The 72089-nt window shown below is 39.3% G+C and overlaps 5 protein-coding genes across 5 annotated transcripts; 3 read left to right on the top strand and 2 right to left on the bottom strand.

Moving 5' to 3' along the window:
* Positions 1-12706: 12706 nt before the first annotated feature.
* Positions 12707-14155, bottom strand: LOC129729261 (uncharacterized). Its single transcript, XM_055687772.1, has 5 exons — positions 13526-14155; positions 13166-13486; positions 13030-13098; positions 12875-12964; positions 12707-12811 (listed from the first exon to the last, which is right to left on the bottom strand). Exons 1-5 carry the CDS (start codon positions 14153-14155, stop codon positions 12707-12709), a joined length of 1215 nt encoding a protein of 404 aa, XP_055543747.1.
* Positions 14156-21200: 7045 nt separating this feature from the next.
* On the top strand, positions 21201-22732 carry LOC129729260 (putative gustatory receptor 28b). The gene is made up of 5 exons (XM_055687771.1): positions 21201-21408; positions 21799-22022; positions 22078-22296; positions 22356-22445; positions 22670-22732. Exons 1-5 carry the CDS (start codon positions 21201-21203, stop codon positions 22730-22732), a joined length of 804 nt encoding a protein of 267 aa, XP_055543746.1.
* A 589-nt stretch (positions 22733-23321) lies between these two features.
* LOC129729259 (uncharacterized) lies at positions 23322-24311 on the top strand. Its single transcript, XM_055687770.1, has 3 exons — positions 23322-23852; positions 23914-24132; positions 24210-24311. The coding sequence occupies exons 1-3, from the start codon at positions 23322-23324 to the stop codon at positions 24309-24311; spliced, it is 852 nt and encodes a 283-aa protein (XP_055543745.1).
* Positions 24312-47740: 23429 nt separating this feature from the next.
* Positions 47741-48238, bottom strand: LOC129729258 (uncharacterized protein K02A2.6-like). Its single transcript, XM_055687769.1, has one exon. The coding sequence runs from the start codon at positions 48236-48238 to the stop codon at positions 47741-47743; it is 498 nt and encodes a 165-aa protein (XP_055543744.1).
* A 5057-nt stretch (positions 48239-53295) lies between these two features.
* Positions 53296-71398, top strand: LOC129729257 (uncharacterized). The gene is made up of 6 exons (XM_055687768.1): positions 53296-53851; positions 69320-69358; positions 70551-70705; positions 70769-70837; positions 70894-70983; positions 71045-71398. Exons 1-6 carry the CDS (start codon positions 53296-53298, stop codon positions 71102-71104), a joined length of 969 nt encoding a protein of 322 aa, XP_055543743.1. The 3' UTR covers positions 71105-71398.
* The last annotated feature ends 691 nt before the right edge of the window (positions 71399-72089 follow it).

Here is a 72089-nt window from a genome sequence, read left to right as displayed (position 1 = left end):
CCGCGGACTACACTTTGTCCTATCACTGTTTTTTTTACTTTTTCGGACTATCCCGGACTACCCTTTTTCTGTCCCGGACAGTCCGCGCAGGAAACAGAGTGCAGTTTTGGAGACACCAACACATTCACACGTATGTGTCAAAATCAAAAAAAAAAATGTGTCAAAATCGGTTTGTTTTGATTATCGTTCTTCGCGTGTCAAACATCAGGTTGAATTTTATTTATTTTATTTTGTTATTCCGTCATTTTTTAGTAAATTGACAAATTTTTCGTACAGTAGCACAAATGCGATAAAAGACAATGGCGATAATGACCAAAACAAAAGTGACAGTTACCTCTGGTATTACGCACACCATTGCAACTGCTCGGAAAGTGTTTTTTTTTCAGCTGCAAAGCGTAGTCCGGGACGGGATAGTCCTGCCGTAAAAACGAATTCGACATAAGTTGCTCTATTCTAGTTTGATAGTTACAATTGGAATGAAGAATATTTCTCTCAACCACAGTTAGTGATTGCTGCGAATGATTGAAATGAAACAAGTATTGCCAAGTATAGATGACAGTTCTAAAAGGTATGCTATTCACATCGATGCATTAGTATTAGTGATCGTTATGAACTTTTTCCAATTTTGTATGAAATTTGAAATGATTTTGCATTTTAAACTAAACTTATAAAACATACTTTCCTGAAAAGTTATAGAAATGATGTTGAAACATGTTTTATTTGTGGAAAATACATAAACATGCTGCGGTTTAGGTAAAATATGCTGTTTTTCATCAATTTGTCAGTAACCTTTTTGCACTTTTCGTTTTTTTATTGTAGTCTAATAACGCTTCTAAATAGAGTCGCTTATATTTCATACAGTAACAAAAGTCATGAGCTATGACAATGACTAAGATTATGCTCCAAATATTAGAAATTTAGCATTTTTATATATTTTATTTCGACATATTGTCGCAATTTTTCACACTAAATCTAAATTAATATCAATTTCTAGTGTGTTTCAACTGAAGATTCATTCTCCAACCAAAAACATCAGATATAAAACAACATAAAACGAGAAATTTCCAAAAATGTTCTGAATTCCATACAAAACGCGAAATTTTTCATAACGGGATTTGTTTGTGTGCGTGAATAGACAAAAATGTAGCATACCTTGTAGAACTGTCATCATACTTGGCAAGTATTGTACGCACAAAATAACACCACATAATGTCTTTTGTTTTTGTCCATTATTTTCGATTTTTGACAGTTTCACGTTGCATAGATTGATCCGATTAGCTTTTAATGCTTCTAAAGCGGGCATTACACGAAGGAAACATTCGCTGTAATTGACGGTGAATATTTGTTTACCCGTGTAATCTATACATATAAAAATGCGGCTCTGTCTGTCTGTCTATCTGTCTGTCTGTTCAATATAGGCTTGGAAACTACAGAACCGATTGCCGTGAAATTTTGTATATAGGGGTTTTAGGGGCCGAGAAAGGTTACTAAGGTAATTCGAGACCCCTCCCTCTTCTGGAAGGGAGGGATCCCATACAAATGGAACACAAATTCAGGCACATCTCGAAAACAAACCAAACAAATGGAACCAAATTTGGCAGGTGGATGTTTTTTGGGGTAACAAATATATCCATAACTAGCTGACCCGGCAAACTTCGTCTCGCCTATTTAGGTGTTCAATTCAATAATTTTAAACATTTCAAATTCATTGATTCATTGCGATTTGTTTATATCATTTGAAATGATTGGTTTTATCGGAATGACAACATCCTCGACTTTTGGCTTTTGTGCATCACCTCTATTCCGGAAATATATTGAATGCATTTCAGTTATTTTCGTTTTTAAGAAACTGAAGGTGGTCATCTTCGAATTCGAAATGGTGTCCAGGGTCAATGCATGGCTTCTATACAACATTCCGATTACGGAAATATCCATATGTAGTAGTATTCGGTTATTTTCGGCTGTTTCCCAGAAGATGCCATTTAACAATTTAAACTGGTGTCTGAGGTCAATTTTTAGCTACTTGCATCATTCTGGATCCGGTGATACACATATTGCGTGGTATTTGGTCACTTCAGGCTATTTTTCAGAAACTGTAAGTCGCCATCTTGGATTTAAAATGGCATTAGGAGACAATTTCTGACCTCTGAGCGTCAATCTGGTTGAAGAAACACCCATATTGGGTGGTATTTGGCCGATTTCGGTTGTTTTCCAGACACCGGAAGTCGCCATCTTATAATTCAAAATGTTGTCTGAGGTCGATTTGTGGCTACAGTCCATCATAACAATCCTGGAAATATCCATATTGGTTGGTCTTTGGTCATTTACCGCTGTTTTTCAGAAACCGGAAGTCGCCATCTTGGATTTTAAAATGGCATTAGGAGACAATTTTTGGTCTCTGAGCGTCAATCTGGTTGAAGAAACACTCATATTGGGTGGTATTTTGTCATTTTCGGCTGTTTTCTAGACACCGGAAGTCGCCATCTTACAATTCAAAATGTTGTCTGAGGTCGATTTGTGGCTTCAGTGCATCATAAAAATCCCGGAAATACCCATATTGGGTGGCCCTTGGTCATTTGCCGCTGTTTTTCAGAAACCGGAAGTCGCCATATTGGATTTCAAAATGACATTAGGGGACAGTTTTTGGCCTCTGAGCGTCATTTTGGGTGAAGAAACACTCATTTAGGTGAAATTTGGTAATTTTCGGCTGATTTTCAGAAACCGGAAGTCGCCATCTTGGATTTAAAAATGGCATTTAGAGACATGCCAGAAGAAGGAAGGGTGTCGAAACATTATGGACATGTTTGTTTCATCTACAAACATTCACTTGCCAAATTTGGTTATATTGACTTGATTGGTTCTCGAGCTGTGCGAAATTTGAGTATCATTTGTATGGAACCCCTCCCTTCCAGAAGAGGGAGGGGTGTCGAACTAATATGGACATATTTGTCACTCCTAAAAACATCCACATGCCAAATTTGGTTTCATTTGCTTGGTTAGTTTTTGAGATGTGCAGAAATTTGTGTTTCATTTGTATGGGGGCCCTCCCTTCCAGAAGAGGGAGGGGTCTCAAACTATCATTAAAACCTTTCTCGGCCCCTAAAACCCCTACATACAAATTTTCACGTCGATCGGTTCGGTAGTTTCCGAGCCTATATGGATCAGACAGACAGACAGACAGACAGACCGGACTGCATTTTTATAGGTATAGATAGATGGTTTGACACCCCTCCCTCTCCTGGAAGAGAGGGGTCCCATACAAATGAAACACAAATTTCTGCACATCTCGAGAACTAACCAAGCAAATGAAACCAAATTTGGCATGTGGATGTTTTTAGGAGTGACAAATATGTCCGTATTAGTTCGACACCTCTCACTCTTCTGGAAGGGAGGGGTTCCATACAAAGGTGGATGTTGTTAGGTGTAAAAAAAAATATCCATAATAGTTTGACACCCCTCCCTCTGCTAAAAGAGAGGGGTTCCATACAAATAAAACAAGAATTCATGCACATCTCGAAAACTAACCAAGTAAATGAAACCAAATTGGGCAGGTGGATGTTTTTAGGGGTATCAAATATATCCATAACAAATTGACGCCCCTCCCCCTTTTAAAAGGGTGTGGTCCCATACAAAAGAAACACAAATTTCGCACAGCTCGAGAACCAATCCACCAAATAGAACCAAATTTGGCATGTAAATGTTTTTACATTTAAAGGAGGGGTTCCACACAAATTTCTGCACATCTCGAGAAATAATCAAGCAAATGGAACCAAATTGGATATGTTGAGGTTTCTGAGAGCAGGAAAATTTTTTGACTCCAGACGCCATTGTTAAATTTAAGATGGAAACTTCCGGTTTCTATCCGTAAAATGTCTTCAAATATCAGTTTCAAATCCAAGATGGTGACTTCCGGTTTCTGAAAAACAGCGGGATATTACCAAATACCACCCAGTAGGGGTATTTCCGAAATCGTGATGATACACTGAAACCACAAATCGACCTCCGACAACATTTTGAGTTGTAAAATGGTGACTTCCGGTGACTGGAAAATGACCAAATACCACCTAATGTGGGTGTTTTTCAACCAGAATGACGTTCAGAAGCCAGAAAATGTCTCCAAATGCCATTTTGAAATCCAAGATGGCGACTTACGGTTTCTGAAAAACAGCGAGATATGACCAAATACTACCCAATATGGGTATTTGCGAAATCGTGATGATGCATTGAAACCACAAATCGACCTCAGACAACATTTTGAGTTATGGAATGGCAACTTTTGGTGACTGGAAAACTGCCGAAAATGACCCAAAAACTACCAAATATGGGTGTTTCTTTAACCAGAATGATGCTCAGGGGCCAGAAATTGTCACAAAATGTCATTTTGAAATACAAGATGGCGACTTACGGTTTCTGGAAAATAGCCGAAAATGACCAAATACCACCTAATATGAATATTTCTTTAAACAGAATGACGCTCAGAGACCAGAAATTGTCTCCAAATACAATTTTGAAATCCAAGATGGCGACTTCCGCTCTCTGAAAAACAGCCAAAAATGGCCGATTTCCATCCAATATGAGATGCTTCGATACCAGAATGATACACAGGAGCTAGAATCGACCACAGACACCATTTTGAATTCTAAGATGGTGACTTCCGGTTTCTGGAAAACAGCCGAATAACACTAAATAATACCTATTATGGGTGTTTCTTGAACCAGAATGACGCTCAGGGGCCAGAAATTGTCTCCAAATGCCATTTTAAAATCCAGGATGGTGACTTCCGGTTTCTGAAAAAGCCTAAGTGACCAATTATCACCCAATATGAGCGTTTCTTTAACCAGAATGATGCATGAAGCTAAAAATTGACCTCAGGCACCATTTTGAATTGTAAGATGGCAACTTCTGGAAAACAGCCGAATACTACTACATATGAATGTTTCCGTAATCGAAATGATGTATAGACGCCACGCATTGACCCTGAACACCATCTTGAATTCGAAGATGACCACTTTTAGTTTTTGAAAAACAACGAAAATAACTGAATACCACCCAATATGAGTATTTGCGGAGAGGTGATGTACTAAAGGCAGAAAACGAGGATGTTGTCATTCCGATAAAATCAATAATTTCAAACGATATAAACAAATCGCAAGAAATCAATGAATTTGGAATGTTGAAAATTATTAAATTAAACACAAAAATAGGCGGGACGAAGTTTGCCGGGTCAGCTAGTATCAAAATATTTACTTCAATTATTTGCAAAAAAATATGTTTGCTGTTGTATTTGCAAAACAAAATGTTAAGTAAATACTTGCTTTGTCTAATATCGTGCTTTGCTAGTAAATCCGCTACCGAGCGAATATTTGTTTAAACTTTTCCTTTGTTTATTAAGAAATTTGGTATGAGCAAACTACAGCAAATGGGTACCAGTGTGACATTCCACATGAAATGTTTAGATTCATCACGAAGCAGACTGCAAATGCTCGTGAAGTTTTCAAGTAACGATAAATTGCTATAATTTATTTTTAGTGAAGGTTGTATCGTAAAAAAATACCAAAATTTAACTTGCAAGTCATTCTGTGCACCCTGTAGGAAGAAGCTATTGCTTCGTTTCTATTCCACGAACGGAATATAATTTTATAATTGCAAGCTTGAACACTTAAAACGTTAAAATTTATTTATAATTGCTGTTGATAAAAATTGTATACGGAATCCTGTTTTTTATCAATTAATATTTCAAATCCAAAAGGGTGTGAAAATTGACTTTGTTCATGCGTAGGAAGTTTTGATATAGAAGCGGCATTTCATCTTCTTCCGATTCTCGTCATTCCCGATGGGGGCGAACAGCTCCCGTAATTGAACACTGTTTTTTTAACGCATCAAAAGTGACGCAACCGAAGCATCACGATCTGGCAACTTCACAAGAAAGTCATTGTGAGCTATGAGCTATCCATATGAGTCGGTTCACAGTGTTGAGTGAACGACTCAGCGCCGTTCAACAAAGCAGTTCCAAAAGACAAATCAACAACGAAATCCCAAGATAATATAAAATATGGAACAGTCAGGGCAGTACCGTGAATCGATCAAAACACATAAAAAGATTCTCAAATATATGCAAATGAAAACTCTATTCACTATTTATGCTAGGAAGATTATTTTCTAAAAATAATTTGAATCGTGTAATAGCACAACAAATATATTTACCAGAAAATTAGAAAAAAGGCCTTGTTACCATTCGAGCATACGTCTAAAGCAGGTATTAGACGAACCAAACGTTTGCTCTTCTTGTGTACGGATTTTATTTTTGTGCAAATATAATTCGTACCAAAAAAAAAAATGTAGAAGGGTGGTAACCAAGACACGACCGCATAGTTGACGTAGGACCACAATAATTTTATAATTTTATTTAGAAGTTATGTTTGATTTGAGCTCGTTTTACTTTTGTAGTTTGCTTGATTTGTTTTAACCAATTCAAGCTCAACATCTTCCAAAAGGAAGGTGTTTTGGTTCCGGTGGTAATATCAAGTATCTAGGTCGTCAGCCCAAATTCATCAAGCGACACCTCAAACGACTTGGAACTAAACTAGTTCATTGGTGGCCATTTCTACGGTTAAGGTCGTCTTTGACCATTTAAAAAGTCAAAAAAGTCATGAGAAAATCCGTTCATTATTGGCATGGTTCGATTTTGGCAACAGAAAAAATTCTGAGGTGTTGCCAAAATCGAACGGGGTCTGTATTTTGATTATTTCTTTGCAGCACTCTATCTTAGAAGAAAAAATATTCTCTTTAACATTCACAATGGTCCAGAAACCAAATTTAGGAGAAAATTTGGGTCTAGAGCTCTATAGCAATGTTTTAGAAAAAAACTTTATTTTACAAAGTTACTTAAAATTATTGGAGCTATAAAATTGTAAAACAAGGTTTTCTATCTACAAAAGTAAAAAAGTTAGATACTTGATTTTCCCCTAAATTTGGTTTCTGGACCATTGATGAATACCATTCATTCTAATACAGCGAATTTTCTTTAATGCGCGAAGAGGCAACCTTCTACAAAATATTTAATTGAGTGCGATTTAGTAGAAATTAAACTTCCTTCTATATCTATTTGTTTTGTTAAAGTTGGCTCACTCACCGATCACAAAGCGGCAAAGATGTCACATAAATTTTTTTCCTGTAATTACAAGCTCGTGGAAAAAATATCGATAACGAATTACAGTTTTAGTAGAAAATGTATATTCACAGAAAATTTGAAATTGACATAGAATTTTATGAACATGTTAACATTCAATTCAGGTCAATTTAAACATTTTATCAGTATACAGGATCAATCAGAAAAAAATTTGATCAGTTTCAAGATACCAAAGAACAACGAAGATACCATATTTGAAAGTTATATGTCCGTTATCTTCGAAAATAAACTGGGCTAGAGTGATGCACAACATCAGCCTCAGCAATTAATGTTTGCATAGCGTTGTTCAATCACAAGTACGGTTATGGAAAGTTATATTTTCTTGCAAATGCTAATTCAAAAAAATTTCATTTGAAAAATACAAACACTAACGTCGGAACTCTAATATAAAGATGAAATGAATTTGGATGCAGCTAGTATTGTCATATTGGACTAAATTCATTTAGCTAGTTAAATATAATCATCAGTACAGCTCGTTTAACTACATATTCAAAGATCTGTACGGAGCATTTTGGTTTTCTATTGTCTTTTAAATACCTTATATTTAGTTATTTAAATAAGTCTAAAAAAAGGCAGAGTGTAGAGTTAAAAAATAAACAACGCATTTTGTTGCCCCGGCGGCGCAGCCTATTTTGCGACATCCGAAAAATCATAGTGAATTCTAATATTTGCTGCTATACGAAACAAGAAGAAGAAGACGATTCAAACGGCAATTCGATTGTGTTCCACGCCTCACTGCGAGTCAACAGCGGCAATGTAGTTTTCACTTGGCTTGACTGCACACAAATGAATATCAAGTTTCTCTGCACTGATAGACGACGAGTAACCAGCGCTCTGTTCATACATTGCTCGGTGCAGTACTGTTGCCTGTGCCATCATATCATCCTTCAAGACATCAGTTTCATTAACATTAACATATTTGTTAACAGCAGAACGTAAAACTGTCTGGTAGTGGAGGTGGTTACGAACTTTCCGAAAAAGCTTTACCTTCAAGACATCAATTTAGTCTAGGCTGATGGAAGCTAACATTAGTTGACCTATTGGGACGGGGAGATTCTGTCAAATTTTTTTTGCTACTGCTATACAGGATATCACTGCAGGCAGTTGGTGTCTATTCATGAAGTCTGTGCTAGGCGTGCTCGCATATGATTGGTACATTGTTGGTGAACATTCGACCTTGAAACTTTTATTCAATTTTCACTGTTTAACAATGAAGTGATAATGAAAATTGAAGAATCACAAAATTGTCCATCATTTTATCAATCCAACGACATATCGATTATTGTGGTCCATCATGTGGTTACATCAGTATAACCGTTTAAATTCTTTCATTCCGTCGTTACATCTTGGTTTTAGTTATCGCGGAATGTATCTCGGTATAGTGCGGTTAGACGTAGTCCTACGTCAAAAAGCAAATATTTGCTTCGTCTAATACCTGCTTAATATGCGCTTAAGATAAGGTGACTATAAAGTCTTCGCTTGCTGCCATAAACCGCTGAGCTATTGGACATCATACGAGATAGTGCTGTAATAGCCGATGAGGCCCTCCTACAGGCATAGTCGGCATGACTCCAGAACGTGCGCTTGTCGTCCACCATAACCCCCAAGAGCTTCAGAGATCGCTTCGAGGGGATGGTGCAGTCTCCGATTCTGATCACCTCCTGTTGCTCCGATTTACGGTTGTTCACAACCGTGACCTCCGTCTTAAGATGCGCGAGCTCCAGTTTCCTGGAGCGCATCCAGTCCTCGGCCTTGCGTATACAGTGCGCGGCCTACAACTTGACCTCCTATGTCGTTTGCAAAACCGACGATCACAAGCCCTACAGGGACCTTGAGTTTCAACACTCCGTCATACGTGACATTCCACAACACCGGACCCATGATTGAACCTTGCGGAACTCCTGCGGTGATTGGGACGCACGCCTGACCCTCCTCCGTGTTGTAAACAAGTAGGGTAGAGCGGGGCTAGTTGGTTACGGGGTAAGTTGGTCAAAGAGAATATTTTCGAATCTACGTATCAAAAAAATCGTGTAATATGGGTGATATTTAGCGGATAACAATACAGTTTCAATTAGGGCGTATACTAAAAACAGGTTGGTGCCAAATTGGCCATTAATTCTACTCGGTTTTCAAGTTGAAACTTTTTGTCTAAACAAAGCTAGCCAAATTGAAATTAACCTAGTTCAATGCATGATGAAAGTACTTTATGTTAGTTTTAAGTTTTTTTTTTATTCTCGCTTATTTTCCGTCGGTCTGGTTCCGCTACTGTTGTGGCCAATCACCGACGCCCAGGGAGGCGACTCCACACCCAGGACCCTAACTCACGACCCGTTTATTAACGGACCGGCGCCAACGGCTTTACTTCCCCATGCGATGGAAGCCGTGATCCCAGAGATTTTTCGCCTCAGAAAATCTCCCGGTGTCGGCTAGGATTGAATCTAGACCAGTTGGGTTGGTTGTGAGTGGATCACGCCACCTCACAACCATCGACACCTATGACGGCGGTGGGATTCGAACCCAGGCGTCGAGCGTGGTTGGCGGAGACGTTACCAACCACACTAGGCCCCCGCTCAGTTTTAAGTTGTGTTACACAAATTTCCGCCAAAATTTTATTTTCGTGTATTTTCAGTAATTTTCATATTTAATACAGTTGGTCCTATGCACATCATCAATGAGTTCAAGTAACCAAGTAAATGCAATTCCAGGAACGGCGCTTTTCGTGATGCTTACTAAAACCAAACGAAAACAACATGTGCTCTGCTTAGCAAAACCGTTTTTTTTAAACGTCAAACAATTTGGTGAAAGTTATCTTCATTTCGTCGTCGTTTTAATGAATGTTTCTGTGGACACTATAAACACATGAGTCATTGATCTGAAATAATTATTACTCACTTACTTTACTTTTAAGGCGACAGACCGATTATCAATCCAGTGCCGAATCCAGAATACGTCGCCATGTCCCTCGATCTTGGGCTGCTATCCTCCAATCGCCCCTAACACCTATTTCGCGTGCATCCTCGTCGACAGCAAACATCCAACGAGTGCGGGGTCTACCCCAAAGTCGATGACCTCTATCGGGATTCCTGCTAAATATAGCCTTCGCTTGACGTTCATCTGGCATTCTCGCTACATGCCTAGCCCCATTAAGGCCTGCCGTGTTTTATCCGCTTGACTATATCCGCCGATTTGTATGCCTGGTACACTTCATGGTTCATGCGTCTGCGCTAAACACCATTTTCAAGTTTGTCGCCAAGGATTGAACGCAAAATCCTACGCTCAAAAACACCAAGAGCTCGCCGATCAGCCTCTTTCAGCGTCCTCTACGCACCCGTAGATAGAGTGCAAGTTTAGTTTTATAGAGTGCAAGTTTAGTACCGATTTGCAGACTGCTGGACCTAAGCTGGTTACGTAATTCGTAAAAGGCCCTGTTTGCGGCTGCTATCCGCCTCTTTATCTTACGGCTAACCTCTTTGTCACATGTCACTAATGTTTCCAGGTAAATAAATTCGTCGACTACTTCAAATGTTTCCCCATCTAGCACCACCGCAGCACCAACCTCCGACGGACTACCACGCACTCTGCCAGCCACCATGTATTTCGTTTTGGCAGAGTTTATGACAAGCCCTAATCTCGCAGCTTCCCTTCTGAGAGGTCCGAAGGCCTCTTCCACTGCTCTACGGTTGATACCAATGATGTCGATATCGTCCGCAAAACCGAGAAGCATGTGCGAATTCTCAATGATGGTACCGCTTCTCTGCACACCAGCCCTCCGTAAAGCACCTTCCAATGCGATGTTGAACAATAAGTTCGACAGCCCGTCACCCTGCTTCAAACCAGCTAACGTCACGAACGAGTCCGATATCTCACTGGCTATCCTGACGCTTGATGTAGAACCTTAAAGGGCGGCACGTATCAGCCTAATCAGCTTTGTTGGGAATCCATGTTCAAGCATAATCTGCCATAACTCATTTCTCTTAACTGAATCGTACGCTGCCCTGAAGTCTATGGACAGATGGTGCGTCTGCAAATTGAATTCTCGAAATTTATCGAGGATTTGTCGCAAGGTAAACATTTGGTCCGTCGTGGAGCGTCTCCCTCGAAAACCGCATTGGTACTCGCCAACAAAGGTCTCCTGCAACGGCCTCAGTCTGTGGAACAGGATGCGGGAGAGAACGGTATTGAGACGGTATTGCCTCGATAATTGCCACAGTCCAGGCGATGACCTTTTTTGTAGATCGGGCATATGAGACCCTACAACCAGTCCGAGGGCAATTCTTCATTCTTGACCTTCTTGTACCAACTTGTCCTGACCAACTTACCCCATCTGAGACGCTAGTTGGACAATTTGACGTCAACTCAAAAAACATAAAATATTCGCGAAATCATAAACTATTTTGAGTCGTTCATATTTTTTCTAGAAGCTACAGACTTAACGCAACATTTTGCGTTTTTTGCCATAATTGTCTACAAAAAGTTAGAAAGATTTTGACCAAAAATGACCCTACTCGATTCTGGAAATAATTTTCCAGAATCTTGTACAGCGACACCGGTACATGGATGCTCCTGAGCGCGAGCGCTATGGAGTCCCAACTGGCGCTATTGAACGCATTCTTCACGTTGAGCGTGACGATTGCACAATACAATACACAATAGGGGAAAACGCCACTTGTCTTGCGCTGAAGTGCCCGCCGTCTTGGTGACGGAAGAGATGGCATCCAGCGTGGACCTGCCCTTCCGGAAGCCGAACAGGTTACTTGCCAGACCGTGTACACCCTCCGTGTACCTCACCAGTCTGTTGAGGATGATCCTCTCAAGCACCTTGCCCGCGGTGTCCAGCAGGCAGATAGGCCTATATGCCGATGGGTCCCCTGGCGGTTTCCCAGCCTTCGGCAGTAAGACCAGTCTCTGCCGCTTCCACCTGTCCGGAAAGAGACAGTCATCCAGGCACCTCTGCATGGCTGCCCTAAACAGCCCGGGGGCCGTTTGTATCGCTAGCCTGATTGCCAGGGTAGGGATACCATCTGGCGCCGCCAGCAGGCGCCAGCGCGCCTTTAGTCTTAGCCATTACGATCCTGTAGGCGTCACCCCACAGATTCGTGTTGGCATTCGCGCATAGCCTATCGAAGCAGGCCCACTGTACGGTACAGCGATGGCTACGTACCACACGGGCAGTGGCATCCCAGCGGTAAACAGCAAGGCAAAAACCACCGACGCTAGGGTGAGCCATCGCGATCGCTGGAACTGCTTCCAGTAAGGATCCCATGGCAGAGGTACCAAACCAAATGATTGCAACGGTTGAATCACACATTTTCCGGGAAGTTTCACCATTTGATGATTCGTAAGCATGATTTATGATGGAAAGCGATAGGGTAGCGATTATTTAGACCTATGAGTCTGACTCGTTGAATATCATGGATGTGAATATTTACTGCCGCGGTTGATGGGCACATACTGTATCCATGACAAGTAAATTAAATACAGTTTAAATATTTGTTTAATGGTTATAATGAGCAACAATTAGGATTTTTTTTTGTACCGAGTCGTGTTATTAGAGTCATGCATTGAGTATCCGAGCTGTAATTGCACGAGTACAATAAGTTTGTTGGTGATAGCAGCAAATATCTGTGAAGAAAGAGTGAAGTTGAAACATCGTGCAAACACAATTTCTAGTTTTGCTGCACCCACCGAAAAGAACAGCGCGAAATCTAGTCGATATAATCCACATGGTGAAACTGATTGATCCCGTAACAGTAATCCAATGGTGAACGTTTGAATCTGGAACCGTCAACCGATAATTTTTAGAAGCAATCTATACTTTGCTACTACAAAGTCATAATTACGTTTTCATCGATGCGAGGTGCAACTTCGGTTTCGAAAAATTCGTTCAGGTAAAGCAGAGTTTTCTCGGCCTGTTGAATGGAGCACTAAATTTTACGATTTCTCCATAATTGCTGAAAACTAAACAAAATTACTTACACGTCTTGCTGAAAGCGCTGAAGCTGATACTAAGCACACAAGATGGATTAGTTCAAAAGCTAGGTAGAGAAATGAATTAAAGTAGCGGTTTAAAGTGATGGTGAATTCATGTCGCAGCTGCTGACTTGTGGAAACATAAACGAAGTACATCTGTAAGCAATAACGACTAATGAAAAAACATACTATGAAAACCACGAGCTGATTCAAATTGATCAACCCAAGCGGAATACTGAAAATACGACAAATTCCTTGTACGGAATAACTCGTGCTGTAATGAATTCTACTCAAGGCGGTCAGATTTTCGCAAACCTCGGTGGAAAACTTTTCATCCATTGCACAGCCTGTATCCTGATCCGCCACGCATATGTCACGTATGATTTTTTTCACCTGCGAATTAACCGAACGATACAAGTGGGCTCCGATGTAAAGGCTAAATAGGCACACATTGGACACCTGGGCCACGACAAAAACGGCGTAAATATTCATGATGCGCTCAAACAGCGGCACTGGGTCATTTTCCATGTTGAACCTAAAGTTGATCGCAAACAGCACGCTCATCATGATGTTCACTATGCAAACCTTTCCCAGTCCGTACAAGACTAGTTTTTTGTCGATCTCGGGAAGCACCTCGAAGCACTCGAGCCGCTGCAAATTCCGCAGGATTGCGTTACTGTGGGCCAGGAACTGTCGGTTGTAGATCAACGCCAGTGCGTAACAGGATGCTATGATCCCGAGTCGAATGATGAACTTGCAATAAATCAGCTGGCGGACAATATCCAACGTTGGGTACGGTAGCAGTGTCACTATGCGGTAGAAGCTAAATCCAACGGTGACGATGGTGCTGGTCGCTGCACAGAGAGACCATAGCAGATGAAATTCGCAGCTGTGGAAACGGTTGCCATCAAAGCAGAAAGGCAAAATTCCGCAGGCACGAGCGCCATAGTACAGATAGATCGTAGCAAGCCGGAACAACACCCGTCGGGTGAACATCGTTGATAGAAGCATTCTATTGCCATTTGTACGTACTAAGGATACAATGTTTCAAAGCTGCTTAATTATTTAAACTGCGTTTTTTGCGTCCCGATGCATGTGATGGAAATTCACTAGTGATGTGCATTCCATTTGCGGGTAAACATAGTCGTGTGCAGGATTTTAAGTTTGAGAGGCAGGGAGCCCGTTTGAGCTGAGTTTGAGTTAATTAGATCTCGACTACCTTGTGATAAGGGCGTATGTCTTAACGTAAACACAACGAATGAGAGATGATTTGTGCTTGTGAAGTACAAGGGATATAACTCTCACTCGTTTTGTTTACGTTTAGACATACGACCTTAACACAAAGTAGTCGAGAGATGTATGATTTTCCAAGGCTACGTTTTCGTTCTACGGTTTTTGATAGTTTAGAATTTAATTACTCGGTGATGAGGCGAATCGTTTCTGCGATACAGACAAAATCTGTGTGACTCGCGTATGGAAAACTTTCTCGTTGATCATCATTCGGGCAATTCCAACTAAGGATTCTTTGTGTGCGAATCAGCTGAAGCGAATCTGTTCGTTTCCAACTCTGCAAATTATTAAAGAGAAAGGTTTCCAGTCCGATGGGTTCTCATTACACACTTCTTTTCCATGACTCCTAGTCCCAGTATTTTTTTTTGGGATCCCTCATCGACTTTCGACAATCTAAGGGAAACATGGGTCCGAGAATGGAATCTAAACGTGGAATCAGGAATATTTTTTTAAAATTTTGAGCTCAAGTTGGAACAGTTTAATTTCATTGGCCTTTTGACACGTTTTTTAACATTTGAATCTCAACTCTAGGAATTCTAGGATCACGAGTGTTTTTTTTTCACTTTCAGAATTACTTTCTCACCATTCTGGTTTTTTGGACTTTTCTAAACTTTAGAAATGTTTTTTTTTAGCTGTTGACGTAGAATACGTCTTACGGCAACAATTACAGGGACCCAATTCCAATACAGGGATCCAATTTCAAAACCGAAAACATTGAGAGCGTTACAAAAATTGTCCAATTTCAAACGCTTTAAACCCAGTCAGTTTCCAACCGATTTCTGTCATTTTTGCAGCAATCGAATGGAAAATCATTTAAGCACCCGTCCAAATGCAGAAAATTGTAATCTGATTGTTCAAACTATTGTAATATTGAAAATTATTGAGCATTGTCGAAACGCAAATGTCGACTTTTGATTGGTCGCTTGCTGCCTTTCCCTAAAAAGGACGACAGAATGGAGTACCTAGTTAGCCGGGAATGCACTCTTCGGGCTATATAAGAGACTGTTTCTACTCAAGCGAAACAGTTCACTAGCAGCAGGCAACAGCAGGAACGTCAACACCGATGGCAGTAGGCAAAGTGGATCAGCAGCGAGTAACAGCGGCGGTGCTAGTGGTTAGCTGAAGTTCTTTCAATTCGGCTTCCCTTCGATCTGAGTTGGACCCCACCAGCGGTAATCCGATGCAGATCTGGTTTGGTGAATACAACCCGAAACTGAAAGAGACTCGCACCGCCAGGTGGTTTGAGAAGCCACCATTATCCAGCGTATGTAGGGTGTTGTATCATGATCGGACCAGTCAGAAAATGTACCATGATCGGACCATTTTTTTATATGCGAGATTTCTTAACTTTTGAACAAAAATATGTGTCAGAATCATCAAATAACCTCTTCTGATGATGTTCAGAAGGTTTCATCCAGATTGCTTAAGTATTACTACTATTAGCAATGTTTAAAAAAAAAACTATTTTCGAGCACAAATTGCCCTTACAATTGTTATCAAGGCTTGTTTTCAAGCAGTGATTTGAGAATCAAATATCCAAATATTGCAGTATATTTTCCAGTAATATGTTTCTGTATCATCTGAATTCAATGTAGGAACACTTTTTATATGAAACATTTGCTTTAAAGTTGGAATTATTGGTAAAACGCGAAGGCCTGTTTTGTATCATGATCGGACCAGCATTGAACCATGATCGGACCAGCCTACTTCTGAGACATCACCGTTACGCTTTTAGGATTTCACGTTTAATTCATTGGAACAGAATGTAAAAGATGAAGCTTATTTTCTATAGAATGAAACCTCACAAAACCGACGTAAGGTTCACTACACTACACTAAACTACACTACACTACACTACACAACACTACACTACACTACACTACACTACACTACACTACACTACACTACACTACACTACACTACACTACACTACACTACACTACACTACACTACACTTCACTACAAACAGCCCATCATACTTCAAACAGGGAAAATATAACTCAGTGTAAACCTAATTTAAGAAGCACCTTTTTCCGCAAGTTTTCGACCAGTTTACGAGAGAATCATATATTAAAACATATGAAAGTTTATATTTGTGAATGATTGGTTGTCATAGCTTTCATCGATGACTAAGGTTTCGAGGACTAAGGTTAATGAATATGACTAAGGTTTCTACGAAAAGATTTATGACATAGCACCGATAACTTCCTTCAATTAACCTTAAACTGTGATTCAACTTTTTAGCAGTATGAAATAATAGCTTTTATTCTTTTAAACAACTTTATCAAATCGATACGATAGCGACTAACAAATCAGTTTGAAAAGTAACAGATAGTGCTTTCGTGAAGAGATAGCCAACCTCACTTAATTGAAATCACATAGTTAGTAGCGCTTTCGCGATAGATACTTTAACAAGCAGTTGAAATGAAGAAAATATAACGTTTTACCTTTGTTCAAGTGAACGGTTGGTTTAAAATTAGAGGAAAAATGAAACAAAGTAAAGCTTCTGAGTGCTTTAACAGAATGGACACCAATTATTTTTCAGTAAATACATACATGTCAGCAACATACACTATTCTAACAATTTAGTGAGAAAGTTTGGCTCGAGCTAGTAAAATGTTAATAAACGTTTTAAATTTTGGGTGGAATTTATGTAATATACATTATGCTATTCACCGCGATCATTGGTGCTTATTACGGGAGAGTTTACGGTGAAGTCGGAGGGAAGTGAACACAATCCTATTACGGGACTCACGTAGGTTAACAAAACGTCGCAAAGTGACAACTGCTGTGAAATCTGGGCTATTATGAGTTTCATATCAGTGAAATGAAAATGGGAATAGTGACGTTTTGCGTTGATTTTTTTCACGACCATTTTGAACGATGAAGTGATTTCAAGAAGATGAGGAAGGTTTAAAAACCGATTGATTTGTGATATAATGATAATATATAGCAAATTTATTTATTTCAGTAACGAAACTCTCTTTGAGACTTACAAATTTTTGCAGCTAAAGAAACCTAAGAGAAAAAATTGATCTTTGAATTAAGTTTAGCGGTAGGGCTTAAAAGCTTCGTCTTCTCGAAAAATGTCCTCATACAAAATTTCAGCTCAATCGAACTTCGGGAAGTAGTGCCTCAAAGCGGCCAAAGTGTCATTTTTCGACTGATGAAGTTCATGAAGAAATGTATAAAACATCGAGATCTGGTGTTATCTCGAATAAAAAAAAAATGGGAAAAACTGCACTTTCTGAGACTTAGAAATTTTTGTGCTGGGAAACTCATTTCACTTGTCTTATTCTCATTTTCACTTCACTGCCAATCTCACTTCACGGAGTTAGTTTTTGTCACCTCACTTTAGATGGAATCGGTGATAGGTCTTAAAAAGTGAAGTGAGCGTGGGAGTGAAATATATATTTCACCGAGAAGTAATTCCCGTAATAAGTATCGTTGGCTGAATATCGCACTGAATATGAGCTGTCACACTTTAGGCATAAAACTTAGAGCATTGCTATATTCGGCAAATTTGTAGTACTATTTGGGGACTACAAATTTGCCATACATCGTTTCTCAAAATTGTAGTGGTGGAGTAAGTTATCGGTAAAACGAAATGGCAACCGGAAAAAAAAAACAGAAATAGAATAGGCAAATTTGTCGTGTTTGAAACTCAAATATAATTCATAACGTTTTCGAAATAATATAAAAATGTTCGAAAATATTTTAAGAATCACGGACGAAATTGATAAAAACTAATTTATCAAGCCCAAACCAAACACCATGCAAGTAGAGCCCAGCACGCGACGCGGAAAATCACTTGGTACAAAATCTATGATAAGGAAACACGATATAATTGAATGAATTCACGTCGGATTTGCTAAATTGTTATTTTTGTAAACTAGACAGATAGACTTTTCCGATAAGTGTATTTTATTTATGATTCCATGTAATATTGATGGTGAAAATGTAACATGAAAAGCGATGTACCTTGAAAATAGTCTAAATTGGTCGGATCATGATACATTACCCTATATAAAGGGTGTGTGCACATAACGTGTGTGAATATTCGTAGCGTATGTCCCTAATATATGAGGCGTATGGCTAGCGTGTGTGTATGTTTATGGCGTGTATGCATGTCTGTAGCGCGTGTGTGCATGTTTATAGCGCGTGTGGCTCACTATATATGCTATATAGTTGGTAGCATGAGTGGCTTGCTATAAAGCGTGTGTGGCTAGCAGTATAGCAATTGAAATTTTCATATATACATAATTGCTTATAAATCACCTCATGTAGAATTTAATTATCACTGTAAATCATTCAAAACTAAACAAAAAATTTGCCATGTTGAAAAAATATTCACTTGTCAATAAATGGCATTGACAAACACAATTAACCTCAAAGTTTATCTGGAGAATTTCTGAACTAGTGAGCCTGAATCACATAATTTTTCGCGCAAGTCTTACTAATTGCAGCAATCAGTTGTAAAATTATCTACGCTATCGTGAAATGCAGAAAATTGTTATTTGAACTGTTATATCATAGATGGAGAATGCACTATTTGCCCTCGTCTATAGCCTCTTCGTAGCCACTGCCTTAATTAAGATATCTTAGTGCAACTTGATACAAAAGACAGCCACAAAACAATTCAATTTCATTCTTATTTTAAATACGGCAGCAAGTGAAACCGCGGTGCCGGCTATAGAGGATTGACACAAGACAGGCTGTCGTATTCTACGTTAATTCTGTGGTCGTGTCTTATAAACAACCTCTTCCACTTTTCTGACTGAACTTTTCAACTTTTTTCATAATTTTGGGCTTGATTTGCTCTTGAAAATTGTAACAAGTTTTTAGTAATCATGAACGTAACTTATACAACGGGCTAAAGTCCAGGCTGCTAGGGGGCTACAAATCTTTACTACTTCAATTTTTTCATCACCCAATGTTGGGTCCGATTAGACGAATGACATGGCGCTCCATCCTGGAGTAGCACAACGTAATAATCCTCAGAGAAGTTGGCCTTCACCCAGGAAAGCACTCGGTCCGTCAAAATACCAATATACTCTTCGGTATGGATTTTAACACCTTTATTATTATGAGCAAGCGACAATTTTAAACTGTTGGATGCTACCATGCCAAACACTATTACACCATGAGGATGGTTGGTTTGGAAACTAAACTTTGCTTTTTCAGGAACATTCTCAATTTTTTTTCGGTGAAATAAACCGGCCCGTGCGGCAGTTGGACACAGCATAGATGGTGAACAGCTGGTGGTCGGGGAACAGAATTATGTTTTTTCCTTTTTCAGCAAAGAAAGCAAATTTTTCGAACGAGTCACTCGTAGTTCTTTCATCCGCTCCTTGATCGAGAGGTGTTTCACTCTTGCTCTGGAAGATGCGTGCAAGTCTTCTTTGATGATTCTTTGCAAAGATTTTTCAGAAATGTTGGCATCCTTGGCAAGTTTCCTTATAGAACGTACCGGGTTGCAAGCAATCTTTGAACGGACCGGACGGAACGGACTAGGGACGTCCAGTTGGCGGCTTTCGCTGCTTAGGTCCATCCTGCAGAGACTTTTTGATGCGATGAACTGTGGCCAAATAACATCCAATGGCCTTGGCAATCTCTTTCGGCATCTTTTGGACGAACAGTAAACTCGTAATCACTTTTTTGGCTTAGATTTTGCAATAAATCGATTTCGACTTAAATTAAGTATCACCTCAAGAAGATAGGCAAATTTGATGATGATAAATGTCGCTTATGTGGCATCGAAAGCGAAACTCCAGCACTTCTACTCTGCGAATGCCGAGTATTAATACAACGCAGATTGCGTGTCTTCGGTAGGGGACACATAGAACCTACCGAAATTTGGAGGGAAAGTCTCGGTGAGGAAATAAACTTCATTTATTTATTTGTACAATTACATTCATCTGACGAAGTGCGTTGCCCAACTGGGATAAATGTGCAATGTAGCAAGGACATCCACTCGCCAAATAGTGATGTACCTGCTCGTACGCACTCAGAGTAAGTTGAAGCATACCACAATAGATCAAACAATGGTCGCAGTGATTCAGTCTTCCACAAGAGAAACATGTATATTTTGTTTATTGGCCCAAAAAATGATCTGTCACGATTCAGAGGTACCCCAAAATGCTCAAAGGTATCAAACTTTTGACCCTTGAAAATCTCACGAGGGGGAGTAGATAAAGTTAAGAAAATCTAAAAAAATATTTCGATGCGAAGTGACTTAAAGATACATAAAACTTCTGGTGTTATCTCGAAAAAATATTTCGGCCGGAAATCGATCTTCTGGGTTTTAGTTGTTTTTTGGGCAACCGAGGGTTGAATATGGAGTATTTTGGAATGAGCTCAATTAATGTTCAGTAGGCTCAAATGTTATTTTAATTTATTCTTGAGTCTCAGCGCCCTGGTGGAGCATTTGCTACTCCGATGAGTTTTTTACTTCCCTGATCATGTTTTTCGTAGCGACCAAAATGATTTCTTCGGTTAATTCTAAAAACAACATTTTTGTATTTTTACCTTTTTCAAAATTTTCGGTTGTTCACTCGATAAATTTACTTTCAATAAATGTTTTGAAATATACGTTCAACCCAACATCCCCTTCTTGTCTTTCCTTGCACACGACTAAGGTGGTGAATAATTAGCATTGATCGTTAGCAAATGGGAGCAACTAGAGCTTTTGAATTTATTTCTTTCTGAATTATTTTAGTACATAACTTAACAATAGTGGTAAAAGGTAACAATGAATCAAACCAAGTTGTTCACTATGCTATTGCTAGCAACTTATTGCGTTTGGAAGTTGTACGGATTTTTCCCTTTATGTTTCGACACCAAAGCAAAAATACTCAGACCATCTCGACTGTCATACTGTTACTCGGTTGTTTTTGTTCTCGTTTTCGCCGTTGGAATGTTCTATCTTTATTGGTTCGTAGGGTCATCAATGCTTAAAAGTACATCCTCTATAGTAAACGTATTTGCGTGGATCCAGTTTGGTCTTAATTATTGTTTCGTCATTGTTACCATTGTCACAATGATTGTTTGTCACGAGCATTTTGGAGGAATACTGAATATTTTGGTACTGTTGGCAAGTGTTATTATTTCCAACAGCCGTTGGCAAATTGATAATAAACTTTTGAAAAGATATTCTTGTAAGCTTATTGTGGTGGATACGTGCATGATATCAGTTATTTTGTGCAGTTACTATCTTTTTGAGAGCGCTGGCTATTCCCTCCTAGCAATATTAAACTTCGTTGCCATGTGGTCGTTGGCAGTATTTTGTAATGGTTTTTTGGTCCTGTGCTATTTTGTGGCTCATTTGTATCGTTTGATTAACCTACAAGTGGTTGACTGTATGGACAAGTTGAGTGGGTTTGAGAAGGATCAACCCTATTGGACAACACATCCGAGAGATAAGAAGCAAATTTGCTACCGGGTGGCGACTGATCTAAATAAATTGGCGTATCTTCACCAGGATGTCACGACGGTCACAAAAATGATTGTTAAAACGTTGGACTATTCCCTACTGCTGGTCATCCTTTGGTGTTTTCTCATCACAATCGCCGGAGTGGGTCTAAAATGGGTAGAGGTCTTTTTTTTCACTGAAATCGATTGTATTTTAGATCTTCTACACGTACACTTCGCTGGTGATGGACATTCGGGACAACGTGAAACTGTCCTTCATAAAGTACTGCCACTCGTTTGGGGTGTCGTTCTTCCAGGCGCTTCAGTTTTACTACATTGTTTCGGGATCGGCGCTGCTTACCAAACGGGCCGAAAAAACTGGCGTTGTGGTGAATCGGTTCTTCAAGACCGATATTGACGAACGGACCGAGCGGACGGTTTGCTAATGTCAATCTGAGCATGTTGCTTGTATTATTTGTTTTTTCCTTTTTTGCAGATCAACATGTTCTCAATGGGGCTTCTTCACCAAACATACAGTGTGGAAAACTTTGGCATGTTTAAGGTCGACTTCACCTTGATGTATTCGGTAAACAACTGCTTCTAGCGTTTTTCACTCCAATTTCACAAATAAACTCTTTTTTCGTTATTTTTAAAAACTGGCGATCCAATGTTCGGTCATGTGGCTCAAAAAATGTGTAAATTTAATTGTTTGAAGGAAATGAGGGGGTTCTTCTACTGTCGTTTCGTCGTTATAGAAGATAAGTACTCTGACGTAAATATTTATTTTGTGTTTTCTAAACTATTTCACAGATGGTCGGCACCATTACATCATATCTAATAATAATGGTACAATTTCAGTTGTCCAATCAGTGAAGTTGACCGGCGAACTTTTACAGATTAATAAAAGATAAGATTCAAAGAATACTTGTTACCTAAATTATTGTCTGCATCCAGGAAAAGCAAATTGAGAAATGTTATCTGTGAATTTTAAATTTTCATTCATTATTTGAATTGAACTGAACTTAACTTGAGCGTTTTGGTGAATAACTGTGCCAAATTACTGCCAACATACAAAACGAGCAACATTCAATTAGCTTGCTGATAAATTATTTGCATCGACCCACCAGCAGTTAGTGGAATTGTTTGCTCGTACCATACTTCAGTACCAATAATGGATTCTAATAAGTTGTTCAGTCTACTGTTAACGACAATCTGCTGCATATGGAAGACCTACGGATTTTTGCCACTACATTTCGACGCAAAATCGAAAATATTCAAACCATGTCGTCTTTCGTACGGCTATTCAGTAGTCGTCATGCTCGTTTACGGTGTTGGAATGATTTTCGTTTATTCGTTTTTGGGATCAATTGAATTTAAATTTGCGTCCTCTTTAATAGTATTAGTATTAGCGTCGATGCAACTCGCTCTCAATTATTGCTTTTTCATGGTCACCATTGCCACAATGATTCTTTATCACGAGCATCTTAGAGGAACCCTCAATATTCTGATACTGCTAACAAACATCGTGACCGCTAACAACCGCTGGCAAAAGGATTACAAACTATTGAAAAGCTATTTGTGCAAGCTTCTTCTGGATTTGTGCCTAACGGTAGCCATCATAAGTACTTACTTTCTTTTCCAAACGGAGACTTATCCCCATGTGGCATTACTTAACTTTACCTCTATGTGGTCCTTGGTGGCCTATTCAAACGGCGTTTTGGCCGTGTGTTACTTCGTGGCTCATCTGTATCGTTTGATAAATCTGCAGGTGAACGAATGTATGGACAAGTTAAGTGTTTTTGAAAAGGATCAACTCTATTGGACGACACATCCCCTGAAGAAAAAGCAAATCTGCTGCATGGTGGCGGCCGAGCTGAATAAATTGGCGTACCTTCATCAGGATGTAGCGACGATCATGAGAACGATCGTCAAAACGCTGGACTGTTCATTGCTGATAGCAATTTTGTACACGTTTCTTGTAACAACCGGCGGAGTAAACGAAACTTGCTGAAACTAGCTCAGGAAACATCGTAACCGAACTGTTTTTGTTTCAGATCTTCTATACGTACACGTCGCTGATGTTGGACATCCGGAGTAACCGTGATCTTCCAAAATGGAAATACTGCTACTCGTTACTTTTGGCGTCCTTTCAAGCGTTGCAGTTCTACTACCTCGTGTCCGGATCGACGCTGCTTACGAGACGAGCCCAAAAGACCGGAATAGTGGTGAATCGGTTTTTCAAGGCGGATATTGATGAACAGGTTGAGCGAACTGTAAGTTTTTGTTGTTATTCATTTGTCATGTTGACCTAATAGATTCAGGATTTGCTTTATTTGACATATGCTTCCAGATTAATATGTTCTCAATGGGGTTGCTTCATCATTCCTACAGTATCGAGAGCTTTGGAATGTTCAAGGTGGACTTCACCTTGATGTATTCGGTAGGTAATTGAGGCAATATTTGGTTGCCTGATTGTTGATAACATTATATACTTTATGATTTATCGGTTGTAATGTTTTTATTTGGAATTTTGTAATCTGTATACATGTGTTTTCGTTTTCGTCTTCATTTTGGTGTCTACCTTTCTACCATGTTTTACCTCGTTTCAGCTTTTCACTTTTGCTTTGATTTGGTACACGGCCCTCACTGCTTACTGCTTGAAAAATGGAAAATAACATTGCGAACAGTGCTGCCGGCAATGATTGCAAAAGCATAATAAAGCAAATTTGGAGTTTTTAGATTGGCACAAGTTTTGTGCTATTAAACAGGTCCAAATCATTTTTTCGCTTGAGTGGAGATGAAACGTTGTTTTTTGGAGTAACAAATTTGTAACAGCAAGAAGAATTTTTTTTATTGCTTTTCCTCCGCTGGAAGCGGTTTATCCAACTTAGTTTCACTCTCGATTGTTTCAGCTTCAGGGATTTTGGTGTTGCTGTCGCGAGCAGTGTTGCTGTCAGTGATAGATTCTCAGTTAAAACTAGAAACCATAAATATCAGTGCCATTACGAAAGAGCTGACAGTGAATATTACTCTCAGCCAGTTGACAGTGATAATGCTGCCTGGCAGCATTGTTGTGGTTTCACACACACTGTGTTACTTTAGCGATGTTTATGTGGTTGAGAATGTGGATGCTTACCTACTTCATCAACTTCATGCAATGGATTGGCTTAGACTTAATATAATTGCGATTCAGATAGCCCTTGACATGCTTCTGGATTAATGCTGAAGTTAGGGGATAACCCCATTCTCCGACAGTCCTGATGGTTTTACAAAGCTACGCTTCCTGGGAGCTGGTCAAGACAGTTGGTCCTCCGGGAGCAATAGCGAACCTATACATTAGAGAAATGACAAGACACTCACCGTTAAGGCAACTGTCAACATCAAGACGGATAACGGCAATGCAAATTTATACAGCTCGCCCGTTTTGATGTTGACAGTTGCCTTAACGGTGAGTGTCTTGTCATTTCTCTAACGTATAGGTTCGCTAGAGAGCAATTAGGTGCGAGCTGTGTAATTTGTTATACAACATTCCTTAAACCTATCACAACAGCGATAGCTTTCGCCACAGTTTCGAATGTGTACTGTGCATACGCCCTTGCACCTACCTTTTACTCAAAATTTCGAGGCATTTTCAGCACAATAAGATCGTTTAAAATGCTGTTAGATTCACTCACGACAAACGGCTAAAAATAAAACAAACAAAGAAAATCGTTGACTGACAGATGGGAAAATAATTCACGGGTTGCTTTGCGGTCTAACCTTGCATAGTAAGTTACGTCGTGGGTTGCCGTTATTAAGGAAGCATGAGATATGCTGTTGATGTAATGTATCAGCCAACACAAAAATGACAATTTAAAAAAAATATTGAAACTGGGACATTTTTTGTGGAACTGCTCTGATGTCTGTTTTGCGTCTAAATTCAATCATATTTCAATGGTTGCTGCCAGGGCCAGATTGAGACACTGGGGGGCCCGGGGCAAATTTGTTTGTGAGACCCCCTTTTCTAGAGGTGGATTCTAGAGGATTTAGAGGTATTGTTGTGGCAGGTGACGAGCAAAAAAAAAGGTCGCCCTAGGACTAGGGGGGCCCCTTCAATCGGAAGGCCCGGGGCATTTGCCCCCCCTCAAATCCGGGCCTAGTTGCAGCGGTCGGTCGAGAAGCCTGCTTCTCAGGATAGTATTTCATCGGTATCTGGCTTCGAAACTGATTGGTTAGCCAGAAGTCCAGGTTTTTCGCCGAGCCTAGCTTCGCTCATATGTGATTTCTCACTTACATGTGATGCTGCGGAAGCTGGGTGAGACGATTCCTTTCAAATAGTTGCAGCATCCGTTTTCTTATTCGAATATAAAAACGCGTGCAGTTGTAGAAACGTAATGAAATATAGCAAGGTACGGAGATGGTTTGATTTTCAGGTTTAAAGGGCCATTTTTTTTGTCAACATTGATGACGTAGAAGTTCAAAAACAATGTCCAAAAATCCATGTTCGGTACATTGAATCAAAAAATTTTCACAAGCTAAGACAGTTTACGGCTGAAAAAACCTTCCTGTGCCAATAAACAATGCGGAATACAATTCCAAATGGCATTTTATTGTTTTTGGAGATCAACGTCACAACCCACAAGCACGTGGTTTTTGCCCATTTTCCGCTACTAATACAGACAAGCGTCTACTTCTTCCTCACCTTTGTGCACCTCGTTGGTAGTAACGCCCATCTTAAGTTAGTCGTAGCCTTTGATAGATGTGCAAAATATATGACAGCATGTGTTGTTACTGGACTGGGGATGAATGTTATTGCTTTGTAAGTAACAAATTTGTTACTACAGGGAGAATTTTTGGTGATTGCTTTCAAAGTAACAAGTGAAAGTTGAGCGTATATTCGGTTATCTTTACTCGGTCTTTTGCTCAGTATAGATTTTTCAAATTTTATTTGTTTTTTTTTATTTATTGTCGTTAATCGTCTACTTTTTCTAGGGTGGCGAAAAAGTTTCCATGCATACTTTCCATATCTCATTTTATTTTGAACTTTTTACTGGGTTATTCGCTTTTTTTTATTCTCGCTTATTTTCCGTCGGTCTAGTTCCGCCACTGTTGTGGCCAATCACCGACGCCCAGGGAGGCGACTCCACACCCAGGACCCTAACTCACGACCCGTTTATTAACGGACCGGCGCCAACGGCTTTACTTCCTCATGCGATGGAAGGCGTGATCCCAGAGATTTTTCGCCTCAGAAAATCTCCCGGTGTCGGCTAGGATTGAATCTAGACCAGTTGGGTTGGTTGTGAGTGGATCACGCCACCTCACAACCATCGACACCTATGTCGGCGGTGGGATTCGAACCCAGGCGTCGAGCGTGGTTGGCGGAGACGTTACCAACCACACTAGGCCCCCGCTCGGGTTGTTCGCGTTGTGTTTATCCTGCTTCTTCATTATTTCGCTTTCCAGCACAGTTGCTTTGTCTTTTGCTGTGATTCGTAATTTTATTTTTGATGTTTACCATTTGTATATATCCGTGTCGTCTTTATATCCTTTGTCCTTTATTATTCTCTTTTCCTAGCTATCTAACTTTCGCTTATAATTTTATGTTTTGTTTGTTTTTCATCTATTAGATCGTTTTCGACATATTCCAACTTCGAGTAACGTCTAAAATCTCCATTCTTCGTCTATCTTTTCCGTGGAGGCATCTTTGCTTTCTTAATTTTATCGTTTTTCCCTAATATTTTTCCCGTTGTTTATATTTTCTTCCTTTTTCCGCTAATTGTTTCATCTCTACTATATTTCCTCAAAAAGAAACATTCAATCCTTTTTTATTTCTTTTTTTCTCGTTTTTTGTTGTTCTAATGTCCGATGTCTTTCTCAACCTTTCTCAACCTTTCTTATTTTTTCTTCATTTTCTTATATTTTTCTAACATTCATTCAACAAATTCAGTTTATTTTTCCATTTCATATATCCTACATAATTTTTTTTGGTTTCATTTTCTCCATTTTGTACTCAGTTTTTTCTTTTTAATTGAAATTATCTTATTTTGTCCCTTTTTCTTATATAATACTGTTTTTTTTTCTGTTTCTTTCCGATTTAAATTCCTTTGCTAGCATTCGTCTCTGTTTTTGGCTCTGTTTTCTTTTCTGTACCTTGCTCAAAATACTAACGGGACCGACCCGCCATGCGCGGTTAAACAGTTCAAACCAAAAATGTGTCAAAAGTGTCATTTTGTGTTGCGTCCTGCGCCTCTAACACGAATTGAACAAAATTTCAACACATAATCGAAAAACGCACTTGTCGATTACTGGAAACAAACGCGCAGCGCATAATTAAAAAAAAAAAAACGAGATTCATCGCACCCGGCAACCCAGCTTGGCAGCTTGACAATAAAAAACCTAAATTAATCCACCTAGCGGTCAGACCCAGCCTTTCTCATTCAAACTTATTATTCGTAAAAATAGGTTTACATGAACGCTTCAATCCAATAAATTTGTATTCACTTTTTGGGTTCTAAAATAATGATGTTGTAATAGAAGTATAAAATATGAAATTTGACGTAATGTAAATGCTCAAGAAATAGCGAAATAAAAGAAATGACTCTTAATTTCGAACAATTCAATCACGAGCGATACCGGGAACATTCAAATGGTACGATACCACATTTAAATTATATTGTGGCCACATATATTGATCAAAGCAGGTATAGTTTTAAATAGCCTTTGAATTTCTTTTCTTTCCATAACTTTTGAACCACATATCAAATTGTTATAAAATTTGTTATTTGTAAGTTTGAGAGATGACTCGTTCGTATGACACTAGTAATGTTCAAACAAGTCATGTAATCTTTGAGAAAATAAAATTTCGTTGTTTTATTAACAATTTAATACATAACGGTTGCTTAGTTCGATTATAATCAAATGAAATGGGAACGTATAGGGCAGCCAAACTTTGAAACCACGTGTTAAATCATAATTTATCAGTTAACCCTTAACTAGCCCGTTCATCTGATAAGACTATTGATCAAATCGGTTGTGTACTTTATGAGATAATGAAGTTTCGTGATTTTCACAATTCGGTACATTACAGACGAAGTTACAGTTCGATTACAGTAAAATTAAATAGGGTGTTATGAGTCAGCTAGACCTTTCATTTGACACTAATTTCGTGGAAATCGGTTCAGCCATCACTGAGAAAAGTGAGTGAGTTTATGTATTCTTCGGAATATGTTTCTTTTCATAGCTAGATTTCACATTTTTAAACAAAACAGGCAAAGTAATAGTCCGATTGCAGAAAAATCAATAGGGTCTTATGGGGTAACTGACCTTTCATATGACACTGATTTTGTGGAAATCGGTCCAGCCATCTCTGAGAAACATGAGTGAAATTAAACAGCCTTCAGAAGTCGTTTCTTTTCATAACTTTTTAACCACATGTTCAATCTATATAAAATTCAAAAGTTAAGGGTTTTTAAGATAGCCCGTTCATTGGAATCGGTTTTATTGGAATCGGTTGTGTGGTTACTGAGATATTGATGTTTCGTGATTTTTACATTTTTAAACATAACCTCTAAAAAAATCCAATTACAATGAAATTTAATAGGGTCTTATGGGGCAACTGGAACTCATTTGCATATAATTTCAATAAAACCGGTCCAGCCATCTCTGAGAAAAGTGTTTAAAAATAAATTCTGCACATACACACACACATACATACAGAAAATGCTCAGCTCGTCGAACTGAGTCGAGTGATATATGCCATTAGGCCCATTGGAGCACTTTCATAACTTCGGCTTTGCAAGTGATTGCTATACCTTTCTAGGAGAAAGGCGAAAAGTTAAAAAAATTATTAATTATGAGTAAAATATTCGTGTTGAAGAAATAGCGAAATAAAAGAAATGACTTTGAATTTCGTACACTTCAATCACGAGCAATACCGGGAACGTACGAATAGCACAATACCAAATTTAAATTTTTTTTTGAGGCCATATGTTTTGATCAAAACAGTTACAGTTTTAAATAGTCTTTGAATTTCGTTTCTTTTCATAACTTTTGAACAATATATCAAATTGCTATGAAATTTCTTACTTGTGAGTTTGAGAGACAACCCGTTCAAATGACACTAGATATGTTCAAATAAGTCGTGTGATCTTTGAGATAACAGAATTTCGTTGTTTTTATAATTTAATACATAACGGTTGGAATAAAAATACGATTATAGTCAAATAAAATGGGAACCTATAGGAAAGCCAAGCTTTTCATTCGACACTAAGATTGTTGAATTTGGTCCAGCCATTTTTGGGAAAACGAGTGAATTTGAAAAGTCAACGGAACATGTTTTTTTTTCACAATTTTTGAACCACGTGTTTAATCACTATAAAATTCATTAATTAACCTTGAACTAGCCCGTTCATTTGATACCAATATTGTTCAAATCGGTTGTGTACTCTCTGAGATAATGAAGTTTCGTGATTTTCATATTTCGATACATTACAGACAAAGTAACAGACCGATTACATTGAAATTCGAAAGGGTGTTATGAGGCAGCTAGACCTTTCATTTGACACTAATTTCGTGGAAATCGGTTCAGCCATCTCTGAGAAAAGTGAGTGAGTTTAAGTAGTCTTCGGAATATGTTTCTTTTCAAAGCTGGATTTCACATTTTTAAACATAACAGGCAAAGTAATGATTCGATTGCAAAAAAAATCAATAGGGTCTTATGGGGTAATTAGACCTTGCAAATGACACTGATTTTGTGGAAATCGGTTCAGCCATCTCTGAGAAACATGAGTGAGATTAAACACTCTCCAGAACACATTTCTTTAAATAACTTCTGAACCACACGTTCAATCTTCATGAAACTCAAAAGTTAATGAATTTTTAAGTAGCTCGTTCATTTAAAACTAATTTTGTTCAAATCGGTTGAGTAGTTTCTGAGAAAATGATGTTCCGTGATTTCCATATTTTTAAACATAACCTCTAAACTAAAAATCCGATTGCAATGAAATTCAATAGGGTCTTATTGGGCAACTGGAACTCATTTGCAATTAATTTCATGAAGATCGGTCCAGCCATCTCTGAGAAAATCGAGTGAGATTGGGAGAGCGTTACATACACACATACACACACACACACACATACACACACACACACACATACAGAAAATGCTCAGCTCGTCAAACTAAGTCGATTGATATACGAGATTCGACCCTTTGGAGCACTTTTATACCTTTGGTTTTTCTAGTGATTGCTATACCTTTCTAGGAGAAAGGCAAAAAAATGTTCTACATGCCTAAAAAACTTCGTACGTCAAACAGATCATTCACACATTCTCACATTCATACTCTTGCCAAAAGGGCAAGCCGAAACCCGCTATCAGCTACCACACAAAACCGAGTGCCTAAGCATTCTCAAAAAAAAAAATGAGACAGAAAACTTATACTCATCTAGATCATTCTGATGATGGTGCTTTGTCGGTGATGGTATGCACACCGAGCAGCACCAAGCGACACCATAGCACAATGCTATCCAACTGCCATCTTCTTCGCTCACATCACCACGCAATCTTTTGTAGGGTAGATCTGCTTAATATAGACCACTTCCTTTAGTGGACCACCTGAACTTCTTACACCAAATGACACAGTATAAATATACGTATTTTGATTTATGCTTTGACAACTTCAATAATGTTCTTCATTAGAAATGTCGCAACAGACGTTTACTATAATGTACTTCATTAAAGCTGCAAAAAATGTCTTTTATAAACAGCTACCTGGTTTGCCATGGTTCGTTAACGTTTTCATAGGAAATGGCTTTACCAAAAACTGTACTGACATCACACTTTCCGAGCGTAAATAATCAGATTCTCGATGAACGGGTAGGATAATAGTGTCTTTAAAAGATAAGCAATAAATTTTACTAGAAAAAAACACTAAAAATATTGAAAAAAAAAAAAAATAGCGGCCCCATTAAGGGTGGAAATAATAGTTTTCCTTATTCCGGCATGCTTCATTTCCAACTAGAGCTATCATCGAAATAACACCGCGAATCATAGTTACCATAGTTACCATGAATTTGTTATGATTGTGTTATTGTATAAAATTGCTGCTAAAACGGGAAAAACGCCGGACATTGGTAAAAAATATACTGAAGCAGCTGGTACTGAGTGTCTTCAAGCAATAAAAAGTGGTGTTTCGACTAGAGAACCTTGCAGGCGCTCCAGTGTTCCACGATCCACCGTAATGTTCCGTGCAAGCAGCAAGTGGCCAGGAAAACCACGAAAAGGTAAACAAACTGCATTGACTGCCGCGGAAGAGGATTCAATTGTAGGCTGGATAACTCGGATGGCACGTAAGGGATTTCCTATTACGAAAGAATGGGTGCAGTCTACAGTTGATCTTGATCCAGAACTCTCAGTGCGTAAGCCTGAGTTAGTTTCATCAGCGGCAACTACGGTTAAAGAGATGTATTACTTAGACCTGGCCCAAATTAGGAAATTGTTGTGGTCCAAATAAAGAAACGGTGGCCCATTAAAGGAAACTGAAACGATGATTTATTTCTTTTATTATAAGAAAATAGAGGTATTATCTAGTTGTTTTTCATGCAGAAAAGATGATAAACATGTTACTTTATGTTTACACATAATGAAATACTTAATTCAGTTTAGATATTTACATTTTTTCTTGCAAAATTTGCAGCTACGCTACTAAGTGGTTCATTAAAGGCAGTTATACCCTACGTGCATAACACACCGCTAGCAAGAGCGAAACACCGAGTTAGCACTAACACTTGCAAAACTTTCCTGGCTTTGCAATTTGGCAATTTTTGAGCGTGGATAAATTGGCCATTCCAACGCTGAAACACTCACATTTTCACTGATACTTCATTATTACCGCGTTATAAAAACATCACTGATAACTTTTCTTCACTTTTCAGCAAATTTGCTTGCATAAATTACTTGAAATTCAATAATTTAACGGAGAGGTTTCAGAGCACGTACTATCAATCAGCCGTGCTGCCAACGCTCCGAGAATGACTCACAGTTAAAAAGTATCAAAAAACTCAAACAAAGATCGTACACCACGAGAACGGTTGATCGACTGAACAAATGGAAATTGTGAGTAAACACGTGCTGTAGAGACGCTGTAACGGTCGAAACTTGATGCAGCGACCTCTATACTCCACATTTGAAACACGATATCGATCATAGGTAGGCAAGCTATCGTTTAAAACTAGTGCTAATAGTGCCAAACCCTGCCGTCTAAACATGAAACGCTGTTTTATGCAAAAAATACGTAATTTTTTGATTACGCCTAATTTTTTTGAGTATTTCAATGAGATTATCATTCGTTGTTTTGCTTTCGTCTCGATTAGACGCAAATTTTTTATCTCCGTGTGATTCGCAAAATAACAATACACGAGTTATCGTACGGGTGTTTTTTTTTTCGATTATTTCTTGTGCTGTGCGATAACAATAGTCTGCAATATATCGGCAGAAACATCTTCTGCACACTGGTAGGGGCAGGCTACCCCGCCAGTGATCAGTCAACTACAAGTGGCATCTACAAGGTCGCGTGTAAGATACAGCCACTGTATCACAACACGAAGCTGGATCGTCATTGTTTGTTCTGCGGAGACACTCGATTGATCCTACTATCAGCCGTGAGGTCATGACTTAGACGTTCGGTGAAGTATTCACTTTAGATTTTTTATCATTATTATTAATATATTACTATCAATATTATTATTATTAATATTATTATTATTGTTATTATTATTATAATTATTATTATTATTAATATTATTACTATTGTTTTTAGTATTAGTATTACTGTCTTTTTTTTCATTTTGATCCATTGTAGTTTGAAAAATTGTTTTTAAAATTTAATATCAACTACTTGTTCCCCCCCACACATTCGAATAATTTTCGTTTGTGTGCGGTAGAGCGTAACGCTCCCGCAAAATGGACGACATGCAGGTGCAACTTTTCCTGGATGTGGAAACAAATGGGGAAGAAATTGAAATTTCCCCCAGCAGTTCTCCCTTACCTTCCCCTGTACCACCCCCGCTACCTAGCCCCGTAACAAGGGTACCGGAAATGCGGGTAAAAGCTTACCCAGATGCCGCTAGCGGTCCCTACGTTGTTTACTTCCGGCCCATAAAAAAACCTTTGAATATAATTCAAATAGGCAAAGACCTGGCAAAACAGTTTTCGGCCGTAACCGAGATTACGAAGGTGAGGCCGAACAAACTGCGAGTTGTCGTGAGTAGCTTGAAGCAAGCAAACGAAATTGCTAGCTACGAGCTCTTTACAAGGGAGTACCGCGTGTACATCCCTGCCAAGGACGTGGAGATCGACGGTGTGGTTACCGAAAGAAGCCTCACGGTCGATGACATTTTGCGTCACGGGGTTGGCTGTTTCAAAAACCCCCTGATTCAAGATGTAAAGATACTGGATGTCAAGCAATTGCATTCAGTATCCATCGAAGAAGGGAAGAAGAAATTCTTCCCTTCGGATTCCTTCCGTGTAACATTCGCCGGATCCGCACTGCCAAACTACATCTCTTTGGACAGGGTTCGTCTGCCTGTACGCCTGTTCGTACCGCGGGTCATGCATTGCCAAAACTGCGAGCAGTTAGGTCATACAGCCACCTACTGCTGCAACAAGGCACGCTGCAGCAAGTGCGGAGGCAATCATGCTGAGACCGCTTGCAGTGAGGATACTGAAAAGTGTCTTTACTGCGAGGGAACTCGGCATGACCTTTCAGCGTGTCCCGCGTACAAACAGCGCGAGGAAAAAATTAAGCGTTCCCTTAAGGAACGATCAAAGCGCTCTTTTGCAGAAATGCTTGAGAGGGCTGAGCCACCCTCGACAGGAAACATCTTTTCCTTTTTGCCAACCGATGAGGGTACATCTGACGATCCCGTCGAATGGTGTTCTTATGCCTTGCCAGAGGGATCTAGGAAGAGGAGAATGCTCAACTCTCCTAATCTTTCTCGCAAAGGTCGTAAGATAACCCCTAGCGGAATGACCAATAAGACAACACAAAAAGGAAGCGGTGAAGAAAAACCGAAGCAAGTACCACCCGGTTTTAATTTCAAATCAAACCAGGAGTATCCACCGCTTCCTGGGGCACCAAAAACCCCTCGTGCACTCATTTCTCGATCAGAAGACATAAAAGAAACAGGGTTCATAAAATTCTCTGATATTGTGGACTGGATATTTAAAACTTTCAACATGCCAGATCCCCTTCAAAACATTCTTCTTGCCCTTCTCCCTACAGTGAAAACCTTTTTGAAGCAACTCACAGCAATTTGGTCCCTCATTTCAGCTATCGTATCTTTCGATGACTAATACGTTGAAAGAGGTTAGGAATTTTGTCACTGTGTTACAGTGGAACTGCAGAAGTATCATCCCCAAATTAGATTTATTTTCACATTTGATAAACACATACAATTGTGATGCGTTCGCGCTCTGTGAAACTTTTCTCAATCCAAATGACCAACTTAATTTCCACGATTTCAACATCATTCGTCGAGATCGAGACTCACACGGTGGAGGGGTACTTTTAGGGATCAAAAAGTGCTATTCTTTTTTCAGAATCGATCTCCCCTCGATCTCGAATATTGAAGTTGTTGCCATTCAAACGAATATGAATGGAAAAGTCCTTTGCCTTGTTTCGTTATATATTCCCCCATCCGCGCGGATTGAACAGAAGCAACTCCTTGATATAGCAGAATTGCTTCCCGCACCTTTTTTGATTTTGGGAGATTTTAACTCTCACTGTTCGCTATGAGGGTCGCTGTACGACGACAACCGATCTTCTTTAATCTGTAACTTAATCGACGACTTCAATATGACACTTTTGAATACTGGGGAAGCGACACGTGTACCTAATCCTCCAGCACGTGAAAGCGTGCTTGACCTATCCCTCTGCTCGACATCACTTGCGTTAGATTGCCAGTGGAAAGTAATCAACGATCCCCACGGTAGTGATCATCTTCCAATCGTTATATCAATTGCTAATGGTTCAACTCCCCCGAACCCAATCAATATTTCCTACGACCTTACACGTAATATTGATTGGAAGCGTTATGAGTCTATTATTTGTTTATTTGTTTATTTGTGATTAAATTCATCTGACACTAAGTTTTAATGAATTGAAAACCTTAACTAAATTACAGCAAAGTCGAACTAATTAGCCTATTTTTGAATCGATGGATAGGTTCGTTGAATAAAAATAAGTCTTCAACTAATGAAAAGGCACGAATGCACGCGGCGACTGGTTCATTATAACCATAAGATGTTCGATGAAATCTAGGCACAAGTAACGAATCGTTGCGCAACGTTCTCTGCGGTGCTCGCAAATCAAGCAGCGAAAGCAGCCAAGGTGAGTCGATTTCTCCGTTGAGAAGCTTTCCAATAAGAATCGCTTGCTGAATTGATCGTCGTCGTTGCAGCGTATCTAAACCCAGGAGTAGACATCGGTCAGGATACGAAGGAAGTTCCGATGGATTGCGCCATGGTAAATCTTTTAAAGCCAGTCTGAGGAAACGTTTCTGTATGCGCTCGATTCTTGTACTCCACGAGGTTTGATATGGACACCATACAACAGCAGCAGTTTCCAAAAGAGGACGAACTAGAGCACAATATAGTGCCTTAAAACAGTGGGGATCGGAAAAATCCTTAGCTATTTTCGAGATAAATCCTAGTTGACGACTCGCTTTGGATATAACCGCTGAGCGATGAAGGTCAAACGTCAATTTCGAATCCTGCAGGATGCCAAGGTCGTTTACCTGATCTACTCTCGTTAGTGTAACGCCATCAATTTCGTACGCAAACTCAATAGGCTTGGAGATGCGATGAAATGTAATTACTACACATTTGCCAATACTTAGAGTTAGCTTATTTCTTTGGCACCAACTAGCAAAAATATTGAGTAATAATTGTAGACGTTCACAGTCCTCCACGGAACGCACAACGAAATAGAGTTTCAGGTCATCCGCATAAATCAGTTTACAGTTATTCTCAAGCAATAGGGCGGCATCGTTAAAAAATAGTATGAAAAGCAGTGGACCCAGGCTGCTTCCTTGAGGAATCCCTGACGCATCAGTGAAAGGTTCCGAAGTGCAGGAATCAATTTTTACTCGCAGTGCTCTATCCGAAAGGTACGATTCAAACCATGAAACTAGTTTACTTGAGGCACCGAGTCGAGAGAGTTTACAGAGCAATATTCGATGGTCAATCTTGTCAAAAGCGGCTTTCAAGTCGGTATATATCACATCCATCTGAGCCTTCATTTCCATGGTCGCAATACAGGTGGAAGCCATCGATCGGCCGGGCATAAAACCATACTGATCAAAAGAGATGTAATTTTTAGTTCGCTCTAACAGTACGCCGCACACAATAATCTCGAAAAGTTTTGATGCAGCAGAGAGACTTGTTATTCCACGGTAGTTTGACACGTTTCTACGATCGCCATTTTTGTATACAGGAAACATGTAGGACTGCTTCCACAAAAGTGGAAACTTTCCCTCATTGAACGAGCGGTTGAAAATACAGCACAGTGGATCTACTAATGCAGCTATACAACGGGTCAAAACCACAGCTGGAACTCAATCTGGACCAGGGGAATAGGAGCACTTCAATTTCTTCGCTGCTTCAACAACCATTTCATTTGTAATGACGAAAGATCGTAAATCGACCAAATCAGCTGGGACGTCAAAGGCAGCGTACTCGGCCTCCTGCTGAGATGTGCAACCTGAGTTGAAGACCGAAGCAAAATGTCTAGCAAAAAGGTTACATGTGGTTGCAGCAGTCGAGGCGGTTTCATCGTCGAGGAAAACACTCGATGGGATCGAAGAAGTATTCCGTTTGGAATTTACAAAGTTCCAAAAACCTTTCGGATTGCGCCGAAGACTCGATTGAATTCTCAGGACGTACGACTTATAGAGTGCAGCGTTAACTCGACGGTAAGCGTTACTGGCTATCTGAAAATTATACTTGTGTTCGAGTGTTTGATGGCGCCGCAATCTACGTTGACATGCGTTACGCTAACGTTTTAGTTTACGTAATCCCGGTGTACTCCACGCAGGCGAAGCTGCAGCACGTTTGGTTGGTACATTTGTCAGCAGCCACGAGCATATTTCGTCACTAAACTTATCAGCCATATCATCAACGTCACTAGAAGCAAAAAGCAGATCCCAATTCACCGTTGACAAGTACGCAAGTAAAGCAGCAAAATTGATCCTACGGTAATTAAGCGTTCGCTCAGCATTGGCGACAATCGGTGCGATACCATCAGTGACGGCGGGCAAAGACATCTCTAACGGTGGGTGGTGACTGTCGATAGGTAAGAGCGGAACGGGGCAAACATTGACACTTAACTTCTGCTCAAAAGTGCAGAAAACCAAATCAAGTGTACGATTCAGGCGGTTGCGTACGAGATTTGCCTGGCTTAAATTCATGAAATCCATGCTATCTAGTAAAATACTACTTGATTGAGGAAGTTGGTTTCCATTACTACAATAGATACCGTCAATGCCACTCATCCATTGCATGCGTGGTTGATTGTAGTCACCACAAACGAGAATCGTATCTTCTAGAGTAGAATTCGTTCTAATTTCGTCAATAGTTGCTAAGTGGTCATTCATAGTGCAGATGTCGCTGCTCCTGTCTGGCGGAATATACACTGCACAAATAAGCAGCTTTTTGCCTTTGACGACGGAAGACACACAAATCTGTGTTATGGCGGAATCTATCGAGACTCACGAGGAACTTCCTCCGGAGGAAGAATACGCGTTCTTAGCTGGCACAAATGGTGGGACAAAGAGTGCTCTGAGCTGTACGCGTGAAGGTCCGCGGCGTATAAGGACTACCGGGAGTACGGCACTGTCAGCCTACTTCGAAAGTACGAGGCACTGGGCAGGCAGATGAAGAGCTTAGTAAAGGCGAAAAAACGCGGGTACTGGCGGCGGTTCGTAAACGCGTTGTCGAGGGAAACAGCGATGAGCACTCTTTGGGATACCGCCAGGCGCATGCGGAACCGTGACGTTTCGAATGAGAGTGAGGAGTATTCAGATCGCTGGATACTCGATTTTGCCAAAAAGGTCTGTCCGGACTCTGTACCGGAACAGAAAACCTTTCGCGACGCGTTTTTAGTAACTACGGAAGAGCCCCCATTTTCGATGTTGGAATTTTCAATGGCTCTCCTGTCGTGCAACAATAAGGCTCCAGGGTTAGATAGAATAAAATTCAACCTGTTGAAGAATCTACCCGACTCTGCAAAAAGACGCTTGTTGAATTTTTTCAACAAGTTTCTTGAGCTAAATATTGTTCCGCATGACTGGAGGGAGGTAAAAGTCATTGCTATTCGGAAACCCGGGAAACCTGCCTCTGATCACAATTCATATAGGCCGATTGCGATGCTCTCTTGCCTCCGGAAATTAATGGAGAAAATGATCCTCTTACGGTTAGACAAATGGGTCGAAACAAACGGTTTACTTTCAGATACTCAATTTGGCTTTCGCCGGGGCAAAGGGACGAACGATTGCCTAGCGTTGCTTTCTACTGAAATTCAACTCGCATTTGCCCGAAAAGAGCAAATGGCTTCTGCGTTCTTGGATATTAAGGGGGCTTTTGACTCTGTCTCTGTAGAAGTTTTAAGCGCGAAACTTCATTCGCAGGGACTTTCACCAAATTTGAATAACTTTTTGCTCAATTTGTTGTCAGAAAAGCATATGTATTTCTCACATGGCGATTCGACAAGTTACATGGGCCTTCCCCAGGGCTCATGTTTAAGCCCTCTCTTATATAATTTTTACGTCAATGACATCGATAAATGTCTTGCAAATTCATGCACGCTACGGCAACTTGCAGACGATAGCGTTGTATCCATTACTGGAAGCGAGGCTAACGATCTGCAAGGACCATTGCAAGATACCTTAGACAATTTGTCTGAATGGGCTCTTAAGCTGGGTATCGAATTCTCTCCGGAGAAAACTGATCTGGTCGTTTTTTCTAGGAAGCATAACCCAGTTCACCTGCAGCTCCTACTAACGGGTAAAACAATCACTCAGGTTTTAGTCGCTAAATATCTCGGGATCTGGTTCGACTCTAAATGCACCTGGGCTTGCCATATTAGGTATCTGACACGAAAATGCCAACAGAGGATTAATTTTCTTCGTACGATTACCGGAACCTGGTGGGGAGCCCACCCAGGAGACTTTCTAAGGCTTTACCTAACAACGATATTGTCTGTAATTGAGAACGGGTGTTTATGCTTCCGCTCCGCAGCAAACACACATTTGATCAAACTGGAACGAATACAATATCGTTGTTTGCGTATTGCCTTAGGTTGCATGCAGTCGACCCATACGATGAGTCTTGAAGTGCTAGCGGGTATTCTTCCGTTGAAACATCGTTTTTGGAATCTCTCCTACCGGTTACTAATTCGATGCACAGTTATGAACCCATTAGTAATTGAAAATTTCGAGAGGTTGGTCGACCTTCAATCTCAATCCAGATTTATGACTTTATATTTTGACTATATGGCTCAAGATATTAATCCTTCTTGATACGATTCCTCCAATGTCGCACTTTTAGATACTTCTAATAATGCTATATTCTTCGACACCACCATGTAACAAGACATTTCTGGTATCCCGGATCAATTGCGACCCCAAGAGATCCCTAAAAATTTTTCCAATAAGTTTAAACATGTTAGTTATGATAAAAGGTTTTACACTGACGGATCTAATCTAGATGAGTCCACTGGCTTCGGTGTTTTCCACGAAAATTTTACCGCCTCCTACAAACTCGATGCTCCTGCTTCCGTGTACGTCGCAGAACTTGCTGCCATTCAGTACTCTCTTGGGATCATCGAACCCTGCCCATAGACCACTACTTCATCTTCACAGACAGTCTCAGTGCCATTGAGGCTCTGCGATCGATGAAGACTGTGAAGCACACCCCGTATTTCCTGGGGAAAATACGGCGGTTTTTAAGTGCTTTAACAGATAAAAATTACCGAGTTACCTTAGCGTGGGTCCCTTCTCATTGTTCCATTCCGGGCAATGAAAAGGCTGACGCTTTAGCTAAGGTGGGTGCTATTGATGGCGATATTTATGTAAGACCAATTGCTTATGATGAATTTTATAGCATTTTGCGTCAGAGAACACACAACAGTTGGCAATCATCATGGAACTCAGATGAACTGGGACGGTGGCTACATTCCATTTTTCCTAAGGTATCGACGAAAGCATGGTTCAAGGGGTTGGATGTAGGTCGGGACTTCATTCGCGTGATGTCCAGACTTATGTCCAATCACTATACGTTAAACACGCATCTCTTTCGTATAGGGCTTGTAGACAGTAATCACTGCGTTTGTGGCGATGGCTACCATGACAGCGAGCATGTTGTTTGGTCGTGTACCGAATACTGTGGTGTTAGGTCTGAGCTTATAGATTCCCTTCGGGCCCGAGGAAAACAACCGAACGTTCCCGTTAGAGACATTCTGGGAAGCGGTGATCTCCAGTACATGACACAGCTATACGGGTTTATAAAAAATGCTGGCATTAAAATTTGATTTCTTTTATCTATTTGCTAAAATACAATTTCTGTCACAAACTGAAAGAGAATGATACACCCGGCTGGAGACACTAAAACGAAGACTCGGCATCTCTATGTTTACGCAGACACCTCAGACCAAAACTGCTCAAACAGAACATCACTGGTTAGCCACGTACAAATGAATACATTCTGTAATATAAAATAGTTAAAAACAATATTGTAACACCCCTCCTCTCACCTTAAATCCCCACTAGCTCGCGGTCGGCCGCGAGAATGAAAAAAAGGCCTCCCTCTTTTCCCTGCTAATTTAGAATTTAAAGAAAAATGTTCTTGGCTCAGTTAAACATAAATTGTATCGTGCCGTGTCAAATAAACTATTTAAAAACAAAATCGATCATAGGTAACTTCTACTGGTTTACAAAGCCTCGAAATTAAAAACAAAAACAAGCATGGCCAAAATAAACGAAAAATGTTATTTTGGAGCATAAAAGTTGTTCGGTAACAATTGATTTTAACGAATTTTAAGTTGAGATCAGTACTTGGGCGATGTAGATTTTGATTCTAGGATAGTTTTAGCATGATTGATTCCAATAAAAAAAATGACAAGAAAAAAATTTTTTTGGTAGATATTACCCCTAAGGGGGGACCCTACTCTGGAAAGTCGAAAAATAATAAATTTTCGTATTTTTTTTCGGATGCTTAGAGTAGAGTGATGTGTTCGGATATTGTGGCTGTTGATTAAGGTATATTTGAAGATACATTTTGCACGTTCTGGATACAAATATAGTGAGGATTTCGCTGTAAGCAGCGTTTCTCTCGAAACCATGTTTTTTCAACTTGTGGTAAATTTTTCTCAGCATCTCCTGAACCGATTTTGCTGAAATTTTTTTTTAACATGTAAAATTGGATTATCTAACATGTTACGTAGCCGTTTTTTGATATCTGAGTTTTTCAATGGCTACGTAACAAGATAGATAGTATGTTTCTATATACTGAAAAAAAATTTCAGCCCGATCGGTCTACTAGAAGCTGAGAAAAACTTTCCACCAGTTAGGTACTGATATAGAGAGAGCATCCACGTTCCCAGCTGCCAACAGTGTAATACTCACTATATTTACATTCACGACATGGAAAATACATCTTCAAATATACCTTAATCAATAGCCAAAATAGCCAAACACTTCACTTTACTCTAGACAGCCAAAAAAAAAAAATATGAAAATTCATGATTTTCCGACCTACTAGAGTAGGGTCCACCCACACACCCACAAAGTTGCATTGAATTTTGAGTGGGTGCTGCCAGCCTCTCAGTCGAGTTGGCGCGAAATGCGTCCTATCTTTCTCTGATCCTCCCTTGATCTTCCGTTTCACTCGGGCTAATGGGAGCTTGAGACAGAAAGCAAATTTTTTTCTGGAAAATTTTTCTTGCCTATTTTGCCGTCTTTTTTAACAATTTTTATTTTCTGTCTTTCTTTTTTTTTCTGATTAATTTTCGCAGTTTTCGCAGCATCCTTTTAGCATCCAGCATCCATTTGGCTTTCACTTTCTTCATTTAGTAATATGGTTTTTTTGTTTTCGCTTAATTATTTTTCTTTCTGTTTCACTTTTTCATCTCCTGCATTTTCTTCTTTATTGTTTTTTTGACGTGAGACACGTCTTTGTTTACTATACTGGGATGCATTCTGTAAAATTGGAAATGAAACGGGCAAATGTTGCGTCAGATTTCAAACGCTAATAACAGCATAACCACATGATGGATAACAATAACCAATATGTTGTTGGATAGATAAAATGTATAACAATTTTGTAATGTGTTAATTACCACTCTAATTTCATTGCCAAGCGGTAAAATTGATGATAATTTCAATAACAAATTTACGCGAATAATGAACCAATTACATGCGTGCATTCCTAGCACAGACGACGTGAATGGACACCATCCGTTCCCTGTGATATTCCCTGTATCAATTTCGAAATAAAAATTGACAGACTCTCCCCGTCCCAATAGGTCAATTTATTTTTGCTTCCATGAGCTTTGACTAATATGATGTCTCGAAGGTAAAAGTTTTCCTAAAAGTTTGAAACAATACCCATCCTTGAACAATCTCTAAACCTGCGTGTTAGGTACTGTAGAACCTAATAAAACTGATGTCTTGAAAGAAAACATGCCAGTAAAAGCAACAGTACCAGTGGAGTATAGATCCGCAGGTCTCTTGTCGTCTATGATTGCAGTGGTACTCTTCTATTCGTACTGCAGCGGTACTATTCGTATTGCAGTGGTACACTTTTGTTCGTACATTTCTATTCGTATGCAATTGAGGAAAAACTACAATGCTGCTGTTGATGGTGATTGAAAGTTTATTTCATAAATATGATTGCCATAAATTACTCAAAAAGAATTGTAAATTTTTGCAACGGATATTTATTTAATTTTATCTTCGATATTAACTAAATAATCGTGACCGGATAGTATCGAAAGAGTAAATTCCTATATATATATACATTTATAGAAGAGTAAGAACCTGCGAATGCTTGTGATATTTTAGTTGATTTAGTAAGATTCGTACAGAATCTCTTTTTACATTTCAAAATTGTTAGATGATATATCATTATTCTAAGCTTAACTATAATAAACGTATATTCCCTGTCTTCGTAATACAGCGAATGTAGTTGCAGGCAAATGAAACAATTGTCAAGCAAAAAATAAAAATGTAATTGTGGATTTCTACGATTTTTTGCTGGAACTTGTTAGGAATTTTGTTCAAAATATTTTCTTATGTTTTCCAATTGATTAACCTTTGTAAGGGCTTCCATATTATTTTGAAAGTAAGATCCATACTATAGATTTGATTTAGTTAGAGTTAAATAAGACAAAACCATTCATAATGATAACGTAAGCATTATTGGATTTGGTTTTTGAGGATATTGAGATAATTCTGACTTTGACGCATTATGAGAAATTCTTGGTGCTTCTTCAACAAGCACGATATGCTTGTGCCTTGTAAAATACATATTTTTTGCACAAAAAAAAAAACCAATGGCATAATATCGCCAAATATAAATGATCTTTCTTCGAGTGTTGTTGAATATATTCCAAAAATTGATTTCCAGGGGAGGCTGAAAATAAACACATTGATTCTGTCTGCAGACTCTGTATATTTTGTAACAAAAAATCCCCTAATTCCAGTGTTTAGTCCCACGTCACCATTTCAAACAACCCTAGGGCTGTATACCTTGTAGTATTTTAAGATACATACAACTTTCTCCCTTTAAACTTGTGTCGTTATTTTTTTTAGTTACTGTTACTGTAGTTACTCGCTTTTGTTGCTTTTCTCTACGAGCATTCTTAATAAGAATTTTCCTTTTTCCTTTTTCATTTTTTGTATTTTTTATTATTTTCGGGCTCTGATCACCGTGTGGTTTAATTTGTCGAGTTTCAATTGAATTTCGGTAGGTTTTCCGTTTTATTTGAAACAAATTTGTTCACGTTTTGGTTTTCTCATTCTTTTTTTCCTACCGTTTTTGTGTCTGTAATTTTTATCCTATCAATTAGTTTCCCAATTTTAGAAACCAGTACATATTTTGATTTCGCAAAAAAATTAAGTTTTTAAATTTTTACTTCACAGATGGTTGGAACGATCACCGCTTACTTGATAATTATGATACAATTTGAGTTATCTGCGTTGTGAATGTGGACATGGGTAAGTTCGATTTCTAGTTATTTTTTCGTTGGTTTTTTTATTTGCCATCTACGTTTTTCATGACCGATTTTTGTGTCTCTTCTAAGTTTTTTGATTATTTTGTGACCTGTCATTTCTAGCTTTTGTAATGGTTTTTTTTTCCTTCCTTGATCTGTTTTTTTTTCTTGCATTTTTTTATTTGTCACTGCGTGGTGTTTTTTTCATTTTTTCTTGTTTCGTCTTTTGAATGTACTGTTGGGTTTTTGAAGTTCGTTCAGGATTTATATTTTTTGCTTGTGTGTGTTTCGTCGTTTCTTATAGCTAAAAATTTTGATTTTGTTCTTTCATAAACTTATTTTCACTGATGTTTGTCACTGCTTTCCCGATAATTTTCGTAGAACTTCAGCTATCTTTGTCTTAAAACAACATGATAATAAGTAAGTGTTATTGTTTTGATAACACGAAAATCAAAACACACAAGAAATCACGTTCATTAGTCATTTGAACCGTTTTATTGATGTCTAATTGAACCTCCCACAGTAGAATATTTGCGTTACCGGGGGCAACCGCGATAAGCGTGAACGCCGTAACGATGCTTATCTTGAAAAGAAATCATTATCAACATGTTTATTAGGTTATAAATGTCAACTCTACCTGTCAATTAGCGATAATTTCTGATTACCTCCAATTATGTTTCTAACAAAAGAAATTCATGTTGCAGGCCGCACATGGTTCTTTTTTTAGTTTTATGCCATTAGTAGTGACGATGAGTAACAAAAATAGGTTGTTTACAAATACGTTTATACGTTTACGTTTTGACTTCATTCTTGCGCACTTTTGGCGTGTTTCCGTTTACGTTCAATGAATCAGAGCGTTGCTTTCGAGTTTCGAAAACTGCAGTTGTGTATACTGTGGTGTATTTGGTAGCTTATATTATCCTCTTAATGAGGTACTACGTGATGATCTTTTACCTCAGACTAGCAGCGAAGCTGAACAATCCGTTTCTGCTGGCCGCCACGCTTTGTGCAATTAACTTTGGCGGTTTGACAAGCAGTCTGGTGGAACTTATCCATCGGAGGCGGATTTGTGCTCTTTACAATGACTTGATCCGATTGTGGGATCAGCTGAGCGTGAATGCACCCGAAGGATTTGATAGGAAAATGTTTAACCGCTTCGCTTTCAAACTATACGCTATCGATTTGTTGTGCATAATAGTTTCAATAACGTTGAGAATAATTCAATATTTGCAGTCGAAAAGTATACTGGCATTCTACGATATCCTGGGAATGCTCATGACGGTCGGTTTGAATGCAACAATCACCAGCCTGTTTGTCATCGTTTGCTACATTGGGGCCCACTGTTATCGTTTAGTGAATTATCGGCTGCTTTTAGTTAACCGGAAGCTAAAATCGTTCGAAAACATCCAGAACTACTGGCGGATCAATCCGGAAAAGAAATTTTTGGTTTGCAAGAGTGTGACCACCGAACTGCACCAGTTGGCACTGTGGCATCGTGAAATCAATCTGCTGATGCGTAGTTTCGTGACAATACACGACCCAGCATTACTGCTACTGATGATCAAGGATTTCGTGCTTATTATTACTACTTTTTTCGGGTTTTATATTGTAGTTGTTTCGCCACTAAAACAGAGTCGACCGCCCGATATCGTTTCCTGTTGTTTGCAGTTTTTAATGATGTTGTACTATTTACTGCAGCTTTTCTTTCTGGTTGAAAGTGGGGCTATTTTCTCTAGAAGGGTAAAAGCTTGTTCAGCTATTTTAAAGATGACGATAAAAATGTACCATTTATTGTAGGCAGAAAAAACCGGACGAATTTTGGACGATCACACAGTTAAAGAAACTTTCGAAAGTGTTGAACAGAAGGTAGTAAGATTATTCGGTGGGAATAAGTGCTGACTAACATTCTACTCTTGGTTACAGGTTGAGCTGTTCAGTTTGGAGTGACTGCATCGTAAGAATAGCATCCAGAATTTGGGATTTTACAACCTTGACTTTTCTTTGATGAGTGCGGTTGTTGTTGTTGAATGATTAATATAGGAATGTATTTTTCCTTTCATGTTTCATTTTAGACGCTGGCTGCAATGACGAATTATATCATCTTGGCAATGTATAATCAGGACTTCCAAATAAAAATGAAAACACGCGTCTTGTTTGCTTTCTGGTCGGTCTCCAAGTGAACCTTTTTTATTCTCTGTCGCTAGCTTGTTCATGAACTACATGTGTGTATGTGTGTATACTCTGCAGTGTTGCTAGTGTATCTATGTTGTCACGTTTGTTATCAATCCGATACTACACTTCCCCACTTTCTCGCTGGTCCTGAACTATACCCACTTGGTAGTCATTAAGGTATCTGGGTTTCTTCGCCTCGCGGATTGGTCGATCTGCATGTTGAAAATCCAGAGTCCAGTTTGATGTGTCCTTGTTCGTCAGTTCCTGGAGCTCTCCGCTGTTGTTCGGGGTGACCGGATTCTCGTGGTTTTGCTCCGTGTACATTTCTATTCTCGAGGTAAGTGGCTTCAGGTGAGATACATTACGATGATAGATTTTTCCCGTTTCTTTGGATTGGATTTTTACATCTGCACTGTTTCGTTTCATAACTACCATTTCTTCGGGACTGAAATTAGAAGAGAGCTTGTTATCTTTTGTCATTCTTTTTGCGACCACCACATCTCCTTCCTTCAGTGCATTTGGACAGGCTTTCCTTCTTCTGTCCGCGTATTCTGCGTATTTCTTCGATAGACTTTTTCAAACCTGTTGGAAAAGTTGGAAGTTTATCTCGCAGCACTCTACCGAACATTGATGCAGAAGGTGCCACTCCCGTAGTAGAATGAGGTGTCGAATTATACATCAGGAGATACATTCGTAAATCCCACTTCCAATCCACTTTACAAGATTCCTGGCTGATCTGAAGTCGTTTTTTTAGGGATCTGTTAGCGCGCTCAACTTCACCATTGGCCTGAGGCCAGTATGGTGTGGTTTTCCGCAGCTCAATTCCAAACTCGGTACAAAAGCTTTGCAGCGACTCACTCATGAATTGCGGACCATTGTCCGACTTGATAGATTCCGGTATGCCATATCTGCAGAAGGTTTCATGAAAAGCCAAAATCGTATTCTTTGCCGAAATTTCTTTCATTATAATAACCTCAATGAATCTACTGAACTAGTCAACCAAAACCAAAAGGTTATGACCTGTTGGCAATGGACCCATTAAATCTACCGCAATGTGAACCCATGGCTTATCTGGCATCTTCGTGCTAATTACCGGCTCTGTAGTCATCAAAGACGACACCAAAGTGCAGTCCTTACAACTCTTGACAAATCGCTCAGTTTCTGTGTCTATTCCCGGCCACCATACCTTCTGCCGCAGACGTCGTTTCATCACAACAACCCCCGGATGCCCTTCGTGCGCTAGCTCCAAAATTCTATTACGCAGAGTTTTTGGTATCACGATCCTCTCTCCGCGCAGGAGCAAGTCCGATGCAGCACAGAGCTCCGCTGCATACGCTTTGTACGGTTTAGCTCTTTCTGACCATGTTTCACCTTCCAGTGCTGAGACAACTTCCTGAATTTCTATGTCTTTTCCAACTTCTTTCTGGAGTTCTTGCACGGTTATTCCACGGGTGCAGACATGGTAGCCAACATCTGAACGTAGCACTCGTTGTCCGGGTCAAACGGTTCCGAACTCGATACTGAAAGCCTCGACAATACATCCGCCAAATTTGTTGTTCCTGGTTGATGTACGACATCATAGTTATACGACTGAAGTCGTAACACCCAGCGTTCAATCCGGGCACAAGGCTTAGAATTTGGGCCAAATAAAAATTGCAATGGTTTGCAATCAGTTATTAACATGAACTTTGCACCTTGAAGATAGAGCCTAAAACGATCAACCGCCCAGACCAGCGCCAGAGCTTCCTTTTCAGTTTGAAAATATTTCTTTTCCAAGTTTGTGAGTGATTTACTGGCAAAAGCTATTATTCTCTTTTGTCCTTGTACGTCTTCCTGTAACAAAACCGCGCCTAGGCCAGTAGGACTTGCGTCTGCAATAAGAACAGTTTTGTCTCTTAAGTTGAAGAATCCCAATTGCTTGATATCTCTGACTGCTTGCTTAATTTCGTCGAACGCCTGTTGATGTTTTTCTGACCAAAAAACTTGCTTTCGCTTTTTAAAAGTGATCTCAGTGTATCCGTTTTACTAGCCAGATGTGGAATGAATCTTCCCACATAGGTCACTAGACCAAGGAAGCTCCTGAGCTCCGCTGTGTTATTTGGTCTTCTGAACTGTTTTACAGCTTGAACGCGATTGGCCGTTGGTCTGATTCCTTTCGAGGACAATTCGTGTCCGAAAAATTCTACCTGTTCCACATTAAATTGGCACTTATTACTGTTTAAAACTATACCATATTCTTCGAACCGTTTCAGAAGTTTGCTGAGCCGAGAATCATGTTCTTCCTGAGTGCGCCCAGAAACAACAACATCGTCCAAGTAGACTGTAACACCTTCTAACCCAGCTACGATAGTGTCCATCACTTTTTGGAAAAGTTCTGGCGCACAACTGATTCCGAACATCAGTCTTTTGTACCTAATTAAACAAGCAATAAAAACCAATAAAAGAGCAAAACTAAAGAATTGAATAATATTGAAAGATCAAATAGTTTTATTGAATTTATAACATTTCAGATAAAAGCTATTTGTTTACCTGAAAAGTCTATATTATGTAATGAAAGTAGTTATTACTCTTGACTTTTCTGAAAGTTCCAGCTGGTGATACGCATCCTTTACATCCAGCTTAGAAAACTTTATTGCTCCTGCCATATCCGCCAATAGCTCTTCAATCACTGGTAACGGGTGTGTTTCACGTAACACAGCTTGGTTTGCACGGCGCATATCGACACATAGTCTGATGTCCCCAGACTGCTTCAGAACAGGGACCAACGGAGAAACCCATGGAGATGGGCCCTTCACTTTTTCAATTACGTCCATCTCGAGTAAGTATTTTAACTTCTCATGAATGCGCTCTTCAAGGGCAATCGGAGCTCTTCTGTATACCTGCTGAATTGGTTGTACAGACCTGTCAAATGGAATTTCCAAGACCATACCTTTGATCTTAGGGAAAACCTTGCGATCCGAAACATCTACGATACCTACCTCGAATCCCACCTTAAGTACTTTTAGCGCTTTAGCTGTGGAATCACCAAGTAAATTCTGTTGACCTCTTTCGACAACATAAAACTTTGCCAGCACCGAACGAATTCCTACCTCCACCTTAGCAGAAAACACGAACTTGATCTTCATAGGATGCTCCGAGGCGTAACCAAACAGTTTGCGATCAGCTTCTTTTGACAACTCTGTAATTTTCATACCACCTTCATACGCCCGATTGAAGGTAGCTTTCATGATCATGTTTGCATCTGCTCCTGAATCGATAACCATTGGTATCTTTATTCCACCCACAACGAAATCGAAAATATTCTTGCCCATCGCGTAGAAAATCGTATCGTCGGATCTCTGCTCACCGTGTACTTTGGACGTTTCTGCAACCTGCCTGATTTGCTTTGATCTACTAGCCTCAGGTTCGAATCTACGCTTGAGGCAACGGTTAATGAAATGACCTATTTCCCCGCATTTGAGACACTTCGCATTACGTGCTCGACAAATGTAATCACCTTTCAAATGCCCTTTTCGGCCACACGCGAAACAAGCTCTACTGAAAGTTTTTGTTGGCATCGGGTATGGTTTTGGTCTACCATGAAATGGTTCCGTCGCAATTTTGTTGACTGTGTCAACTGGTTTATTTTCATTAACCGTGCGATCTAACTCTTTCATCTGCTGCTGCACATCAGCCAACGTTGTTCCTAACGTAAGAATCTCCTCTAGAGCCAAATCTTTACCCAGTATTTGTCGTCGAAGGTCATTTGATTTGCATGTTTCAACTATTTGCTCTATAATCCGGTCTTCGACTTCTCTCGGGTCGTAACGGTCGAATTCACATCGTTTAGTTTGAATACGTAGTCTCAATATATAATCCGCAAATCTCTCATCTTGCTTCTGAATTATCTGTCGAAACAAATGGCGTTCGTAGTTACGTCTCCTCATAGGCTCGAAATGCTCGTCAAGTTTGTGAATAGCCACGTCGTAATAAGGGGGTCTACTACCACATGCGGAATTTCATCAACACCAGGGAGATGATCGAATATTTCCTGGATTTCTGCCCCTGCCAAATGTAACATCTGTGACCGTTTCTCCCAATGCGAAGTCACTCCGCCTGCATCAAAATATCGCTCCAGTTCTCTTTTCCACTTCAACCATTCTGACGGTAGCCGAGATCGGTCAGCCGACATTTCAAACGGCCGAATACGTCGCATAGAATCCATTCTGTAAAATTTATAAATAACAATTTCCCATATACACTTTTGAATAAAATAACAATAACTATATGGAGTGGATAGATCACATGGAGTAACAATTATTGGTAACGCATATCTGTAAGCAAAAATCTTTTGTTCCCTGCATTTTTTTTTTTTAAACACTTAACGTTTTGATTTGATTTTCAGAAATCTTTCAAATCGCCCGACGTTTGATAGTTATGTAACGAAAACGCTCACCTGTATAGGTTGTTCAATTACCAACAATCGAATGTAAACACAGATATACAGCGATAAGCACCCCAACAGCTACAGGTGCCTACATCAGCACTTCAAATCAAGACTTCCTTCCTAAAATATAATATACACGCCTGCACCCATTTGCAGATATTTACATATAGGCACACCGTTGCCTCGTTTTCAATTCAAACAATTTATTCGAGCACCAGTTGCTATGCTTTTCTGATTTTTTTTCTTGGCACTTTGTCATAATTTTTCTTTGTAGGCACACAGTTGCCTTGGAAATGCTGCTATCAATTTTTTTTTATCCAAGCGCACTCGTCTAATTTTCCATTTTCACTTTCTGACGTTCAGTCAAACGTTTGCTTTATTTTCAACCGAAATTCAATTTGCACCCCAGTTGCTTTGTTTTTGTATTCCAACCAGGCACACAGTTGCCTTCTTTTGAGAAAAAAACGATTTATCGAGTGCCGATTCGCCGTGTGCCGATGATTTTTTTTCTAATTTCCCACCTGCATTGCATCTACCGGATATTATGCCTTCACTTGAGCATAACCCCAGAAGCGCACAACTATTTTGTGATCCATGTTTTTGATCTATCCACTTCCATTGGTGTACTCTACAAGCCATTAAGATCCGCCATTTTCCTCAAAACGCAGTATCGAAAAAAAAAAAAAATTCCTGTAAGAGGAATCACTCACCTCCACTTATTACGGGTTTTTCTTCACCACTTACTTGAACTAATACTTGAGAATATATTACCGGCAGCCAACAATCAATTTCTCTCGTCGCCAAATTGTAGAATCAGGACTTCCAAATAAAAATGAAAGCACGCGTCTTGTTTGCTTTCTGGTCGGTCTCCAAGTGAACCTTTTTTATTCTCTGTCGCTAGCTTGTTCATGAACTACATGTGTGTATGTGTGTATACTCTGCAGTGTTGCTAGTGTATTTATGTTGTCACGTTTGTTATCAATCCGATACTACAGGCAGTACAGTTCGAAATTACAATATAAGCATACATACTATTTTTGCATTGCATTTGCCATTACATGAATAAGTAAATAATGTTATGTTTATAAAGTTTAAAAAATATAGTGGTAATTAAACATTTTGTATTATTTCTAAGCGTTGGAAATAAACTAGGCTCCTGTAACAATCGGATTTTTTTTCCGAAACCTTTCTATTAATTGATGCCTGAATGATGTTATTACGTTACCGACTTGTGTAAAAGTGAACTGCTGTAGAAGTGAACACCGCAACAACACTTATCTTGAATAGAAATCAAGGGCGACCCTCTCGACCTGACAACTAGCCATCATTTCTGATTAGCTACAATTATGTGTCTCACAAAAGAAATGCTCATATTGTATCCACATTATTCTCTTTCCAGTTTTATACCGTTAGTAGTAACAATGAGTAACAAAAGCAGGGGTTTTACAAATGTTACTACATACATTTTGACTTTATTCTTGCGTTCTTTCGGTTTATTTCCCTTTACGTTCAATAAAACTGAACGTTGCTTCCGAGTTTCGGAAACTGCAGTTGTGTATACCGTGTCATATTTGGTAGCTTATAGCATCCTCATGATGAAGTACTACGTGATGGATTTCCAGCTCAGAGTGACTGAGGAACTGAACAATTCGTTCCTGCTGGCCGTTACGTTTGGTACACTTTACTTTGATGGTCTTATAAGTTCCCTGGTGGAACTTGTCTACCGGAAGCGGATTTGTGCTCTTTACAATGACATGATTCGATTATGGGATCAGCTGAGCGTGAATGCACCCGAAGAATTCGATAGGAAAATGCTCAACCATTTTGTATTTAAACTATACGCTATCGATTTGTTGTGCATAATAGTTGCTGTAACTATCAGGACAGCCCAATATTTGCAGTCAAAAAGCGCACTAGCATTTTACAATATCCTTGGAGTTATCATGACGGTCGGATTCAATGTAACAATCATCAATCTGTTCGTTATCGTTTGCTACATTGGGGCCCATTGTTATCGATTACTGAATTATCGGCTACTCTTGATTAACCGAAAGCTTAAGTTGATCGAGAATAAGTTTCTGGTGTGCAAAACTGTAACGGCCGAATTACGTCAGCTGGCGCTTTGGCATCGTGAAATTAATCAGTTGATATGTAGTTTTATGACAATACACGATCCATCCTTGCTGATGCTAATAATTAAACATTTTACGCTTATTATCACAACATTTTTTGGGTTCTATGTTGCATTGGTTTCTCCACTGAAACAAAATTTATCTCCGAATATCCTGCTTTGCAGTTTCCAATTATTCAGTTTGACATTTTATTTTCTGCAATTTTTCTTTCTGGTTGAAAGTGGGGCTATTTTCTCTAGAAGGGTAAAACATTTCTCAGCGTTAATAAAAATCGGTGATTAAAATAGGCCATTAATTCTAGGCTGGAAAAACTGGACGAATTTTGGACGATCACACAGTTAAGGAAACTTTCGAATGTGTCGAACAGAAGGCAATAAATTAATTTGCGTATGGAAAAGTGCTAGACTAATATCCTACTCTTCGTTACAGGTTGAGCTGTTCAGTTTGGAACTACTCCATCGTAAGAACAACGTTCAGAACTTTGGCCTTTACAAACTTGATTTTTCTCTGATGAGTGCGGTAAAACAGTCGGCATTGAATGATCAATGCCGAAATACACTTTTACTTTCATGTTTCATTCCAGTCCCTCGTCGCAATGGCGAACTACGTCATCATAGCAATACAGTTTCAAATTACAACATAAGCATTAGGACTTTTGTTGAAGTTTTCGGGAAAGGGCTGAATAGAACTCAATCATCATCATCAGTAAAAGCGTAAAGCAATCGAATCAGTTCACAAATTATTTTCATGAATAATTTTATTGGGAGTGATAAGATGATAAAGATAAGCGTTTCTTGACGTTTAAAAAGCCTTTTTTTATTACACTACTTACTTATGTTGGTCCTTAGGACATTACCTGCATCACCATGTTACGCTAACAATGTCGGTTACGGAATGCCTGTTTTTATCTCTCCATTGCGTCCTAAACCTCCCACTCCTGCTCTTGTATTTGGTCCAACCATCGAGCACGTCTGTGTCTAATTCCGACCGGATCCGTTGTGAAAACCATTTTTGCTAGGATGTTTTCTGGTGTCCTCAAAACATGCTTTCATTGTATCGGTTCAGCTTTAATACTTGGTTCACCGTAGAGTTCCGCCAGCGCGTAATTCATCCTGCTCCTCTGGAGGCCGTTTTTACACACACCTCTAGATCAGAGTTTCCCCGGCCTGTTCCTCGGTACAAGCAACCTTAGTGAAGATTCGGTCCCAACCCTGGTGGAAATCTTAGTCTTATGCTAACTGAGAAAGGTTTTGGTTCTTCCATGTTGGGCGGTGGTCCCCGTGGCTCTGTGGTTAACGATGTCGGTCGGCTAGCTCTTTCACACGGTTGTGATATCGGGTTCGATTCCCGATCGAGTCAAGGAACTTTTTGAGCTGGAAATTTTCTCGACTCAGCACTGGGGCACGGTGTATCGTTGTACTTATCCTACACATGCAAAACGTGCCAAAAACAATATCGATAACGAATTCTCTCAACTATAATCTAGTTGATCGAGACCGCTATTAGCCCCAAGGCTAAGCGTGCGATATTGTTTGTTGTTGATATTGGGCGGCGTATAATTGCGTCTGACCCGGAGTGGATGGCTGAGCTACGAAATGTCGTGTCTCGCCAGTTATATCCAAAAACATCAGTCGCAGTTATATACAGAACATCAGTTTATTGAAAATCGATCATAATGATTGCACGTCTTTCGTTGGTAATGAATAAAAATCTTCTCCATGAGCACTTGTTAACTTCTCAAGGCCTGCTTGGCTGTGCCTACCTCGCCACCCCCTTTTGATTATGGAGCCCAACTGTTCGTCGTAAGTCTTCGAATCATCCAACGTCCAGCGCCTTGTCGCCAACTGCTTATCAGTCCAAATAGACTCCACCATTCAGCTGCGATGTAGTCGCGTATAAATGGTGGTCAGGTTTTAGGCCATCCCTATTCTACGGACTATGGTTGTCCTGATAGTCACCTTTTGCATATAATCTTAACACCAACATCATGCAGAAAACCGGCTGGGTCACAGAAACGCTCAATGTTCTGTGCTTTTTTTTCATCACGACACTGTGGCCGTACCTACTTCGAACAAGAAACCACTTACTGATTTGCGAACCACTGTAATCGCCTCAGTGTAACGATTTTGCTCGCCAATTTGTCTCAAAGCTGGTATCTTTTCGGAGCGTAGCTAATCGTATGCGTTCATCCACTTCCCTGCAAGAGTTACATTTCCAGCTACCAGTGGTGGGCACCATTCCGCTAATTCGCTGATTCGCTAATTCGCTAATTAGCGACGCTAAAATTCAGTTAGCGATTTAGCGATTTCGCTAATTTTTGAGCTGGTTAGCGACACTGTTAGCGTCGCTAAAATTTTGGCCTTCGAAATGCTAATTGCTAGTTCGCTAAATTTTGTAGAGAAGCGACAATAGAAATACAGTGCTTTTTCGATTTTATCACGGTCAAAAAAAATTTTACTGTGAATTTGGCGAAACCATGAATTTAGCGAAATGATAAAAATTGAATTTTTTGTGTTGAAATCAATTGAAATTTATGATATTTTGAGTAAAATGATACACTTTCATAGTTGAATCGAGTATAAGCACGAGATACAAATGAATAAACAAGAAAAGGTTTGTTTACGATATTCTTCTCCATACAATTTTAGCGAACTTTTTCACGGCTATTATCCATGCAATATCAATACGATTTGTACTGCTCATTTTTAAGCATAGCTAGCAGAGCTTGTTTATGTGAAATTCTGGAACTGCTAGATTTTAAAATTTTTAAATTCACGCTCTATGAGGACAAAACTGTAGGGCTATTTGAGTTGTTAGCAGATCTTCTTTCTCAACTGCTCGAATAATACGTAATTTTTGCTTCAAAGTCAATGAAATACGTATTTCATGGCTCATTTTTCTCAAAATTATGACAAAAATTATTCGTAACAGATATGACACTTGGTTGCCTCAGAAAATGGATCAAATAAATTGAGTTCATAAAACTATACACCTGCAAGGACACAAGGCACAAGTGAAAATGATGTTTCGAATACATTTGCTGCAACTGGAAGTAGATTATTCTTGATTTTAGGTTTAAAAGTTTAAAAGCGTGATAAAAACGAGAAAAAACCGTGAGAAAATCGAGCGTGAATTTGGCGAGTAGTGATAAAAACGACTGTTGATAAAAGCGAAAAAGCACTGTATTTAGAAAAACTGTGAATTGCTGATGGCGTACGTAAATTGCTTCGAAAAATGAACATACTTTACTGCGAAAGTTACTTTTGTCAGTTTTTTCACCCTAGAATGGAGTTCCAGTTATCGTACAAGCCACAGGAGCATTTTGAAGAATGAGCACAAGGTCTAGATTGAATTTTCGCCACACCAAGAACTTTGGTAAATTGCAATGCGCTTGAAATTATGACAACTTTGGTTCTACTTTTTCGATTTAGATAATAATTGAATATTTATGGAAACATTCCTAAGAGTATCTATTTTCAATGCAAGTTAAATAACTTGTGTTATTCTTGTAGGTAATTGTTTTCGTTTGTTTAACCAAAACAGATCAAAGTGGTACAAAACTTACAAAACACAAGCAATAAATATAGCGATATGACTATTTACATATCAAAAAGTTAGCGATTAGCGATTAGCGAAAATTACGCTAATGTGCGTTTAGCGTTTAGCATTTAGCGATTATCGAGCTAAATTTTCCGGTTAGCGTCTTAGCGATTAGCGTCGCTAAATTTTCGGTTAGCGGTGCCCACCACTGCCAGCTACAGCCACAATATTTTTGCAGTTTTTGAATTAGGCAGAATCGCTCCTAGATTTTCAAACAGCGTCTGATTAAAATGTTCAGTTACCCCTTTCTACTGTGGGGTTACTTGATTCTTATAGTAGTTGGATTGCTCATTTGAAAAATATTCGCGGCCTTGATCCACGGTGAGACTTTCATCTGCTACTGAGCTACAGCTATGGCTTCATAGTCCTTGAAACACCGGAACACCTTTGGTATGCGCGTGATGGTATAGATTACAACGATTTGCGTCCAATCGAGAACGATACGAAATAACGTAAAAAAAAGGCGTATCAGTGTGGTTATGTGAGGAATCGGCGAATTTGTTGTTTGATGAAACGTGTTATCTGAAGTTTGAAGTTTGTGTGGCTTCTGGAGGTCTTCATTGTAGTAGGCAGGGCATTGTAAATTTCACTGGCGGTGTAAGTAAACTTTCTTGTTCCCATTTGGGTTCTACATCTGGCTCGGGCTAGATTTCCGTCTTGTCGTGAGGCACGTTCAGAATGGACTCTCCTCATTTGTATGTTGTGATAGGTAGCTGGCGATGATAGTAGTTTTGTTGGCTTGGCCCCAAATTGCTATTAGATATTGCAGTCTAGAGTGGATCAGCGCGATGTATAGTTTCACCAGCCATTTACTTGGAATAAACACAGAAATTTTACGCAGCAACCCACAAAATGAGCACAGTTTGCTTTTAAGTTCGTTGATGTGTGCTGACCAGCTTAACGTTGAGTCCAGAGTAAGTCCCAAAAAGGTATACTCAGCCGCTTCCTGTATGGTTTCACCATGAATCTCCAGAGTAGGGTGGGGTGGTGTTTGTCGGTACGGTGAGTGGAATAGCATGTATTTCGTTTTGCTTAAGTTCAACGAAAGCAAGTTGCGTTTGAAGTAGTCTTGTAGCAGAAGAAGATCATGCTTAATATGTTCCTGTACTGCGTCGATTGATGATCCTTGATAAGACACAGACGTGTCGTCAGCAAAAAGACGAAGCTTTCCTGTCAACGGCAGGGTGGATATATCGTTTATGAACAACAAGAATAGCACAGGCCCCAGATTACTGCCTTGTGGTACACCAGTAGATATTGGACACAATTCACTTCGGTGTTCACCAATTGTAACATACTTTTGAACCAGTTGATCGATTTTCGATCTTTTTGGGTCAAATTAAAGGTAATTACGTCTAGTTATAAGAAAAAATACCATAATGTATAAAATTATTGAAATTTTCGGCTTGTTTTTAAATTGAATTTACTCAAATTTAAAAAATAACATGTTTCCAAAGCTCCTCCATTCATAGAGTCAAGTATGCCCTTCAAAATGAGACCAAGAGATATTTTTTATGTTTGCCCCAAAATGAATGACATAGAAATGAAAAACGCATATTTTTTTATGAAAAATAATAATAACTTTGAGTAAAATTGAGATATTTACGATGTCAGCGTTGCAAATTATTTCTCTTAAAAAGCTCTAAAAGTCGTTCAAAGACAGTTTTGAGATGAAACTTGAAATAAAAAAGATAGAGCGAAAAATATGTTTTTTAAATATAAATCGGTTGTTTTCAAAGATAGAGAAAAACTTTTTTCTACAAAGTTACTTAGAATTATTGGATCTATAACTTATAGAACAAATTTTTCTTCTATCTACAAAGACAAAAAAGTTAGATACTTAGTTGCACCGAAAATGTGGGTCACCCTAATTTTTGATAATTTTTTAATGAGCGCTTTATCATATGTAACAACTTTGTAGAAGAAAGTTTTTCTCCAAAATGTTGCTATAGAGCTCTAAACCCAAATTTCTTCCTAAATTTGGTTTCTGGACCATTGTGCATTGTGCCTTTTTCCTACGCAACAAAATTGACACATGCATCAATTGTTGACTCAAATGATCATCCGCGGTATTTCGTCTACTTCGCTTCAAAAGTTTATCTTTTATCCGAATAAGCTCCTACAAGTCAGCTGTCATCCATGGGCAAATCCTTTCAGTTTAGCTCGCACGGTAATTTTCCTAGTGCATTCAAAAAGTTGCATCTCCATTGAGGCTCTCCGATCGATTAAGCACTCTCCGTATTTCCTGGGGAAAATACGGGAACATCTGAGTGCTTTATCCGAAAAATCGTTTCAAATTACCTTAGCGTGGGTCCCTTCTCACTGCCCGATACCGGGCAACAAACGGTGATATTTATGAAAGACCAATTGCTTTTAATGAATTTTTCGCACTTGTACGTCAGAATACGATCATCAGTTGGCAAAATGCTTGGACCAGAGGGAAATTGGGAAGGTGGTTACATTCCATAATCCCCAAAGTATCGACGAACCCGTGGTTCAAGGGGTTGGATGTAGGTCGGGATTTCATTTGCGTGATGTCCCGGCTTATGTCCAATCACTATAGATTTGACGCGCATCTCCGTCGTGTTGGGCTCGGGGAAAGTGGTATCTGTGCCTGTGGTGAGGGTTATCACGACATAGAGCATGTGGTTTGGTCATGCCCTGTACACCGTGACGCCAGGTCTAAATTAATAGCTTCCCTGCAGGCCGAAAGTAGGCAGCCGGCTGTTCCTGTTCGTGATGTCTTGGCGAGCCGTGACCTATCCTACATGTCCCTTATATACGTTTTCCTGAAATCCACCCACGCCCCAGTTTAGTCCTATCCCCTTCCGCCTACATCCAACCAAACGACAAGAACACGTTAAGACCCCGGATCCGGAAACAGCAACTAAACCCGCACGATACTCTCAGGTCCCGAGGGAGACAACCCAATATGCCAGTCCGTAATATCTTGGCCCAGCAGCGGAACATATTCAATATGCTGCTTACCTATGGCGATGGAAAACCATCAAACAACAAATCAGTGCTTTTAATGCAAAACATTCTAGCTTTAAGTTAGATTTTGTTTCAGCTCGTAGTCGGCAGCGAGGATAAAAAATTTGCTTTTAGTTATTAAGATACTTTAAAAAGTAAGCTACCAGATATAATTGGCGCCGTTAAACATTAAATTGTATTTGTGGCGTGTCAAATAAATTATAGATGAACAAAAAAAAAAAAAGTTGCAACTTGTACAAGTCTATCACGTGGTGCAGTTTGGCACATGCTGTCATAGCTGGCGGTAGCTCATTTACAGCCACAGTGAAAAGTTCACTCAAACGTCTGTGATCAACAATTTGCTTTTGTAAGTCTTTCGTAATCATTGAGCAAGCTGATTTCATGCTGGAGACGATCAAACAATGGTCACTCAATCCAGTATCTATTGTTTCATTCACGACCGTGCTGGCTAAAAACTCTGTGCACAGGACGTGATCCAATATATTACTACTGGCAGGCCTCGTAACGTTCGTATTGGTGACAGACAGGTTGTATGACGTAAGCAATCTCAAATATTCGCTGACTACATTGTTGTACGGTAGGTTCACTGGTATGTTGCAAACCCCTACAATAATACATTCGCTCCCTTTTTGAACATTCGATAGTATCTCATCTAGTTTACCAAAAAAATTCCCAGTTTCAAAGGCTATAGATGGCATGGAAATTTATGGATTATGGATACGTCCCCAACAAATCTCAACCTCCAGCGATTGTCGGGTTTAACATTGGGTCAGTGACAAATCGAGATCGTGAGTTAAACGAACAACGAAGAGACACGCGCGATACAACTGCTGCAAGAGACAACTCATCGTACACCTACTGGGCCAAACTTTGAAACAGGCCTTTTATGGAGCACTGACGATCCGAATTATCCCGACAATTACCCCATGGCCGTCTGACGTCTAGAGGCTCTAGAGCGTCGACTTCAACGAAAGCCTGAATTGCAAGACCGGGTTCGTGAGCAGATTACGGCGACGATGCGTGGCGTTATTTCAGCGACTGGACCTACTCCACATACCGCGCTGCTACTTACATTCAACGAACGATTACTTCCGATTACAAACTCACCTTTTTGTAGACGCGTCTCGAGCTAAGAGCGGCAGTTCTGGGCGTTCACCTGATGGAAACTATCCATAAACATCACAGCTTCACAATTAGTCAACGGTTCTGTTGGAGTGATGCGAGCACTGTGCTCGCCTGGGTGCGATCCCCTGATCATAGGCGTTATCATAAGTTTGTCGCTGTTCGAGTTGGCAAAATCTATCATCCACGCAACAATCTGAGTGAAGGTGGGTAAAATGCAACGAGTGGCCGCATACGTGTTCCACGGCATCGATAACTTTCGCAGACGTCAAACCAAAATGAATTAGAACTTGGTCATCTCACTAGTGACGAGCTACGACGAACTGAAGAGGCATTACCAAAAACGGCTCAAAGTGAGTTTCACGCAGACGAAATCGCAATACTCGCCGAAGCCCGTGCTAGTGTGGTCAAAGCGAACCCAATCTACACTTCATGTCCGTTTATGGATGAAAAGAGCATTCTACGAAACCGTGGACGAATCGGTGCAGCACCATATGTAATCTTCATATCAGGCCGTACCACTTCCTGAAAAATTCACCAAATTTGTAAGTCATTAAATTGAAATCTATTAGATTAGATTAATTGCAGCTGCCGTTTGCTTTTGCCGAACAAATTCAAAGATTTCATCCTCTGTTAATCCAATAAGAATTGACTTGGCCTTTCTGTCGGTTTGATTCCACTTTTTGAGAGCATCGTCTGCCACCGAAGCTGGTTCTGTCGGCACAAATTAACCTTCAACTGTATTCAAGTGAAGCTTGAATACTAAACTTCAATTCTCGAAAGTCAATTCGGTCAGCTGCGAGATGCGTTCCTTCGAGTTGCCCATAGCCTGTAGGATAATTTCGGATTTTGACTCACAGACAAACTCAAACAAATGTTAACACGCCTTCACACCTTTTCCATGACCGCTTATCAACTTCTCAAGGACTGCCAGGCAGTGCCTACTTCTTTAAAAATGCTCATAATATAAACTTAAAAATGATGTGCGAGGGATGGGGCTGGTGCTGAATCGAACGCGATAATAAAGCTTATTCTTCGGACACCCGTGTTTCTCGTGTTTTGGTAAGACGGTTGTTGTTTAGCTAAGCGGAGTGATAGTTTTATAGGACGCGCGGTGAAGTAATTCTTTTGTTTATTGATTGCTACCGCTCTTTACGCCGATTCGGGACAATTTTTCCACAACCTGCCCTGAGGTTTAGGTTTCGTGCCGGGCAAAACTCAAACATGACAAGTAGCCCTCTCACGAGGTTCGGCGCTTGAGCAATTAGTTTGAACGTCCTGAAAAAGTATCCAGTAGACGGAAACGCATTGCAGCACTGGGCTGGCTATAACACACACATCCTGATGGCAAAGTTTGTTCTTAGACCGACCCCCGACCGACCGACGATTCTGGTAGACGGACGCCATTTCTCAGACGTCATCGATATGCCAAGACTCAAACGTCAAAGGGAACCTAATAACCGATGAGACATTGATGGTCATGTGTTAGAAACAACATTTTCAGGTTGACCGGTTGAGAAGAAATAGTTGTCGACAAGAAACGGATATTGAGGAAGATGGACAGGCTGTAGATCCTCGAGGCTTGGATGAGTTCAAGAAAGCTTGTAAAGAATTAAAAAACCACAAAACATCTGGAAAGGACTGCATCCCCCCCCGGTGAAAGGTGGAAAACTGGCAGAAAAAAATGTCGATTGGATTTTATTTCAACAAGCATCAATCATAGTAACCTATGAGTCAGCAGAAAAAATGGAGAACTTCAGTAGTCGAACTCTAATCGTGATCTCGGAAACAGTGAAGCTAAACCGTTCAGAAGTAAGCGCGTTCAAAAAAAAAAAAAAAAAACGGTATCCTGTCGCGTCGGAAACGAATATCGTGCGGCACTTTTTGGACGCCGGATACGCTAGTTCCGGCATCTACAGCATCTTGGAACTATTGGACAACAATGGGAGCATCGAAAGAAAGCTTCGTTCCGGACGGCCGACGACCCTGAGCGTCAAGAGCGTCCAAAGGTCAAACAGTGAAAAAGTTCCTCGCGAACATGGACATACAGGAACCGGTAGTCCCGTTTACTGGTGTCGGAGCTGCAGCGGCTGAATATGAATTAGTGAAGTAGATCTTAACGGCAAATCACGACGTGGCGGTGGTGATGGACGACAATACCTATCTCACGCTGGATGGCAACGACTGGCAGGGCACTTTCCTCACAAAGGAAGTGAACTCCAAGGTACAGTTCATTTCACACACCAAGTTCCCCGAAAAAGATACTGCTGTGTCTGACAATCAGCGAAAAGAGGACGTCAAAGTCGATTTTCTTCCACTCCGGACTGGCCGTGAACGAGGAAATTTATAGTACGAAGTGCCTGCCGGAAGTTGCGTCGTTCATCAAGAAATACCATAACGGCGAAGACGCGGTGTTCTAGCCGAATTTGGAGTCGACTCACTGCTCGAAACGATCTTTAGAGAAGATGGAGCGGCTGAATATCGATGTGGTATCCAAGTCGGCGAGCCCGCCCAAGAATTCTAGGCAAACCTGAAGCATAAGATCTACTTCAACAATAATGTTGCGAAAACTAAGAAAGAATTGGTAAATAAAACGAATAAAGAGCTCAAAAACATGCCCACACGCATGTTTTCGTCCACCATTGCAAGTGTTCCGGTAAAAGCCGTGAGGCCGCTCGCAAGCACGTAGAATTTTTTACTAGTGAACTAACTAACGGTTAGAATAGCACATAATACCTGTTGCTTTCGGAATGGTAGCAGCCGATTTTTCGGGCACTTCTGGACGTAGATCTTTTGATTGATGGTTCCCGTATTGATAAAAATGCCGCTTTTTAGACCACACGTTCCGCCGTGCGTCCTTTTGAGCAGTTTTATTGATAAGTGGGAATAAAGCCATGTTTAAGTCTTTTTCTGAATGGTCTGATTCTACTAAAATTCTAACCCATGTCCATCCGCTTGATAAAAAGGACCCGGTAACCTCGCGGCTATGCAGCTCCCCTTTCAAGAAATTGAGAGACTTGCTGTTTTATGATCCGAGTTTCCAATCTTCTACTATAAAAAAATGGAATTCCGTAACGCTTGATCTCATTGTTATTATTCCCTCCGTCTCTGAGGTGTACAGTAATTATTATCCTTTTAATTCGTTCTAAATCAAAAATATAACCGTTGACATGTAGGTTTTTTACATGAAAATGTTTGCTGATGTTCAGGAAAGACATTTGAGAAAAAAATAATAGATGTCTGATAACTAAAATTTGAGATATTATTCAAAAAACTACGTAAAACATGCAAAATTATGACTTTTTGTGCTGAATTTGCCTCTAAATCAAAATTTGAAGCGATGACATATGATTCTTTCCACATTAAATGTTCAGGAAAGACATTTAAGGAAAAATATTTAGTATCCGATCAATAACCTTGAGATATAATTCACGAAACTGCGTGAAACATTCAAAATTATGACTTTTTCTTCTTAATTCGTCTCCAAATCAAAACTCAAAGCGATGATATGTGATTCTTTTTTCACTAAAATGTTCGCTGATGTATAAGAAAGATATTTGAGGAAAAATAACCGATATCTGATTACTAAAACTCGAGATATTATTCACAAAACTACGTGAAACATGCAAAATTATGACTTTTTAAGCTTAATTTGCCTCTACATCAAAACCCGAAGCTGTGATATGTGATTTTTTCTGTTATAAAATGTTCGTTGAAGTTTAGGAAAGATATTTGAGGGAAAATTATTAGGTATCTGATTATTTGAAATTCAAATATTTTTCACAAAACTACATGAAAAATGCACAATCATGATATTTTAGGCTCAATTTGTCTCACAGCTATGATATATGATTTTTTCATTAAAATATTTGTTCATGTTCAGGAATGACTTTTGAGTAAAAATAACACTATGTAAAACATGCAAAATCATAAATATTTGGGCTCAATTTGCCTCTAAATCAAAACTCAAACCTATGATATGTCATTGTTTTTCATTGAAATGTTTGTTTATGTTCAGGAACAACATTTGGGAAATAATAATAGGTATCTTATTGCTAAAAGTTGAGATGTTACTTTAAAAACTACGTATGTTTGAAAATATTTTGTGCATACAGAAGAACACATTAAAATACTCTTTTTGAAATTTATATATATCATACATATAATGCCTGTAAAATTTTGACGTTTTGAGCTTAAGCTCAATTCGCCTCTGTATAAAAATTCTAAGCGATGACATGTGATTTTTTTTCAATGAAATGTTCGATGTTCCTTCAACATCTGCAAATATTTTCTTTCAGAAAAATTCATGTTTTGATTATGTGCGAGTTGAGCAGAAATAAAAATTACATTTCTGATGTTTTCGTAGTTTTGTGAATGGTAACACATTACGGGTTTCGATTAACTTTTTCACATTTACCTAAACTAGATCTTGGGACATTTGGCTGGAGGAAAGGCCACATTTCATTGGTTCAAACATCGATTAGAAAGCGACTTATGCATTATTTTTTTTTAATTTCTACGTGGTTTTGTGGATTAAAGCATTAACTTCTTCTCAGACGTGTTTCTTTGGACACCAACAAACATTTTCGTTATAAAAATTCACATGTCATCTTTTTAGATATAATTATAGAGGAGAACTAAGCATGAATGGTCATGCTAAATTCTTATAACTTCGATTTCTTCCTTTCGAAAGTTACATAAAAAGGGGTTTTACTGTAAACGATTATCCGAATATTCGGACATCACCCGAATTTGAGATATTCGGAACTGGGATGACCCCACACAACATTTTCCAAAATGGCAACTTCTGGTTTCAGGAAAATAACCTGAAGTGGTATTTGGCCAACCATTTCAATACTTCCGAAAGTGGAACTCCATACGTCATTTTGATATCCGAAATGACGACTTCCAGTTTCTGTAAAACAGCCCAATATCACAAAACGAAATCCAATATGAGTATTTGCGTTCTGTGCGTTCTCAGAATATTAAAGTACTTAAAATGATGATGGACGTATAAGATTTGAAATATTTTTGAAGTGAGTTGTGCTAATATTGCAATGAATTATAAAAAAGATTCCTAATTTTGAAACCTTTGATCCCGAGCATCGCCGGGAACGTTCAACTAGTCGTTCATACAACCTTAGATCAACACTGGCACTAGAACGGTGAGTGGACCACGACGGGGTCTATTTTTTTGCAGGTACACGAAGCTCTCAGATCGAAAATTTATGACAACCTCTCTATTAATTGGTATTTAAATGATGGTATTGGTATCTGAATGAAGCTTCCAAAAAATATTGTCACACTACTGATTACAGTAAATGAGAAGTAAACACCGTATCAACTCTTAACTTAAACAGAAATCAACGACCTGTCAACTATGCATCATTTCTGATGGTTTGTGTCTTGTAAGGGAAATGCATATATCACATCGCACATGGTTCTTTTTCCAGTTTTATACCATTAGTGGTTACAATGAGTAACGAAAGTAGGTGCTACACAAATGTTACTACATTCATTTTGACTTTATTCTTGCGTACTTTCGGTTTATTTCCCTTTACGTTCAATAAATCTGAGGGTTGCTTCGAAGTTTCCAAACCGGCAGTTGCGTATACCGCGTCATATTTGGCAGCTTATAGCATCCTTATGTTGAAGTTCTACGTGATGGGCTTCCAGTACAGAGTGACTGCGAAACTGAACAATCCGTTCCTGCTGGTCGTTACCTTTGGTACACTTTACTTTGACGGTCTGATAGGCTGCCTGATGGAACTTGTCTACCGAAAACGTATTTGTGCTTTTTACAATAACTTGATTCGATTATGGGATCAGCTAAGCGTGAATGCCCCCGAAGGATTCGATAGGAAAATGTTCAACCGCTTCGCGTTCAAACTTTACGCTATCGATTTGTTGTGCACAATAGTTTCAGTAACTGTCAGGATAGTTCAATATTCGCAGTCGAAAAGTACGTTGGCATTTTAAAATATCTTCGGCGTTATCATTCGGGTTCAATGTAACAAACATCAATATGTTCGTCATCGTTTGCTACATTGGGGCCCACTGTTATCGGTTGGTGAATTATCGGCTACTCTCAGTTAACCGGAAGCTCAAATTGTTTGAAAATATTCAGCACCATTGGCGGATCAACCTGGAAAAGAGGATTTTGGTGTGCAAAACTGTAACGGCCGAATTGCGTCAGCTGGCGCTATGGCATCGTGAGATCAATCAGTTGATGCGTGATTCCATGACAATACACGATCCCTCATTGCTGATACTAGTAGTTAAACATTTCATACTTATCATTTCTCCGTTTTTTGGGTTTTTTGTTGCAGTAGTTCCTCCACTGAAACAAAATCTATCGCCGAATATCCTGCTTTGTAGTTTCCAGTTATTCAGTACGACGTATTATTTTCTGCAACTTTCTTTCTGGTTGAAAGTGGAGCTATTTTCTCTAGAAGGGTGAACCATTTCCCGGCGTTGATAAAAATTGCTGCTAAAAATATGCCATTAATTCTAGGCAGAAAAAACTGGACGAATTTTGGACGATCACACAGTTAAGGAAACTTTCGAATGTGTCGAACAGAAGGTAGTAAGATAATTTGCGTGTAAAAATGTGCTAGACTTACATCCAACTTTTCGTTACAGATTGAGCTATTCAGTTTGGAACTACTCCATCGTAAGAATAGCATCCAGAACTTTGGTCTTGACAATCTTGATTTTTCTTTGATGAGTGCGGTGAAACAGTCGACATTGAATGATCACTGCCGAAATACACTTTTTCTTTCCTGTTTCATTCTAGTCTCTCGCTGCAATGACGAACTGTATCATCATAGCAATACAGTTTCAAATTACAGCATGAACATGAAGAGTTTTGTTGAAGGTTTTCCTGGACAGTAATCACACAAGGAGTCAGTTAGTTGGGAGGAGCCTTAGAAGTGCATATCAATCGAATCATTTTACAATTTAATTAGATTGGTTAATTTTGTTGCTAAGAAGATAAAGATAAGAAATTTAATCTGCTCGAGCGTTGTAAAGGACTATCCGAAATACATACAGGTTAAACTGTTCTCATTCATGATTTTCTAAAATTTTTCATGTTTTCAAAATCGGCGAGCAGTAAAACTTAAAAAGTTTACATCCGATTGACTTGAAATTTTAACTGTAGCTTCTTCATTAGATTATCTAGTGAAGTAGTTGATTAACAACAACAGAAGTTATAAACAATTGAAGTCGATTTTTTTGTCGAAAATGATTTTTTTTTCAAATCGTTGCCATTTTGCGAAGAAAAATTCAAAAAATATAATCATGTGTACTTCACTAGCAACACTTATGCAGATAATGAAAAAAAAAATTGTTTTGCTTATAGGTGGCGTTGGGCACGACTTTTACTGCTCGCCGCAGAACAACTTTTAAAAAAGCGGTTCACGGCAATCGCTGTACAGCAGCTGTTACGTCAGTTAAGGAACTCGCTTTGCAGTCGGATCGCCGAGATCCAATTGATCGTTATACATTGAAATTGATTACCGAACGAGATACCATTTAGAATAGTAGTAGTAGATTTCTGGCAGCTGAGTGCCTTCGCATGTAGGGTAGGTCAGGATTGATGAGTCAGTTCCCTTTGGCATACCGGTCGTGCAAGTCGTATGTGATTAGAGAAAATATACAGTCCGCAATCGAATAGAGTTCACTGTTCATTATTCCGAATAAAAAATAATAGAATCATAAATCTAAGTCATGTTTGAATCAGCGTCCGATTCATTTTACTTCAGTTGAGTATATTTTAATGTTGCCGACCATTCGACTAAATCGAGAGGTAAAATTTAAATTACTTTTACTTTGAAAAAGTAGTAAAATTTGATGGTAAACTGGAAAAATAAGAGCGATGAGATGAATATAGGTGTTCTGTCTAGGTGTTCTCGCACTTGATAAGATGACCAGATGAGGTGATGTCGAACATTCGTTTATTCACAACAACTGCAATGACAGTTCTCGATCAACTCGCCACGATTGCATCTGCCAATTCTACTAAGTACCAGTATATAGTTTCCAGTAAAATAACACCTCCATCAAATTATTATTTTCATTCATTCCATACCGTCCCCCCAACCCCTGCGATAATTGATCAAAAACTTCGACGCTAACATTCGGTGGGAAACCCACTCAGTAATTGCCGACGAATTTGATGATGAGCTTCCATCATTCAAAGTTGTTCGGTGTCATGTGTCAGTGCTTCGCATATTTTCTACGCTGCTTCGGCCTATTTCCGTACTATTACAGCACGGTCGATCGACGGTTTCATCGTTCCACCGCTGGTCTCTGGTATAGTTTGGGATTCCTTCTGCCTTACAACTATTTTCTGTTTCGATACTTCATGAGTACTGCCCAAATCATTAACCGAACCATTCCTCAAATGATCATTTATATGCTAAGTGCCTCCTTCCTTAGCATGTATCTCGGAGGACTCTCCGCTTGCTTGACAAGTTTAGTTTACCGGAACAGAATCCGTACTTTATACAACTATTGCGTGCACCTTTGGACCCTACTCTTGAGCCCAGATATTTCCCATGGGTATGACAGCAAAATATTTCATCGTTTTCTGTTCAAGTTGGTTGTCATCGATGGGGTAAGTTTTGTGGGTGCTATCGGGATCCGGTTTAGGCAGTATTTCTTAGAAGGTCGCTTAGCCTTACTGTACGACGCGATGTTCAACGCACTGGTTCTTCTGATGAACGCCACAATTAACAACCTGTTTGTTGCCGTTGGGTACTTGGGAGGCCACTTCTACCGACTGTTGAATTGCAGGATTCAAACGGTTAACCGAAGGCTTGAAAGATTAGAGCGGTTGATTTCTGCCGAGGAAATAATCGAATATAACCAGCTCATTCGTGAACTTCACTTGCTATCACATTTACACGGGGAGATCAGTTGGATGGTCAAAAGTTTCATAAGGTTGCATGATTTTTCGCTACTTGTGATGGTTGTTAGAAATTTTGTTGTTATAATAGTCGCCTTGTTCGGTACGTACGTTTTGGTGGTTATGCCTCTAAGGGAGAATAAACAGCCGGAGATTGGAGGCTTTGGTTACTTGTCATTCCTGTCGGTCTTTTATTGCTTTCAATTCTACTACTTGGTGGATAGTGCAGCATTGTTCACAAAAAGGGTAATTGATTCGGGATTGTGAAGAAGCGAAAATCGTGACTGAGATTATTGTTGATTGTTGCAGGCGGAAAAGACTGGAGCAATTGTAGATGACTTTTCCATTAGACATTCGAGAGAGTTGATGGATATAAGAGTAAAACTAGTTGTCAGATTAAATTGCTTTGTTGAAATATATTCTTATTTTCGTAGATTGAGACATTCAGCCTGGAACTGCTGCATCGCAGAAATAAACTCGAAAACTGTGGCTTCTTTTCCATCGACTACTCACTGATGTACGCAGTAAGTAATTCTTCTTTGGCAAATATCACGAAAGTTTTAAACCAAGGAATTCTACTTCTAGGCTTTGGCAACCATGATAAACTATCTCATAATAGCAGTACAGTTCCAAATAGCGCACTGAGCACTAGTTACGAAGTTTAATGGACGCGAGAAATTCGAGTGTTAATAAAAGCGAAGAGGGTCAAAATTCATAGTTCTCAATTGAAGTCGGTTGAATAATACGCTGTCTGGAACACAAAAATATGATTAATAAAAAATATTGGCTTGTGCGGTTGTCAGTACATGAAAAAAATTTCATTTAGTGAAAAATTCGTTTTGTACTAGAAACATTATTGTAATCAACCAAACTTTTAGTAAATGTGAACTTTCGGATTGTTCGGATTGTTTAAGTAACATTTCTGCGACATTTTTATGTAAGTTAAATTTTTTACAAGACATCTGCTTCTCACTGTTAATCCAGAAAACATGCAGAACTATTCTACGAAAGCTTCATGGCGATATCTGGCATTGCACCGCTATAATTATGTAGTTAATCATCGTTGCTAAGGCCTAGAATTAAAATTAATGGTCATGATCGAAATCGGTAGAGAAAATAAACATTACTTACCGCATACATCAGCGAGTAATCAATAGAATACAAACCAAAATTTTCAAGTTTCTTCCTGCTATGAAGCAGTGTAAGGCTGAACGTTTCGATCTATCTATGCAGAAAATCAGTTGATCATCCCACCTTTAAAAGTGAATTAATCCTCTTACTTTCAACTCCACCAACGAGTTTGACTTCTTGACGGAAAAATCGTCCAAAATCACACCCGTCTTCCTGACCTGTAACTATCACACGGTCATTTTTATGCTCATCATTCCTAAAAGCCTAAGTTGGTTACCCTTTTGGCGAACAACGCTCCACTATCCGCTAGGAAGTAGAATTGAAAGCAATAGAACACGGACAGGAATAAAACATAACCAAATGCTTCAAACTGCGGCTGTTCATTGCCCCTGAGGGGTATAACCACCAAGAAGTAAGTTCCAACGAAACCACTTACTGTAGAGATAAAGTTTCGAACCACTATCACTAGTATCGAGAGATCGTGTAACTTCATAAAACT

The sequence above is a fragment of the Wyeomyia smithii genome, chromosome 3, assembly GCF_029784165.1.
Source record: "Wyeomyia smithii strain HCP4-BCI-WySm-NY-G18 chromosome 3, ASM2978416v1, whole genome shotgun sequence".
Taxonomy (NCBI): Eukaryota; Metazoa; Arthropoda; class Insecta; order Diptera; family Culicidae; genus Wyeomyia; species Wyeomyia smithii.
Note: the sequence above shows the minus strand (reverse complement) of the source record. Positions and strands in the feature narration are given on the sequence as shown.

What these genes read in the sequence shown, in the direction of transcription:
- LOC129729257 (XM_055687768.1), top strand. Translation starts at nt 53,296, where the DNA reads ATGAAGTACTACGTGATGGATTTCCAGCTCAGAGTGACTGAGGAACTG. An exon ending in TGAAATTAATCAGTTGATAT is followed by an intron (nt 53,852 to 69,319) that starts GTAGTTTTATGA and finishes ACTTCAGTTGAG; the next exon opens with TATATTTTAATGTTGCCGAC. An exon ending in CAGCATTGTTCACAAAAAGG is followed by an intron (nt 70,706 to 70,768) that starts GTAATTGATTCG and finishes TGATTGTTGCAG; the next exon opens with GCGGAAAAGACTGGAGCAAT.
- LOC129729260 (XM_055687771.1), top strand. Translation starts at nt 21,201, where the DNA reads ATGAATCAAACCAAGTTGTTCACTATGCTATTGCTAGCAACTTATTGC. An exon ending in AGGGTCATCAATGCTTAAAA is followed by an intron (nt 21,409 to 21,798) that starts GTACATCCTCTA and finishes TTAACCTACAAG; the next exon opens with TGGTTGACTGTATGGACAAG. An exon ending in ACGAACGGACCGAGCGGACG is followed by an intron (nt 22,297 to 22,355) that starts GTTTGCTAATGT and finishes CCTTTTTTGCAG; the next exon opens with ATCAACATGTTCTCAATGGG.
- LOC129729261 (XM_055687772.1), bottom strand. Translation starts at nt 14,155, where the DNA reads ATGTTCACCCGACGGGTGTTGTTCCGGCTTGCTACGATCTATCTGTAC. An exon ending in CAGCGCTTTCAGCAAGACGT is followed by an intron (nt 13,099 to 13,165) that starts GTAAGTAATTTT and finishes TCCATTCAACAG; the next exon opens with GCCGAGAAAACTCTGCTTTA. An exon ending in CACCTCGCATCGATGAAAAC is followed by an intron (nt 12,965 to 13,029) that starts GTAATTATGACT and finishes TGACGGTTCCAG; the next exon opens with ATTCAAACGTTCACCATTGG.
- LOC129729259 (XM_055687770.1), top strand. Translation starts at nt 23,322, where the DNA reads ATGATTCTTTATCACGAGCATCTTAGAGGAACCCTCAATATTCTGATA. An exon ending in TTCTTGTAACAACCGGCGGA is followed by an intron (nt 23,853 to 23,913) that starts GTAAACGAAACT and finishes TTTTTGTTTCAG; the next exon opens with ATCTTCTATACGTACACGTC. An exon ending in ATGAACAGGTTGAGCGAACT is followed by an intron (nt 24,133 to 24,209) that starts GTAAGTTTTTGT and finishes ATATGCTTCCAG; the next exon opens with ATTAATATGTTCTCAATGGG.
- LOC129729258 (XM_055687769.1), bottom strand. Translation starts at nt 48,238, where the DNA reads ATGAAAGAAATTTCGGCAAAGAATACGATTTTGGCTTTTCATGAAACC.